General features: G+C 44.6%; 1 protein-coding gene across 1 annotated transcript; it reads right to left on the bottom strand.

Moving 5' to 3' along the window:
* Positions 1–1237: 1237 nt before the first annotated feature.
* Positions 1238–46322, bottom strand: LOC310779450 (neuropeptide Y receptor type 2-like; the record flags this gene model as incomplete). Its single annotated transcript, XM_083639983.1, is given in 6 exon segments — positions 1238–1831; positions 2612–2765; positions 11582–11747; positions 41845–41977; positions 46213–46266; positions 46269–46322. Coding segments are annotated over 6 exon segments (1155 nt in total).
* Positions 46323–72089: the final 25767 nt, after the last annotated feature.

Raw genomic sequence — 72089 nt, forward strand, 5'->3', positions numbered from 1 at the left:
GCTGTGAAACTATCAGAGAAACACTTTTAATCCCTGTGTTTCAATGGTTTTCTGGTACTCTCTCTCTCCCCAGGTATCGTCAAGCTCACTTGACCACATAAACACAGAAGACAACCAAACAATGTCTAACCAAAAATACACACACGGGGCTGCGTCTGACCACATAAACACACTGCCACAGTATTGTGTGGTTCAAGTTGATGTTTTTGAGCGGAAACTTTTCTATAAGGATACCAAAAAAAAAGCTTTTCCAACATGACACCCTTTGAACACCTGACTTGACCGGAGCGCAGGTTCAAACGCCCAAACGAAAGTCTTCCAAGAGTGTTGGAGTCACAGTGAGAGTCCCGATATGAGTTTCGCCATCCCGACGAGGTCGCGTTTCCGTAGCGACAGAGCTTCGATTGGGATGCCGCCCGTGGCCGCGGAGCGACCCGAGTCGCTTGAATAGCTAGTCTCTTCATCCCTCATGCCATCCCTCTTTTAATCCCTGCTTTTCTATCCCTCTTTTTTCCCACCCCTCTAGCAATTATTTGGGGATTTCTCTTCCCAAAATCCCAACTTGTCTGTCTGTCACTCTCTAGTTTATCTCATTTCTTTGTTCTCTTTGTATACCTTTGTCCTCTCTCTCTCTCTCTCTCTCTCTCTCTCTCTCTCTCTCTCTCTCTCTCTCTCTGTCTCTTTCTCTCTCTGCATCATTCTTAAATCTACAGTGCAGGTGAACAAATGTGGAATCTCCTCTCTCATCTATTTCCGTCTATTCGTTTGTTTATTTTGTCTGCAGTTTCTCTTTTCTTTGTCTCTCACACATCCTTGTCTTCTCGCTGTCTGTCTGTCTGTCTGTCTGTCTCTCTCTGTATGTCTCTATCTGTATGTCTCTCTCTGTGTATCTCTCTCTGTATGTCTCTCTCTGTATGTCTCTCTCTATCTCTGCATATTTCTTGAATCTATTTGTGTGCAAGTGTGGAATCTCTTGCTCTCTTCTTTAATCTATTCTTTAATCTATTACATCTGTCTGTCCGCGGCCCTTCCCACGTAATTCTGCGTATTCCCAATCTCCCCACTTTTAATCCCTCCTCCATCACAAACCGCCTCCGTCTCTTCACTAACCTCCCCCTCTATCATCCCCCCTTCTCTGTCTCTCCCTCCCTCCCTCCTCCCTCCCTCTATCATCCCCCCTTCTCTGTCTCTCCCTCCCTCCCTCCTCCCTCCCTCTCAGTGGCATCTTCCCTCTCTCTCACACGTCGGTGGCGTTCAGGCGGGTGGACACCGTGTCCTGCGCTTCCAGCACTTTCTTCTTCCTCCTCCCCCCTCCTCCGCCCACCGGGTGCACGCTGTCCAGCCGGCCGCTCCGCCCCCTCTCCACGCCGGCCCCCTCCCCCCGGCACTTGAAGACGGCGAGGAAGGCGGCACGGTAGTTGCGGTTCATCCAGCCGTACAGCAGCGGGTTGGCGAAGGTGGAGCACATGGCCACCACGTGGAAGACGGTGTAGAGCAGGCGGAAGTCTCGCAGGTCGAGCACGGAGCTGTCGATGTCGGTGGCCAGCTGGAAGGCGTGGAAGGGCAGCCAGCTCACGGCGAACACCAGCACCATGGTGGCCAGCATCTTGGTGGTCTTGCGGCGCCGCCTGTGGCGCTCGGAGCCGGCCGTGGAGGAGACGGTGCCCGTGGGGCCGGGCGTGACCGGGCTGACGTGCGCCCGCAGCTTGGACCAGATGCGAGCGTAGGCGAAGGAGATGATGGACAGGGGCAGGAAGTACTGCAGGATCAGCATGGAGATGCTGTAGACCGTGCCGTCCGTGTTGTTGCCCGGCCACTTCTCCGTGCACACCTGCAGGGCGGCGCCGGAGAGAGAGGGGCGACACACACAGGGTTAGATGATAGCACACAATGCGTTCTCACTCCAAAATCATCAAATACAGATGTCTGGTCAGGGCCCCCCTTGGCGTCACTTTTTTTTTTACCATGCGTTTGTCCAGCAAAATGCTGGGAATCGAACCCCGTCATAAACCTATACTCCCATCTACCACCTCAATCACAATGCTCTTTACTGGTCATCGTTTTATCTCATTGTTCCGTAGCGTCGATTTCAGATGTTGTGGGAGTTCTATAGAAGTCTATTGGACAACCCTGCATGTTGTGGGAGTTCTATAGAAGTCTATTGGACTACCCTGCACGTTGAGGGAGTTCTATAGAAGTCTATTGGACTACCCTGCATGTAGTGTTTGTGTGTGTGTGTGTGTGTGTGTGTGTGTGTGTGTGTGTGTGTGTGTGTGTGTGTGTGTGTGTGTGTGTGCAAGCATTTTTATTTATTTATTTTTATTTAACCTTTATTTAACCAGGCAAGTCATTAAGAACAAATTCTTATTTACAATGGCGACCTGACAAAAGGCAAGCCTCTTGAGGGAGAAGGGTATGTGCATGTGTGCACGTGTGTGCGTGTGCATGTGTGTGTGTGTGTGTGTGTGCATGTGCGTGTCTGTGTGTGTGTGTGCATGTGCGTGGGTGTGCATGTGTGTGTGTGTGTGTGTGTGTGTGTGTGTGTGTGCGTGCGTGCGTGTGTCTGTGTGGGTGTGCGTGCGTGTGTGTGTCTGTGTGTGTGTGCGTGTACCTGGATGCTGTTTCCTGGCTCCAGGGTGAAGGAGCCGTACTCTCTGAAGATGGCCAGAGGGCTGGCCAGCACGGCGCTCAGCACCCAGGTGAGAGCGATCACGCCGAAACACACGTCCTTACGCATCCGCGTCTCCAGGTGGTACACTATACACCTACACACACGCACGCACACACACACACACACACACACACACACACACACACACACACACACACACAAACAAACAACAGTAATTAATACAAGGCACAAAACCACACAAACTTCAGAACTATAAAAAAGACAACAGATAACAGACACAAAAAGTGCTAACATGACTGATGTTAAAGTGCTGGTGTGCTCATTTTATTGCACTCGAATTATAAAGTGCTAAAGTAGATTGCACAAAAATGGTATATTGTAGATGTCACATTGCCCTCCTTTGCACAAAGTGTCAGTTTTGCACAAGCTATTGCACAGAGTGAGCGTACATGGATGCAATTATGTATGCATTTTAGCAAGTTGCATACATAGATTGTAAGCATACGTACTCTTCCATTGAATCTAGGGATTCCTTGAATGGATATGCATGGCCTTTCTAGACACTACGGGCCCTATCTTCCCCCTGGCCTTAGGCGCTAAACTGGAGTTAAACGCAAAAAAAACACTCTTTGCACCTGCCTACCTGTGACTTGGGAAGATAGCATCATGTTTTTACGCAGAGAAATGCACTTTATGCTGAAGAGGCTTGGCACAGTGCCAGAATAGGCCAGAATGGGCGTCTCGGCCTTAAATACCAGCCTGAAGCTATCTTCCCAACTGGCGTTAATTTTGAGTAAGTGGCGTTAATTTTGCCGTTAGCGCTTTTCAAAACCAGGCCTTATTCAGTGCGCCAGCCCTGGGGTAGTAGGCTATAAAAAGAACGTGGCCATACACGTTTGTAGCGTTAAAATTAAATCCCTATAAACTGGTTATAAAATACTGTTGCCTCTGTATGACCTACATGAGCAAATGAGACCATCAGCTAGGAGATTGGATATTGGGGTACGGTGGTGCTGTGGTAAGCACTGTCGCCTCACAGCTCAAAGGTCCTGGGTTCGATTCCCACCTGGGACGCTGTGGGCGCTGGAGTTGTGACCCCCCCCCATATCTTCAGTGCCTACTGCCCAGGTGGGTTATCTCATCGAAAGGGCCTTTCTGTGTGGAGTTTGCATGTTCTCCCCGTACCCCCCAGGGGGTTCCTCCGTACATAACCCCCCACTAAAAACATGCAGAAGATTGTCATCCGAACAGTGACGACAACATCTGAAGTTGGTCCAATGATGGTCCAATGAAGGTCCCCGGGCGCTGGAAAGAAATAGCGACCACTGCTCCTGGCCTGCCCCCTGGAGGAAAGGACAAGCCTGGATGGGTCAAATGCAAATGCAGAGGACATATTTCACCGGCCACCGTCAGCATGAGTGTGTGTAGTGGCCGCATGCATGTGTTGTAGTGTTCGTGTGACAATAAAGACGGGCTGCCGTCTGAAATCGTGTTTATTTCTTTGTTGTTATTTACATGTCTGCGCTGCACCACACCACATAGCGGAGGACGGGGAGAAGCTGGCTGCCCGTCCCGTCGCCAGGAAAACCCACGGCTCCGCCTCCGGCCTAGCGGAGCTCTCTCTCAAAACAATTGAAAACAACAATCATGTTGCGGCTGAGCAAGGAGATCGATTTTATTTCACCAGAGCTGAAGGCAGCAAGACAAAAGACTGCTCGAAATAACAGGAGAGTTTGGGAAATAACAATCAGTCGCCTGCAGTGTTTTCATGTCACACTATGGTACCGGGTCCACAGCCCTGGAACCTCCTGGTACTAGAAATAGCATGACTCAACCCAGGTTGTCCCGGTTTTTGACCGGTGGAAAGCTACAAAAAAGCCGTGCCAATACCAGCGGTGGAAGTGAGGTTTCCAGGCCAAATTTCAAGCAGAAGGCCACACATGCATAACCTGCTCCCCCCACGACGTCAGTCAGCTATGTTGTTGTCAGTCAAGTCCAAGTATGACACCTGCCATGACGTCAGATATGACGTCAGTTCATTCTAGCAAGGGTTCTACATCACCTCCCTCTCTCTGGCCGATCATAGCAGCAGCTGGCTTCACGGCAGTCCATCTCCCCTGAAGCTGTCCTCTGAAGCGTCGTTTTGCACTATATCTGCAGACCGAATCAGCATCCCAAGTCGTCATTACCCGTGGATAATCCCCGTGGATCTTTCAACGCTCCCCACTCCACTCCCGGCATGTCAGATTCCGAGCAAGAACAGTCCATGGACAGTGACGAGAGTTTCAACGACGATACCCAATTCCGGATCCGCAACGGAAGCCACGGTGGGAAGGCCCCGGCGCACGCTCCCGTAGCACGGGGCGCGTCACTGCGATGGCCCGTGGGAGGAGAGCAGAAGAGGAAGGGCCGTGCAATCGTGGACGGCCAAGGACGTGTGCGAGCGAGCCGGAGGGAGAGGCCGCTCGGCGTGGACGAAGACCAGAACAGGAAACTGCCCCGCGAGTCGGGAGGCGCGGAACAAAGAGCAGACACGAGACGCCATGATCTCCCTGGTCGCACTGACCTCCAGGCCGCGGAAAACACAAACAACTTTTATTCCACATCCACATGTGTCACAGGTTACATCCACTGTTCTTTCTCTTGCTGGATAATATCAAACTAATCAAAAAGGAGACGGTATAAAACCATGTGTCTTCACAGCTAGGTTCTGCCTCAACTGAACTGATTCCACCGTACAACAGCTAACTGAGGTTGCGGGTCCAATTATCTTAAAGTGACAGTACACGATTGTCAAAATAAATGAAAAAACCTATTCTAGACATACAATATACCGTATATAACTTGAAGTTAAATTGATTGGAAAACGTATTTATTAATAATGGTTAGCTTACTTTTAATATTCTAAATGTCGAAATGTATAACTCAAAACGTGCATCTATTAGGAATAGAACAGATAGGAAAACTATAAGAAAATATCAAGTCAATCTTTGCCTCATACAATCGGTTTGGGTTTGAATTTACAGGCCTGTTAAATGTATGCAAATGTTTTTATGACAGTAAATTAACTCTTCACAATCTCTGCGAACCGAACAGGTTGTATTCCGGCCTATAAGTCAAGAAAGATTCTGGCGGGCCTACATTAAAGGTCTCCTTATATATATATATATATATATATATATATATATATATATATATATATGCTGCTCGGATTTCCAGGATTTCCATGCTGAAACGACTTTGATATTAGCAGGCTAAATTAATGGACATCATAATAAGTTTTCAACTGTAATAGAAAAATTGAAATGAAATGCCTTGCTGATCCATCAATAATGAGATGCCCGTTTAAATGTATATAGGAGGATTTTTATTCCACATGTTTACATCTGTGCACAGAGTCTCCCCTGACAGTCCAAACGCTTAGTCAAGAGAGCCACGAGTCAAAGTCTCTTCCCATCATATACTAAAACTATATGAGCACCTTGGAGGCCAGTGATCTTCCACTGCTCTCACAAAGTTCCATCTAGCCCAGTACGTTTCCATTAGACATTCACAAAATACACAATAACCTCCGTCTGATCACACAAGACAAAATACATGTTATCTCCCTTCAGGAATGCTCTGCATGATGGAGAGCATAGTCCACAAAATACATCTTAGAAGAGGAGCCATGAATCATTTATGGAACAGAGTCGATATTGATCAACAATCAATTAATAAGCGATCAATCAATAATTTACACAATCATCAGAGATTTCGGGGGGCAGGTGCTCAAGTGAAAAAAAAGAAAGAAGTGCAATGACTTCTATCGATCATTACATTTCCATTAATAACAATAATAATAATAAGTGGCCCTGCCACTTCGCTGGCCCGGCCACTAATAATAATAATTAAAAAAGAAAGGGAAAAAAGAAAGAAAAAAAACAACAACAAGACAACAACAAAAACATTCGTATCAGTATGGTTTTAACCTGCGATGTGTAGGGCCGACGCCTATGTCCCCCTGTCCACGGTACGTTATGTCAAGCTCAGACCTGGGACTAGCCCCTCTGCTCCCCCGTTAGCCCGGTGGTTTGCCGGCCCATGGCAGTTCACCGGGCTGGACCAGTCCTCTGCGCTGTACGAAATCTACCCAATAGTGGTCGCATGTCACCTGTGGGGGCGCCTCTGGGCAAGGAAACGGATCGACGTGAAATGCGACAATGCAGCGGTGGTCCATCTCCCCTGAAGCTGTCCTCTGAAGCGTCATTTTGCCCCACCCACCTCCCCATCCGCCACCAACGAGTCTTGCCTTCTGTAGGATCCCCCACGGGGAGGGGGGATCCCCTATCCTAGCCTATGCAGATGCCCTCCTCTCGCCTCAAGAGGAGCGCCACCGTCCAATGGAGTCATGCGCCAAAGTATTTGCCATGCATGCCGATTGCTAAATAAAGTTAGTTAAATCCTACCAACTGGGCATTATGACTCATTAACACAATGCTTGCAAAGTAACACGAATGCATCTTGAAAACGACCTGTTCCCTCGAGGAGTGCAGTATCCTGCTGTGACAAGGCTGCGAGCTCACAGGAGTTGAAATGATGTCAATGTGCCATTGCGCGTCTTAACCTGAGTGCATCACCTACTCTCTCGGCCCACACAGCGCCGCCCGGGCTCGCCTAAGTGATGCCTAATCGGCCTGTTAGCAGAGTGGGAACAGGCGTCAGAGTGGGCTTTCATTTGCATATGAATCCTCTTTCAAACAGCAGCAGTGTATTAAGAATGCAGAATAAATGCTATACTTCTACATTTTATTATTTCTTGAATTTGCATTCGGAGCAGCTTGGCGAGCGCAGGTACTGGAGGGGTTCGTTGATTATGGACATATTGATCGAGGCTGTGACCTTTTGGACCTTCCACCGATACACCCTGCATCCATTTGCATGTGAATCTCTCCTGCCGACAGCGGGTGCATTACGGGTTTTTAAACCTCGTGAACCCAAGAGCTGTAGAATTGTCTCAACCGACAGGGGAGCATGGTATCCTTCAGTTACAACCCACAGGGTGATATCAGTTACAACCCACAGGGGAGCATGGTATCCTTCAGTTACAACCCACAGGGTGATATCAGTTACAACCCACAGGGGAGCATGTATCCTTCAGTTACAACCCACAGGGTGATATCAGTTACAACCCACAGGGGAGCATGGTATCCTTCAGTTACAACGCAAAGGGTGATACCAGTTACAACCCACAGGGGAGCATGGTATCCTTCAGTTACAACCCACAGGGTGATATCAGTTACAACCCACAGGGGAGCATGGTATCCTTCAGTTACAACCCACAGGGTGATATCAGTTACAACCCACAGGGGAGCAGGGTATCCTTCAGTTACAACCCACAGGGTGATATCAGTTACAACCCACAGGGGAGCATGGTATCCTTCAGTTACAACCCACAGGGTGATATCAGTTACAACCCACAGGGGAGCATGGTATCCTTCAGTTACAACACAGTAATCAACCCACAGGGGAGCATGGTATCCTTCAGTTACAACCCACAGGGTGATATCAGTTACAACCCACAGGGGAGCATGGTATCCTTCAGTTACAACCCACAGGGTGATATCAGTTACAACCAGTGTTGGGCAAGTTACTCTGGAAAAGTAATTAGTTACTGTTACTGATTACTCCTTAAAAAAGTAATAAAAGTTACTTTACTGATTACTTTTTCAAAAAGTAACTAGGTACGTTACTAGTTACGTTACTAGTTACTTTTATTTTTATTTTTACCCCAAATACCGTCTAGCATGTCACTGTATTAATTATTTTCGCTTTGGTATTATATAGGCTATGTTAAACGAAAAGCCAAAGGCATTTTACTTTGAAATTCGGTTAGAAAGAACAGGAAGTGGTGTGTTAAGACTGGCTAGCTTCACACGAAATGAAATCAGACAGTCACTCACAGATAACGTGAGTGAAAGATGCTGTTACTGTCGGAAACTCGGAGTGGTAATACAACAGCCTCAATGCAAACGTTTCAAGCTTCGTTGCTGAAAGAAAAGTGATGATCTGTCAACATTCCCTGGGCCGGCCCGTCTGACTACGGTGAGAAAGGCTTTGACGAGGTTAGGAAGTAACTGTGTACAACACTGACTTACCCAAAGTGTATCTGTTAATCCAGTGAACACACCCAAGTCTACCTCACCCAGCGTCGCCTTCAATTTAGCCTCCATCCCCGCATATTCTCTCTCGAGGTAGCCAGGTTTCTCTTGCTCGTCTCCTTCTTCTGACTCGGTTTGTTTTGAAAGCCAGCGCGCACGCTCTGGCGCTGTATCGCGCACACACACTATGACGTATATGTGTGCGTCGGCGTACTCACGGTCCACCTGAGTCGGTAAGGATAAAATGTTTTCTTTTACATAGAAAACACTGCATTCTGGCAGGCAATCATGTAACGCAGTAACGCATGCGTTACTTGGATTAGTAACTGTAATTAATTACTGTTTTGGAAATTGTAACGCCTTATATTACTTAGTTACTAAAAAAGTAACTAATTACAGTAACGCGTTACTAAGTAACGCGTTACTGCCCAACACTGGTTACAACCCACAGGGGAGCATGGTATCCTTCAGTTACAACCCACAGGGTGATATCAGTTACAACCCACAGGGGAGCATGGTATCCTTCAGTTACAACCCACAGGGTGATATCAGTTACAACCCACAGGGGAGCATGGTATCCTTCAGTTACAACCCACAGGGTGATATCAGTTACAACCCACAGGGAGCATGGTATCCTTCAGTTACAACCCACAGGGTGATATCAGTTACAACCCACAGGGAGCATGGTATCCTTCAGTTACAACACAGTAATCAACCGACAGGGGAGCATGGTATCCTTCAGTTACAACACAGTAATCAACCGACAGGGGAGCATGGTATCCTTCAGTTACAACACAGTAATCAACCGACAGGGGAGCATGGTATCCTTCAGTTACAACACAGTAATCAACCCACAGGGGAATCACAGGGGAGCATGGTTACAACACAGTAATCAACCCACAGGGGAATCACAAGGGAGCATGGTATCCTTCAGTTACAACACAGTAATCAACCCACAGGGGAGCATGGTATCCTTCAGTTACAACAGAAACAGGGCAGCATGGTATCCTTCAGTTACAACAGAAACAGGGCAGCATGGTATCCTTCAGTTACAACACAGAAATCACAAAAATCATAGTTACACGGTTTTCACCTGACGGCAACGATGTGAAGGGTTGATTCTCACAATGCTTTACAGCAATTTTTTTTTAAATCATTATAGAATTCAAACTCATTATGCTCTTACCAAGTTTTTATCCTATTAAAACCATCTTGCATTGAAAAGTCCTCAATATTTAGTTTTCTTTAAGATATTAAATTGATACTGTTGCTGTTCTACATTTAGACTTGATACCTGACATTAATGACATGGGGCCCTATTGTCGTACAGGCGCTATCGTTTGCGCACCTCTTATGCCATCTTCCCTGGGCCTTATGCTATCGTCTACCTCCACCATCCAGTTTTGCGCTGGGATCTAAGCGCAGACACAGGTGTAGGCGTGGCCCAGGCGTGTCCATGGCGAATACTGGCCTTTGCGCGCCTCTTATGTTATCGTCTGCCTCCCGTAAGTGTCATTTTGCAAGATATCATCGGCAGGTCCCGAGCGTAAACACAGGTTTGGGCGTCGCCCATGCCAAACCAGGCGTGTCCGCACTAAATGTTGGCCACAAAGTCATTGTCTACGCAATTTTAAGACCACCTAATGGCAGGTCTTAGTGCTAAAAACCCCACTGCGCCTCGCTTGGATACATTACACACAGCATGGATGTCCCCCCCCCCCCATCAGAATGCCACATTGATTTTCAACTATAGCCTACATTGCAGAAGAAACACACACCTTGATTTAAAAATGAGAATTAGTTTCTCATGGTTTTATTAAGCTAAATAATTCCCGACCATACAGGTCTATGGTGGTAGGTTTATAACAGTAGATTACTTTTGAGAAAGTTGTGCAATAACCTCTTTCCCTGCAATTGCACGCATGCAATATAGCTTAACCCGAGTGGACAATTCTGATAAAGGCAATTCTCACACATCCCTCCCCTAAAGAAACGCATATTTTACATGTGTATGTTATAGCCTACTGTATCTGAACAAAACATCTAATTACAGTAAGCGCACGCTTTGGGACATAATAACATCATGGGGATATCCACTGCATAACTGCGCGGCAGCCCTTTGGTGTGTTCCAAATGGAATATTGTTCCATCAGCACAAATTTTCATTAGTTTCTAATGGTTTATCTATATTGAATCCAAACTTGTTCATTCTCCAATTCTCTCCCTCTCTCTCCCCTCTCTCGTTATCGCGCCTTGGTCTCTCTCTCTCTCTCTCTCTCTCACTCTCCACATCTCTCTTTTCTCTCTTGCCCTCTCTCTTTCTCTCTCACTCTGTCCCTCTGCTGGCCCACTCAGCGAGAAGGAAGCTGCTGTCACAGATGTGACACTGTGGCTTTTAAGGGGGATGGACATGATCACACCTGTGAATAATTTTGGGCATAAACACGCCTTTCTGGAGGTTTGCGCGGAGATGATGCAGAGCGCAGCGGGGCAATGCGCTTAAACACGCCCACAATCGCGGCGCTATTCGGCTGCAAAACAGGCGCTAACGCAAAATTACCGCCTTTGCGACGATAGAGCCCATGACTTGACATGTTAATCTAAATGTATACTATAGGGCTAGACTTGAGACTTATGCTGCTCAAGACTTGAGACTTGGGACTTGAGCAAAGTTGACATACAGTAGATAGATAGATAGATAGATAGATAGATAGATACCGTAGATAGATATGAGTTAACCAAATTTCAAGTATTCATGAAACGTTAACCTCCCATCGCCCCCCCCCTCCCCACCTGACGCCCCACCCACCTGTGACGGTCCAGGGCGATGACATTGAGCGTTACCGTGGAGACGTGCACGGCTAGGCCCTGGGCGAAGGGCAGCAGGAAGCAGAGGGCGGAGCCAAACTTCCACTCGCCCAGCAGGGTGTAGACCAGCGTGAAGGGCAGGCACAACGTGTTCACCAACAGGTCCGCTGCAGGGAGACAAAGATAATATACTGTGAGTTATACTAATATTAACACTGTGTGTCCTGCAGGGAGAGCCAAAAAGAATATACCATGTATACCGAATTTTGGGGGATTCTTTGAGAGATAGTTTGTTGTTTTTGTTGTTTTTGCACTGCTCAAGATCCTGTAATTGAGTGATTTTTGATGTTCTGGTTTTATTTGCTCTGGCAGATGCTGGCCCCCCTCCTGTTGAAGACAGATTTCCTGAAAACAGTCAGGCCAATTACCACTGTATATTTAGTATGGGGCGGGTTAATACGATGACTGACATTGCTCATTGCTCTGATTGGTTGTAGGTCTATCAAATTGCATCCAGAGGCATGAAGTGTCCAGAGTCCCCGTTGATAACGCCCGCTGGTAATCGAAATTTAACTGAGTTTCCAGACTCATTCGCATTTGCGAGTTGGTCTGACAATGTCATGCTAGTCCTTGTGGTTCTCTTCACAGTGAGATGAGGAATGTGTCTTTACTTTGTTTCTGCACTTTATCTTCTCATCTCTGTTTCCAGTGAAAATTATTTATGTGAACTCTGACCTCTCTCCTGTTAAAATCACATTGAAAAGATCACAGCTAACAATGTTCTCTGGTTTAAAGGGATATGCCAACATTTTTGGAGATTCACCTATGATTGCCAATATTAAATGTAGAATGTGGAATGCCTTTATCTTCACTGTGCGTGCAGTACAAACTGTGGTACAGCCCTCCCTGCTAATAGCTTAGCACTACAATGGCAGTCTGTTGTATCGCTGCCTATCGCCATCCTCTGTGAGTTACTTCCTCCTTTGCCTATAAGGCGAATGCACTGTGTGCAGTCATCAGTACAGCACATGCTCCTCGAGCAAATGAGGAAGTAACTTTGGTCACAGAGGGAACCCACTTGGAACACTCTTTGTTACTTCTTGCTATATAGATTTACTTTGACAATTATAGATTCCAGTAACTTTGAATTATTATTTCATCGCGTGGTCACAACATGTACATGCGACTGTTTCTGGCGCTGTTGGAATGTGTATTTTGGGTGACTGAAAGGGGGTAGGCTGCTGTACCATATGCCAGTGTAATGCTAGGAGCAGTGAGGGGTGTACCACAGTTTGTACTGCACACTCAGAACTCAGGACCTTTTACGACGAGGACATTTTAAATCACACGCTTTTTTACTTTGACTGATGTACAGTAGATCAATACCCGCCCGCCCGCCCGCCGCCGCCATCGCTAACGAGACGCAAAATGGCATATGGTGAGTACAAAGGAGCTGAGAACAAAGCGAAGCGGAGCCACATGAGCTGACAAACATCTAGTCTGATGTCAGCTTATCATGTACACGTGTCGCTATGTCAGCAGATAGAGAGAGAGACAAAGAGAGAGAGGGAGCTGGGAGTAAGCTCCTGCTCTCCTGTTCTGTTGCAGCCAGAGGATTGTCTGCGACACTTCGGGACACACAGAGTTAAAACAATCGCTGACCCCACAGATCTGACCCCACAGCTCTGACCCCACAGCTCCGACCTCACCGCTATGACCCTACAGCTCTGACCCTACAGCTCTGACCCTACAGCTCTGACCCTATACAGCTCTGACCCCACAGCTCCGACCTCACAGCTCTGACCCTACAGTTCTGACCCTACAGTTCTGACCCTATACAGCTCTGACCCTACAGCTCTGACCCACAGCTCTGACCCTACAGCTCTGACCCTACAGCTCTGACCCTACAGCTCTGACCCTACAGTTCTGACCCTACAGTTCTGACCCTATACAGCTCTGACCCTACAGCTCTGACCCACAGCTCTGACCCTACAGCTCAGACCTACAGCTCTGACCCTACAGTTCTGACCCTATACAGCTCTGACTCTACAGCTCTGACCCTACAGCTCTGACCCTACAGCTCTGACCCCACAGCTCTGACCCTACAGCTCTGAACCCACAGCTCTGACTCTACAGCTCTGACCCCACAGCTCTGACCCTACAGCTCTGACCCTACAGCTCTGACCCCACAGCTCTGACCCTACAGCTCTGAACCCACAGCTCTGACCCTACAGCTCTGACCCTACAGTTCTGACCCTACAGTTCTGACCCTACAGTTCTGACCCTATACAGCTCTGACCCTACAGTTCTGACCCTACAGTTCTGACCCTATACAGCTCTGACCCTACAGCTCTGACCCACAGCTCTGACCCTACAGCTCTGACCCCACAGCTCTGACCCTACAGCTCTGAACCCACAGCTCTGACCCTACAGCTCTGACCCTACAGTTCTGACCCTACAGCTCTGACCCTACAGCTCTGACTCTACAGCTCTGACCCTACAGCTCTGACCCTACAGCTCTGACCCCACAGCTCTGACCCTACAGCTCTGACCCTACAGCTCTGACCCCACAGCTCTGACTCTACAGCTCTGACCCTACAGCTCTGACCCCACAGCTCTGACCCTACAGCTCTGACCCTACAGTTCTGACCCCACAGCTCTGACCCCACAGCTCTGACCCTACAGCTCTGACCATACAACTCTGACCCCACAGCTCTGACCCTACAGCTCTGACCCTACAGCTCTGACCCTACAGTTCTGACCCTACAGTTCTGACCCTACAGTTCTGACCCTACAGTTCTGACCCTACAGTTCTGACCCTATACAGCTCTGACCCTACAGCTCTGACCCTACAGTTCTGACCCTATACAGCTCTGACTCTACAGCTCTGACCCTACAGTTCTGACCCTACAGTTCTGACCCTATACAGCTCTGACCCTACAGCTCTGACCCTACAGCTCAGACCTACAGCTCTGACCCTACAGCTCAGACCTACAGCTCTGACCCTACAGTTCTGACCCTATACAGCTCTGACTCTACAGCTCTGACCCTACAGCTCTGACCCTACAGTTCTGACCCTATACAGCTCTGACCCCACAGCTCTGACCCTACAGCTCTGAACCCACAGCTCTGACCCTACAGCTCTGACCCTACAGCTCTGAACCCACAGCTCTGACCCCACAGCTCTGACCCTACAGCTCTGACCCCACAGCTCTGATTCTAGAGCTCTGAGTCTACAGTTCTGACCCTACAGCTCTGACCCCACAGCTCCGACCCTAGAGCTCTGACCCCACAGCTCTGACCAGCTCTCCATACACAGAGAGACTCTCTCTCTCTCTGTGTTGCTTCTGTTTTATTGGATTATGGTAGTATTGTGTATACTCAGCGCCCCCTGTGGGCCTGTAGGCTCAGAGAAACACCATGTGCTGCTGGGAGGTCTGCGGGAGGATATACAGGTAATTCCATCTGTTGTTCTAGCTCCTTACATCAAAGCCCAAAGCACAGCGTTGCCATAATACATCTGGGGCTTTCATGTAGCTGCGTTGTTTCAGTAGCGGTGAACCAAGCGTCACGTCACCAGGTGCTCCAAACAAACATGTTTTGTTATTTATTTATTTTACGCTTGCTTGAAGTGGAAATAGTTGAGTTCTCATTTGTTCATTTCGTTTTGGACGATTTTATTCACTTATTTTGAATTTGAGAATGGAAACATGTCAGTTTTCCGATTGTCCCTCCTCTACTTTACAGTGATTCGATTAGGATATAGTTCACACGAATGACCTCACGTCAGTAAAGCATGTTGAGTTGGAAAACGCTAAAAAAGAGAGAGAAATAGCAGGAGATAGAAACAAAGACAAAGAGAGAGGGGAAGAGAGAGAAGACGAGTGAGAGAAGTGAGTGAGTGAGAGAGAGAAAGAAAGAGAGAGGGACAGCAAGCAAAAGATAAAGGAGTAGAGAGAGTGAGAAGGAGGGACACTGAAAGTGAGAGATACAGAGAGAGGGAGAGAGAGACAGGAATGAAAGAGAGAGAGAAATCAGATGAGCTTGTGGGCGATGAGGTTCAGTTGTCACCCGCTCCTCCATCTCATCTAAGGAATTGAATTGACAACTTTCCATCCACTGCATCCTACCTTTCTGCCCTTCACATTATCCCTATGACAGAAAAAGTGGACTATTTAGTGTGTCGCCATTTTTTTTATAGTGTCCGAATTCTCAACTGTTAATTTGATTCACTATAAAATACGCACAATGCACAGCGATTTCTAGTGAACAGCGAATGTACCCTACATTTTTGCTGGGAATACCACAATGCAATGCGGTTGTCTTTACCGAAGGAGAAGAAGAATGTCATTAGCTCACGAGCTAACAAGCTTGTGAGCTACTTGACGAGCAAAGCCTGCTATTAGGAGACAGCACCATGGTTGACAAAACCACACACACATGCACGTAATTATAATTTCAACCATTTATTTAGGATTTAGGAGTCAAAACATGCAACATCAATACTACCTGAGGACATCTCAATCTGCTCGTCAGCTCAGTTGTTTATGTGATAGTGGGCACAGATTGCTTGCATCACATGAATACCCGGCGCATCTGGTGACGCAATGATCTCCAGGAAAAAAATATGTGTAGTGTCCGAAACTCATTTTGCTTATTCCCCATATCGTTCACTATATGATAAACACTATGGGAATAGTGAATGAGTGAACTATTCCGAACGCGGCTACTGTTATTCTCTCTAGTTGGGTTCCCATCCACCTGTTTTTATGCAAATTTTCAATTTGCGCATAACAAACCTAAGTGGAAATGCAGCAAAATGCGGGGGAAAAACCTCCAAATATAGACCCTTCTCACGGGGGCCATTTTGTGTCGAGAAGCCAGGGTAAACACAGGTGCAAGCAAAACACTAATGAGGGTTTCCAAATTCCAATCATGGAAGTTGGAAACCCTCATTAGTGTTTTGCTTGCACCTGTGTTTACCCTGGCTTCTCGACACAAAATGGCCCCCGTGAGAAGGGTCTATTGCAACAACAAAAGAATCACGCTTAGGGAAGGTGGAAAAGTGTATCGATAAAAGGAAAATGCGATAAATGCAGTGGAAACAGATTAAGCGGATCTTCCGATGTCTCTCCATTCAAAAACCATGCAGTTTCATGTTGACATGTTGGCGCAGCCTACACTAAATAGGACATGCGAGGTAATGGTAAATAACAATTTACCATTTTTACACCGCCATTGTGTGTTTGAACAGAAGAAGACTGGGATTGTTAATGCGACTCACTTATAGCATGGTCTATTTACCTTTGTAGATCATCAAGAAACTTTAAATTAATAAGGTAGATGTTTTTAATAGAGGTTGGTCGCACGCTATTATGACGGGCCCTAAATGCACAGTAGTTTCACTACTACTTTTAGGGTATTTACATAGACATACATGCATTGCCTGGAGACCACTTGCCTACACCTAATGTAACACAGGTGAATTGAACATTCTGCCATATACACACTCACCTATCCACAGTCCTGTATAATGATTGGACAAGCAAAACTGTCAACTCAAACACCTGAGCCAATCGGCTGCCGGCTCTTCACCCCTGCACCTGCCCCCTTTTCTTGGTCTGGGAGGAGGAAATCACTGCCTCCCTATCTCACTCCATGGCACCACTCACACCTGCTGAGAGCAGGCCACACACCTTGATGCAAGCAGGCCACAAACCTTGATGCAAGCAGGCCACAAACCTTGATGCAAGCAGGCCACAAACCTTGATGCAAGCAGGCCACACACCTTGACTCATGTTCACCTTGACTGACATCGGACATTTGGAACCTGAATATTGGAAACTGGATGCAACAATCTGATGTCCTGCTGCTGTTGTGGAGGAAAGCGTGGATGCGAACACTGGATGGGCTTCATAGCTGGAGCTAATGGATGGCGAGCTAAACCAGAAGAACCTTTAAGAACTCTGGGCAGGCCTCAAGCCTAACTCACTCCTACCATAGGCCCCATTCCCCTTGGGTGGTAGAACTGTACACATTAGACTAGTCTCTAATCATTTTTTCTCTCCCCTTCTCCCTCATTGCACTACACAGGTCATATGGGTTGTGCAATAATTGTCATAACAATTGTCAAACTTAAAGCACTTTAGTCACAATAGTCACTTTACAGTGTGAACTGAATTGAAGGCTTTATGGGATTGTGCAATTGCATAGTATTTATGACGGGGAAGAAGATGGGAATGAAATTAACAGAAATGTGATTATTTGACTTAATGAATTGATTTGAACATGGATGGACTGAACTGAAATCACCACTAGTAGTGTTACTTTACAGAAGGTGTAAACCCACCCTTTTGTTATTTAAAAGGCCTCTTTACTTTATTTGTAATTTTTCTTGATTTAATTCAAGTGTTTTTTGTTTTGCATTTTCATTTTTGATTATCTAATACAAACCGGTTCTTGCAGTTCTGTGTCGGTCTGTCCAATGCTACCACAGTTATCCATACTGCCTTTATGATCGCTGTTACAGTAATGTCAATTCAATAATTACAACGTGCTATTTCTCCACCACCACCACTTTGACTTCCTCCATATTGTTGTTGCTATGGACGCTATGGGAAACGGCCAGCATCTCCGTCATTGTGATTGGTCGGCTGGAAAAAGCGGTTCACGTCACCCGGCGCTTTTCTGAAAAGTTGAACATTTGTGAACTTGTGAAAGCGCTCCGCTCTGAGGGGAACAAACACTGACTGCAGCGTGTTTCTGGACCGGATGCCTTTGGTGCGCCTTGCGGCCGCCTCCGGTTGCTTTCAGGGAGGAAAGGGCACCGGCGCTGGAAGAAAACGATATGGACACACCGCCTTACTCAGGCTATATTGGCAAAGTGGAGTGGTGAAAGAGCGAGAACTATCAGAACCATGTATAGCGCTCAAGCACCAGCATGTGAGAGCAGAGGAGCTGTCCATCTGGCGCTGGTGCTGGAATTACAGCTGACTTGAACAAAAGGCTTTTTTGTGCAATAACCTCACGACTGCACAGTACTCCCTTTTGATATTATCAGGCCGCTACGCAGCCTTCAAATCTAGTTTGCCGGGACTCCGGCCCGGTATTGTGTTGTGTGTGTGTGTAAGGTATCAGTATCGATATCTGTATCGATATGCCCAGATTGCATGAAATGCGGCACTGCACTCCATCAGGTTCCCAGCAGCACACTCCCCCCGTTTGAAGTTGATTGGCCAAACGGTCCTTGAGATAAACTGCTTTTTGTGTTGCCAGTAGGTGGTGCTATGCCGAATTGCAGAACATTTGGCACTGCACTCTGCCGGGTTCTCGGCAGCGCACTCCCAGAGTTTGAAGTCGATCAGATCAACAGTCCATGAGATAAACCACTTTTTGCGTTGCCAGTAGGTGGCACTATCCCGAATAGCACGAAATTCGGCACTGACCTCTATCAGGTCCCCCAGCGCGCTCCCCTAATTTGAAGTCGATCAGACAAACGGTTCTCGAGATAAACTGTGTTTTGTGTATGCCAGTAGGTGGTGCTATGCCGAGTCTGTGTGTGGGGTAGAGGTGGGCTCTGGCTGAATTTTTCTGTCTGAACCCAACCGTGCCTGACAGGGGCAGACTGGGACCATAATTCAGGCCGGGCATTAGATACCATGCAGGCCAGGCCAACACACGTGGACACATGGAAAAATTTGGGCCGTTTGAAGCAAGATTTGGTGAATATGATGCTAACGTGATGCTACATGTTACCTCTTTGTTCACTAATATAATTGAACATTGCCTAGATAACTGCAAGTATAATATGAAGACATAAAAACAAAAACATGCTTCTGTACAAAAGCTTCAAAGCAAACTTAATTTAAGGAAGAGTGCAGTGTCCTGTCTTGTCTTGTCTGAGGTTAAATGCAAATTCAAAAATAATAAAATCAAACTGCTTCATCTCCACTTTAAACTGTATTGTGCAGTCCTACTGATAATCTCATAAAGCAGATTAATGTGAAATCAATAAGCATATAGCCTACATGTTTCACTTTATGCTCTGAAATTGTAGCCTACCTGAAGGTTCCTGATTCTGATAAGTTCAACACCAGCTCCAGCTCTGCAGGAGCACCTGCTGCAGTGCCAGTGCTGCTTCTGCCTCCTTCTCCACTTTCGTGAAGAAAACCCCAAAAGCAATCCAACCCATACTTTCAGTTTAGCCACTGTTTACTGTTTACAGTTGACCAATGGGATTTTTTTTTTTAGGCATAGAAACATAAGCATTTGAGAGCAAAGCAAAACAAAGCATTTGAGAGCTTAACCCTTTGGCTTTTCATATTATATTTGCCCTAATGTTCATTAAACAATGTTTTATCTTTAACCCCAAAAAATAAAAATAAAAAGATTCTAAAGCATTTTAAGAAATGTTAATAACTATTATGGCAAATGTATCCCTTCCAAATAAAAAGCCACAGGTTTAAGCTCTCAAATGCTTTTTATTTCATGTTGATAGCTACTATAGAGACACTGCATGAAAGAGGCCACGCCCATCACGGGGGAAAAGCTCCGTTCATTTCCACACACCAGCGTCATTTTCCTTGAATTAAATGTAGCTAAAAGCTGTTGTGTGGTGGGGCTGCGCAGACAACAAATGTAAAAAATCGCCAGTTAAAGTTTGTTTGTACTCCTGAGCAACACAAGGAAGCCATTGAGAATTGGCGAGAAGAAAAATGTGGATCTAGCTGTCAAGGAAGTAAGTTGGAGTGTTCATCTTCCGTATATACAATCTTTTTATGCAACACGCAACCATGCACGTGACATAGGAGAACGCCAGGATTGGAGGGGGGGTTTCTGTTTTCCCCCGTCTTGGCCGTGGCTTCTGAATGATGACGCGTTACGCAGTGTCTCTATAGAGGCTGGGAAATACGTTCTGTTGAACCCTTGACAATTACTGCAGCAAGAGTAACGTTAGCGATCTTTGTTTTGCAGTCGTCGTGAAGACAGTGAAAAGCCCCGTTATCTAACAACCACAACGGCAGTCAAACAACGTATCCAGCTAACGCTAGCTAATTAAATAATGTTACCGCATGTTGTAGAAGTTGATGCCTCTCTGAAGTTCCGTCATCATCGTCCTCCAAGACTTCAGCTAACGTTACAGCCAGTGGGCAACAGAATTAGGGAATGTATGAAGCCAGTCGTGAAATTCCATTAATTCGAAAAGTCCGCAGGGGGGCGCACGTCAGGTCCGGAAGTGACGACACGTACATTGGCTCCAATGTAAAAATGAGCCGACTTCTCTCTCGTTCTGTGTCTTAAATAAACATTTTCCGAATGAGCTTATGGTCTGAATAAACAATTTCAAGTCTTTTTCATGCTCCCCTGGGCTCCGTTTTCTAAATTATGGTCCCATTTCGAGTAAAAGAGCCGATAAAAATTATAACTTTGGGTGCGGGATTTTCTTTGATTTACACCAGCCACAGGAAATCAGATGATCCCAACCAGTTGCCAAGGCAGGCTAGCTAGCTAGCTAGCAACGTAGCCAGAGATAAAAGTAAAATAACAGAAACAGCGTTACCCTTATGCTATTTTAATGATGTTAGTAGACACACGTAACAGTATAGATCCCCGTGATGAGGTATGTTGATCAAAAGAACACCTAAAACGCTATATCGAAATCGGGTTTTAGTGGACGGGCAGCTCTGAAGTTGGGGCTTCAGAGCTGATCTGCGGCTAGCTAGCTAGCAACAGTATAGAGCCCCCGAGGTCTGTTGATCAAAAGAACACCTAACGCTATATCGTTATGTAATGTGACTTGTGACATGATCACCACATTTCAATAAATATAACGTTTTTGCACATTTGAATGCTGCTGGTCGTTTGTGTAACGCTGTATATATTGGACATTTAAAGCTGATACACAATTGTGTTGAGGTAATTCCGCAAAGCTGTTAAAAATATAACGTGTAACACTTGAAACAATCAAATGTAACTTTTTCACAGCAATACATACAGTCCAGCCCACCATGGTATAGGAAAGGAACTGTTTGAATTATATCGAAATATATTTGCATGGTGTAGCAATGCAGTCTGTTAAGATACTGTAAACATGCTAGATACTCTGTGACACAGAAAGGCAGATGAGCTAGCAGCAGGGATCTTGTCACCCTGAATTCAGATAAACTTGTCTGTCTAGCTAGACAGCTAGACAATATTACTGTACCATAATACCACAAGCTAAAGGCAGCATACACCAATGGAGGGATGGGTAGCATTAGCTAACGTCGTCCAGGCTATACAGTAACGTTAGGCTATTATAAAGTTATGAAACGCTGATTCAGATGTTACAATAATATGACATAATATGAGCCAGTTAGCCTAGCTAGAGAGAGTAATTTCAGACCACCAGATATCACCATATTTCATTTCAATAAATATAAAGCATTCGTTGATTGAAGCAGACTCAGACTGCTGGTCGGTTAAGTTTCTCCGTCGTCCAATCCTTGGTTTGTGTTCACTCGACATCAACAATCTTATACATGATAATATACAACAAGGCTATCTTTGTTGACAATGTTTATTGACAAAAGCATTAAAACAAGCAAATATAACAATATTCTCCGGTCACTGGCAGATAGCTACAATTGTTCAAAGCAAATCTCTCATGTCAGCATTTGGCTTGTGTGTTATTGCAATTTCCTATGTTGAAACAACTGATCAGCAGTAACGTGTATAGTTAATCTCAGGAGAACAGAATATTATAGCTTTGATCTTCAAATCATGATCCTCTGTTGTGTCCCATCTGGTACTGGACAGCAGCTACCCCCTGGAAGAAACGAATTAGACACTGTTAATCACTGTATAACGTTAACGTTTGCTTACCCAACACTACGTGCGATTGGTAAATACTGTAAATGCAGAGGTGGATAACTATCCAGAGGAGTTGAACCCCCAGCTTGTTCCCCCTCATCTAACGTTAGCTAGATATATAACGCTATTAGCTGGTAGATCATATGAGTATGCTTTGAGTCTGCCTCATCTCAAAGAGGTAACCTAGGTAAACAGAACTGCGTTTGTTTTCTGTCTACGTCCGAATCTGTGCAGCATGCAATACTGTTTAACGTTGTATAACGTTAACTTATGCTACTCTAGTCTAACGTCCTCCTGTAATGACAAATGGACATGTAGCTAGCGTTAATGTCATGCTATGCAATTAGCGTTACGTTAGAAAATAAGATTACCTCGATTTTGTGGAAGATGCAAGCGGCAGGCTGGTGACGCAGCGCGAGGTCTGGAGGAAATAATACTCTGGTTTTTCTTCGGGCTATTGTATTCACTGTGACAGCAATGGAGCAAGGCTAGCAATAGCAACTAACGTTAACAACATTTGTTAGCCAAGCTAACGGCTAGCAGGGAAAATAACATGAACAAGATGGATGCCGTGGCGGAGGAAACCGGAAACTCTTCCCCGAGTCCCGTCCACGCTCACGCTCTTTCCTGTTTTCCCGGCTCCAGGTTTGAACAGATTTCCCACAATGCAACAGGAAAATCCATTCATCCAATCAAACGAAATCAAACAATATCGGGAAGTGAGCTTCATTTTGCTGTGTCAAAAACATATAGCTAAGGTGGTCCATATTATGTACTGTCAATGGTTACAGCTGAGGACGTGGTGCTAACGTTAGCTGCGGTGCGTTGTCTGCTTCATTCACCCTCAGCCTATCTAAGACGTTACAGTCTTCAGCATTTAGCTAAATATATATTGTGTTTGACCATGCTTCCTCAAGTTTGAGGTGTTTCCCTGGCCAGCTTTGCAATTGACATCACAAATGTTGCAACCAATGTTGTCTGAGTCTATCTTGGTAAAGTGTAGCCACATTTTTGGACCGCTTTCGGCTGGTCCTGTTTGTTGATGTTTGCTTTCAGATGTGTGACGTACTGACGTAACGTGCTCTCACGTGTTGCCTTAAGGTTCCGTCGGAATTTCTATCTTACCCACTCTCTTTCTATTACTCAGATGCGTTCAAGTACCAAAATGTGGTACCGTTTGTTTTCATGTGAACTGGTACTCGGTAGTACCATCCCCTTTCGGTCGGTGCCTCTAAAAGTACCGAGTTCGGTACCCATCCCTATAGCTACGACCAGCCTGAAGATACAACAAAGTGCAAAAACACTACACACACCACGGTGGATGCTGATTAAACACAGTTGCACACAATCATTACGCACGTAATCAATATAAATATACAATACAATTTCAGTCTGTGTGTGTGTGTGTGTGGGGGGCGGGGGGGGGGGGGGGGTGGCGTGGTATTGGTCGGCCAGGGCCTTCGGCACAACGGGGGGGGGGGGGTTGGCGGTGTATTGGTCGGCCAGGGCCTTCGGCACAACAAACAGCCTTGTTTTTTCCGCCATATATCCTATAACAAGGCCAGGTCGAAACCTGGCATAGGGCCGGTGTGCTCAGTAAAGTGCATACCTCGGCCAAGCTGTATTGAGTCTTGTAGTGTGCCTGTGCTGTAGTGTAGCCTATGTGGGTTAATAATCCTGGGTTTAAGCTTCATTAACATGAAGTGCCAGATTTATGGTTAATCTAGTAATATATATTATTTTCACACATAAATGTAGGCTATTGAAATGTAGGCTTATTATGTGGTGTATTCCCAGCCTCCCCCCCCCATACGTGTAGGCTAGGTGTATTTTTTACAATGAATTCGTATATCATTAATAATTGGGATTATTGTAAATATTAGGATAGGTGAGATCAGATGACTGCTTACCATGTAAAAGCTTTAATAACACTGGAATTGAGGGCCATAGACTATGGCCCAAAATTCAAATATAACACTATGGCCCATAGTGTTATTAAATATTGTACATGGTATGCAGTCATCTGATGTCCCCTCCCCTAAACGTTACATGTCATGACTTGCTCCTTCCTTGGCAGAGATCTGTGCTCCAGCACATTGCCTCGTGTTTCACTGTAAACGAGTAGGCTATTGTGACAAGCGAACTTTTTCAGTGAAACAAGTTTGCTTGTCACACAATACTCTTATTTGAGGGCATGTATGTTTATCGTTCACGTTCGCTAACCTGTCGGTCTTTAAACTCTTTGAACAGGTCGGGGTGCCTGTCGGCAAGATGTTTAGCCAGGTTCGATGTGTTTGAGCCTTTCGCTTTGGTCGCGTTGAAGCACCTTTTACTTCAGCAGCAACTGCACGGCCGGGCGTCAAGTCAGCCAGAATGTACTAGTACGTCATCCGCTTTGTTGCTTTCAAAATAAAACGCTTATTGTAACCTTATTTATTTTGAGTAATGCGTTACAGCCACAGTTTCACGCCATATAACATCACAACGAGTATTTTGATACAAGGTTTGCTGCTTCATTCATTGAAATACCTTTTCTCCTCCAACGTGCATCAATAAGCTATTTACTTTTGTTTAAGTAACATTATTTTGAAAATTTTAACCGGAAGTTTTGCAGCTCTTCCCGAAAAAAGCTGCCTGGAGATATTCTCCCGAATGAGAAGCACGCTTCTTCATAGTGCACGCCCGATAAAACTCATTCAAAACGTTGCACTAGTTTATTGACTACACTGTCGTTTCCCATAACGTTAGTCACAAGAAATGTGGAGAAAGAATCACTTTTTGGGAGACAATCGCATCATGGTGATCACTATTCAGCAACAATGGACATGTATTGGAAATGAAACGCCTTCGCTTGTTTCACAACTTGTCTGCTCCAAAGCGCTACTCCAACCGGAGATACTGTCTAAAGGTAGGCTTTAGAATGATGTTAGCTTAGCGTCACCTAATATCATCACAGTCAGTCCCTCTCCTGACAAAAAAATGCTCCAGGTAGCGCTTTTTCCATGCAAAAATGCAAACGTTATGTGTGAACAGCCCCATACACAGCAGATTACCCCTGCTCAGACATTACCATAGTAATCACACAGCCCGCGCCCCCCGCGCGAGTGCTCGAGCACTCGTTCATAATAGACTATTTAAATTGCTTAAAATGCCCATCCGTAGAAGCCGCTGCCATTTTCGCTGTGTCTGTCCTCCTGTGTGTCGGGAGTCGGCACGGCCACACATGAAGCAGACAGAGTCAGAGAGAGCTTTTTTCACTTTTCACCAGTCACCATTGGTTCAAGGCAACGATGTGTTTATTAGCCAGAGGTGCATTACCACCACCTACCGGACTGGAAAGACATTTACTCGGCCAGGATGGGTGCGCAAATGCAGCGACAGAGTCGAATGTAAGGGCCCTGCTGCATTCTGCACCGGCCCCAAAAATGCACTCTGCATCAACATATATGAATACAGCCTGCTGGTACCCTGTGTGGAGGGCCTATAGACACCACAATGTCACTTCATAATACGTAATATCCTCGTATTATTCATAACGTCATAATGAGAATAACAATGTATCTGTCAGGGCCAACGATAAGTGCCTTTCTCAAGACCTCTGACTTTTCTCAATTGCGTTTAGTGCTGACGTGGGCCTGTGGTTCCTCAACAATGATCAAGAGAACAACAATCTCTCTCTCTCTCTCTCTCTCTCTCTCTCTCTCTCTCTCTGTCTCTCTCTCTCTCTCTCTCTCTCTCTCTCAATTTGATTCACAGAGCTTTATTGGCAGGTTTATTATTGATTTTGAGACAGCAGAAAAGAAAGAAGTCAGGGTGAAAGAAGCCAAACACTCAACGCCTCTCTCTCGCTCTCAGTTCATTTTGATTCATACACCTTCTTTGTCTTCCTCTCAAACTCTCCTCTCTGCCACAATATTACTCTTTCTCTTGCTTCTTCTGTTTCATTGTTCCTCCCTCATCTCTCCCTCTCTCTCTCTATATCTCTCTCTCTCCCTCCCTCCCTCCCTCCCTCAGTGGTCAACCTTTCTAAAGGACCAGCTTGTTTGTTTGCTTCACAATGTTTCATTCCCATCAGTGGGCTCTGGCACAATGTCAGTAACTCTTTTTAAACCTGTGTTTACCCGGGGCAAGCTGACATTCACACAGTGCACACCACTGCCGTGCGGTTCTCATTCTTCAGGGCTGGAAACCACTTTCCCAGATCAACAGTGCAGCAGCCCTTCACAGCCCATCTCTTTCCCCCATGTCTTTAAACAGAACTCTTAATGGAGAGCGTGGCAGCCGTCCATGTTGGCTCTTGTTTTTATGGAATGTCTCTTCATGCTCGGTAACGCGCTTTGTAAACTCTGCTTTTTGAAAATGTTTCAATACTAAATCTTTATTATTGCTGTTGGCGGAGTCAGACGGTTGGTGCAGCAGCCTGGGAGCAGTTCACGGTCAATGGATCGAACCCAGAGCCTCTGGTTGGCAGATGACCTCAATGGAACCCAGCGACTTTGGTTGGCAGACGACCTCAATATCCGCTTCGCTGGAGCGAGTTCAATACAGAAAATATCCTGTTCCTGTTCAATGCACCTCACCTGCTGGAGGCATTGTGCATCCTGGGTCTATTTCATGAGTTTTGGGGGGTGTATGTTTCATCCTGGGTCTATTTCGTGAGTTTCGGAGGGTGTATGTTTCATCCTGGGTCTATGTCATGAATTTTGGGGGGTTTCATCCTGGGTCTATTTCATGAGTTTTGGGGGGGTTTCATCCTGGGTCTATTTCATGAGTTTTGGGGGGGTTTCATCCTGGGTCTATTTCATGAGTTGTGTGGGGTGTACGTTTCATCCTGGGTCTATTTCATGAGTTTTGGGGGGTGTATGTTTCATCCTGGGTCTATGTCATGAATTGTGGGGGTGTATGTTTCATCCTGGGTCTATTTCATGAGTTTGGGGGGGTTTCATCCTGGGTCTATTTCATGAGTTTTGGGGGCGTTTCATCCTGGGTCTATTTCATGAGTTTTGGGGGTGTAGGTTTCATCCTGGGTCTATTTCAAAGTTACTCACAAAAAAAAAAATTGGGAAAGATTGTTAACACATTCACTGCCAGCCGTTTTTTTTTTACTGTAGGTAGCTTCTGCCAAGCCGTTTTTTGAGGATTCTGGCTCATTTTACAAGAGCCGAGGATAATTTTCTGCTTGGACTTTGTGAACACGAAGTTCACAAAAGTACTAATAGAATGTGTGCTTTCTCTGTCTAAAAGAGTTAGTTTGTAGAGTTAGTAGTTATGTAGATATTAACCGTTGAGTACAGCATGGTTTCAGCGTCTGAGACAGGAAGCTGAGATAATCGCAGTTTTGTGAAATTCAATCAAACAGGCAGAACAGTCACTTTAACCATTTATTTTTGGCATCAGTGAGAGATCAGACATCTGAACAATATAGTTCTGAACACCCTCTCCTTCAAACTCCTCCCTCCGTGGGCGTGTCTGGTGGCGTTTGTCACAAGCCAGTTTCTCCTGCCTGTCTGAGCAGTGAGCAGCCTCCCTCTCTGGCGGCCCCTCGTCGGCGAGTGTGGCGAGTGTGGACTGTGGATAGGGCTCAATCGTTTCTTGGATTTTCGGTTGAGACCTTTGATGAAGCTTTGTGCGATTCTAGGCTTTATGCTGCCCACCCAGTCTATTTTTGGAACCCCCCACCGTTGTGCGCCCGTGTGCAGCAGCGTGAAAGCGTTTTCGCCTACAGTATGAGAATGAGGCTCGTTCGTTTCTGGGTTTTCGGAATGCGTGCGATTCTGGCCTTTCTGCGGGTGTTTCAAAGTGTGTTTCACCCATAATCTATTATGCAAATTTGCAATCCCCCACGCCAGCACCCAGGCACCGCTCTCCGCTCTCGGTGTGCTGCTGCTGGCGCGGCCGCTCTCGGGCGAGTCTGGTGACTGATGACTGTAAAATCGCCAAGCCATTTCCTTGAGAATGGCTTCCTCCCGCGGCTGTTTTTGGTTGGCTTTCTCTCTGTCGGGAGAGCACTGTCGCCACTTAGTTGGTCGGTAAAATAGATTATACACATTCAATACTTCCAATATTTTTATAGGAGACGTGGGGGGCATTGATCCACGTAGCACCGTCAAAAAAAAAAAAAAATCTTTTTTGACGTCTCAACTCGTCATTGGCAGTGAACGGTTGGATTGTGTTTGACGAGTCAACTCGCCATTGGCAGTGAACGTGTTAAGATCTGTGGAAAAATCATGGGGCAACAGCAGGCTGACCTGTACCACCTGTATTTGACTAGGCTGACCGTGAAGGCAGACAAGGTCTCCTCAGACAAAACCCATCCACTGTCAGCAGAGTTTCAGCTACTCCCTTCTGGTCGGAGGTACACATACCCCAAGATCAGAACCAACAGAGGGAAACATTCATTTATCCCCATGTCAATCATCCAGCTAAATAAGATGTGAGCTTCAGGGAAGCTGAAGTTTTTATTTGTTGTTTTTATTGTTATCAGATATGCACTTTAAATATGCAGGGCTGCTAACACGTGCACTTTAAATATGCAGGGCTGCTAACACGTGCACTTTAATACACAGTAGGGGTGTCACGATACACTCAGTTCACGATACGATACGTATCACGATACTGGGTTCACGATAACGATACGATACGATACGATTTTAACAATATCTTTTTTAAACTTGAATAATGACAATATATGACTGGAAAAGTAGTATTTTATTTGAAATGCACAAATACAAAACATGCTGTTGTGGGAAATTGTTATTACAATAACAACTAGAAAAAACATGAGATTGGAGATAAGGCTTATCTTGAAATAGAATGAGTTACACCGTCACTTAGATTTACTTTGAACTAAAAGGTTTCTCAGCAGTATAAATTCTCATTATGCATCTTCAGTTTTTCTTCAAACTCAAACAACAAGACTTTTCTTAGTCTATTTTTTATGCATCTTCAGTTTTTCCTGTCAAGTAAACAGTTTTGCCAGAAACTCAATTGAATGGTTTCTCTCCTGTATAACTTCTCATGTGTCTCTTCAGAGACTTGTTCAACTGAACTACTTTCCACACATTGAACTTCAACAAACAAAGACGTTTCTTTGTCTACTTTTGGAAAAAAGAAAAAAAAAAATTTTTTTTTTTTTTTTTTTTTTTTTTTTTTCACGATATGAGATTTCATCTCAACGATACATATCGTGACGTTTTACTATCGCGAAATTTCGTGGGACGATATATTGTGACACCCCTAATACACAGCATTATTGCGTATTTTTGTAGTATTTTTGACCACTACAGATGATTTTATGATTTTTATGAGTTGTGTATGTTTTTATTTTAATGTGTCTGTGTCCTCATGTACTTACTGTGCTGTACAACAAATTGCCTCCTTGGAGGACATTAAAGTTTTCTACTACTATTTCATGAGTTTTGGGGGGTGTATGTTTCATCCTGGGTCTATGTCATGAATTTTGGGGGGTGTATGTTTCATCCTGGGTCTATTTTGTGAGTTTTGGGGGGGTGTATGTTTCATCCTGGATCTATTTAATGAGTTTTGGGGGGTGTATGTTTCATCCTGGGTCTATTTCATGAGTTTTGGGGGGGTGTATGTTTCATCCTGGATCTATTTTGTGAGTTTCGGAGGGTGTATGTTTCATCCTGGGTCTATTTCATGAGTTTTGGGCAACACAGTCTCACAGAAAATTGTAAAACAGCAACGTTTTGGACCAACGTTGCTATGTTACAATTTCGGCTCGGAAATTGTAAAATGGTAATGTTCTGAGATTTTAAGGTTAGGGTTAGGGTAGAGGGAGGGGTTAGAAACAGAAAATCTCCGTAAACCACGCCCAAACCACACCCACCCCTGTATAAACGTACGTTACCATTTTCCAATTTCGGAGCCGCAATTGTAACATAGCAACGTTGGTCCACAAATGTTGCTATTTTACAATTTTTTTGGGGGGGTGTATGTTTAATCCTGGGTCTATGTCATGCGCTTTGTGGGGTGTATGTTTCATCCTGGGTCTATGTCATGCGTTTTGTGGGGTGTATGTTTCATCCTGGGTCTATTTCATAAGTTTTGGAGGGTGTATGTTTCTCCTTGTTGTCACCTCCACATGTCCAGCAGCTACAATGAGGTGAGCTGAGGTCGACTTTGCATCCAATTTGCCTCACACTTTTCAGAACAATCAACCCCCCATGCTGATGTTACTGCACACCCAACCCAACATGCGCACACACGCACGCGCTCTCAATCCAATTAATTTAATTATTTATTAGATAGCACAAATTAAAACGACAGGGAATCAAATAACAGGTTAGACAGTTAATGGGCACCTCAGGTACACATAGCACCTTCTCCTCCACACAGCCAGGCTGCCTCTGACAGCTGCAACAGAGCAGTATTTGGCACACAGCAAGGCTGCCTAGCTGAAACAGAGCAGTATTTGGCACACAGCAAGGCTGCCTAGCTGAAACAGAGCAGTATTTGGCACATAGCAAGGCTGCCTAGCTGAAACAGAGCAGTATTTGGCACACAGCAAGGCTGCCTAGCTGAAACAGAGCAGTATTTGGCACACAGCAAGGCTGCCTAGCTGAAACAGAGCAGTATTTGGCACATAGCAAGGCTGCCTAGCTGAAACAGAGCAGTATTTGGCACACAGCAAGGCTGCCTAGCTGAAACAGAGCAGTATTTGGCACGCAGCAAGGCTGCCTAGCTGAAACAGAGCAGTATTTGGCACACAGCAAGGCTGCCTAGCTGAAACAGAGCAGTATTTGGCACACAGCAAGGCTGCCTAGCTGAAACAGAGCATTATTTGGCAGACAGGCAGACAGGCTGCCTATGACAGCTGAAACAGAGCAGTATTTGGCAAGCTGTTTTGGCTTTGCTCTTAGACATGCCAGCCATGTTCAGACCACTAATGGTTAATTTATGTACATGGTCCAGGGTTTTGAATATGAGCACACAGTCAAAGTTGGTTATAATTTCAATTAGTGTGTGTGCGTGCATGTCTCTCTCTCTCACACACATGCATGCACACACACACACACATGCACGCGCACACACACACACACACACACACACACACACACACACGCACATTACATTTTACATTACATTATGGCATTTAGCAGACGCTTTTATCCAAAGCGACTTACAATATCACATTTGTCAACAGTAGGCTACAGAGCTGTACTGGGCTACCTGCCGCAGCCATCCGACCGCTTCAGCGCATTCAGAACGCTGCAGCCCATTTGGTGTTCAACCAACCTAAATTATCTCATGTCACTCCTCTCTTCTGTGACCTTCACTGGCTTCCCATCTTGGCTCGCATCAAATTCAAGACACTGCTACTGGCCTACAGGGCAGTCCACATGACAGCCCCTCCGTATGCAATCTATGGTCAAGTTCCAAACTTCGCATCGCTCCCTCTGCTCCTCCACCCGTCCAGATCGCCTCCCTCCTCCACCACAGCGTTCTTGTTCCTGGCACCACAATGGTGGATGAGCTAGAATCTGGAATCTAAGTGAAGACACCGGTGTAGGCGTGGCCCAGGCGTGTCCGTGCTAAATACTGGCCTCTTACTGTATCATCTGCCTCCAGCAAGTGTCATTTTGCACTCTGGAGAAGATACCATCACCATGTTCTGAGCGTAAACACAGGTTTGGGTGTTGCCCATGCCAAAATAGGCGGTCTGGCGCAATGTGTTAGGAAAAATGCCCTTGGCTGCTCTCAATTTTAACACCACCTAATAGCAGGTGTTAGCGCTAAAAAACCCACTGCTCTTGAGTGCACGCAGTATTCTCCGCGCAGTGCAGGAAATCCTTGCTTGGATACATTACGCATGGCATGGATGTCCCTCTCTCTCCAAAACCTCACGCGTGCACACACTCTTCCCTCCTCAGAATGTCACATTTATTTTCAACTAGGCCTATAGCCTACATTGCAGAAAAAACAGTTTTATTAGGCTAAATAATTCCTGGCCATACAGGTCTGTGGTTTTAGGTGTAGGCTATAACAGTAGATTACTTTTGAGAAAGTTGTGCCAGCCAGTACAGTAACCTCTTTACGTACAATTACAAGCATACAAGACCAGCTTCTCCACAGTGCGGATGGCATGACATCAGTCAATAGCTTAACCCGAGTGGACAATTCTGATATATAGGCCATATTGTGACTAGCATTTTCGTTTACTTCCGTTCCCACGGCAGGGGCACTACACACTTTTTTCTCCATAAAAGAGATCTATAGGTAGAAAGTACAAATAAAAAAGTTCTACTCGTGTTATCCTGCAGTATTTTTATAATCAGTGGTCAAAGACGGCACTATTTCTTACTAGGCGTACTAATCTGTGCAAGGGGAGTGGTGTGGTTTTGGTCACGTGGACCAATCGCGTAGCCGCTTTATTCCCTTGCCGTAATAACATTAGAGCCATGGCGACCACCAGTTCAAGCAGCGAAGAGGGGAAAAAGAAACCAAAACAGCTGAAAAAAGTGCGTAAAAGCCGGGAATCAAAGGACTCCAAACGATGCTATATGCACTTTTTGTCAGTACAGAATGAGGACGTGCAGGATTTTACCCAGACAAGGTGGGACACTTACAGGTCTGTCGTCAAACAGTGGCTTTGTCTGGACGGCGATAGTAAAGTTATCGCTGAAACTTTTAAACATTGCGTGGACGTGGATTTTGACCATGTTCCCGAGGACGCTGGATTTCACCGTTACCGTCGCTTTATTTGTAAAAGACGTTTGGGTTTGGCTGAGAAACGCTGCACACAGATGGTGCAGGGGGAAGAAGAAGAAGAACCAGATGCAGCCGCAGCCTCGGACAGCATCGGCCCCGACGGAGCCACGTCTGAAACCCCCCGAAAGAAACTTCGGTCTCGGACAGGTTTGCCCGTCCGTTCTGCTGGCCCTGTCCTTCCAGCCATCTGCATCATTTGTAAAAAGGTGGACAAATATATTACTGTTGGTGGAAAACGGAAGAAGGATCAACTTTCACAAGCAGAGACAGTGTCTGCAGGTAAGCGACCCCCCCCTCTCTCTCTCTATCTCACACACACACACACACACACACACACACACACACACACACACACACACACACACACACACACACACACACACACACACACACACAGAGAGAGAGGGAGCATTTTCTTTTATTGCCTTGATCTCCTTGCCCCCCCCCCCCCTCTTTTTTCTTGTAATAACAATAAAATGGATAAAAGATACAAAAACAAATGTCACCCACTTTTTTTTAATTATAAAATGTGTGATTTGACAGTAAAGCTGATTATAACTTTTTTTTGTTTTCAGGCCAGTTGCGGAAGGCTGCTGAGAAGAAGGAAGACTCTAGCGTTCTTTTGCATATCAAAGACAAAGACTGTGTGTCTCTGGAAGTGCGTTACCACAGGTCCTGTTACAGAGAATACACAAGGTCCTTGTCAAAGTCTACGGCAACACATAGCTACTGCAACCACAGATGAAGTGTGAGTTATTACATTGCATTAACACTGCACATTTCAAAAGTAAGGCTTTGACCTACAACAAATACTATTTTGTCTGTCTTTAGATACAATGTTGACAGCAGACCTCTTTGCACATGTTAAGTATTTTTTTGTCTGCGTGTGTGTGTTTTCAGAAATGAACAACAACCCTTTCCTGCCAGCTACAAGATATTCTGCGAACGAGTCATCCGTCAAAGGATTATCGATAAACAAGAAATCCTGAAAATGAACCAACTAAGGAAGAAGTTCATAGACATCGTTAAGAAGAATGAGGATATTGATGCTTCAGACTACAGGTAACTGTGTCCTTGACAGTTCAGTAAACAAAAAAGAACCTCTTTCATACTGAAAAGTTTCCATTTTATTGATTTATTCGCTCACAAGAAAGGCTGACAGTATGTTTTAATGTATTTGTTTCTCATTGTGAAAAAAATCCCTTTATTTATACATTTGTGCTCGTCTTTTTCTATATTTTCATTTTGCAGGCAGGATAAACTGAAAAAGCGGTTGGCCCGTGATTTCCCCCAGCTGGTGTTTCACAGCCCTGCAACGCGCAACATCTCCGAACTGGTTTTTGTTGAAACATTATCAGCAGATACACTGTTAGACAGGCTACCGCATCCATCAGACACGACAACAACTGAGTCAACCGAGGTAAGCCAAGCTGAAAGTGACAATGAACACACATCTGGACAAACTACAGAGCACACAAGGACACTGTACAGTGCAGGACTGATATTGAAGAGACTTGTGAATGAAACTCCCGGGATGAAATGCCCCTGGCCTCCCACAGCAGAGGATTTGAATGTTTCTGACGCAAAATCTGTTGTGCCAGTTGAACTATTCAATGTGATTTCCTGGATTATAGGTGCAACAGAGGAACCAACACTAGACCATTATGTTGATATTCCTGAAGATGTGAACCTAAAAGTTTTATCTGTTTGTCAAGACATTGTGTATCTTGCTTCTAAAGGTCGGAAGCAGACGCCTAAGTCACTGTGTCTTGGTCTAACTGTTCGCCATTTAACAGGTTCATCCAATGTTCTGTCACTACTGAACAGATTAGGACACTGTGCTTCATGGAACACAGTTGTCAGTCTAGACACTAGCCTAGCGTCACTACAACTTCTAGAGGGCAGAGACAAAATCCCTAAGGGGTTCTCAAAGAAGGCACCAACCATACTGGTGTGGGATAACATCGATTTTGGGGAGGAGACACTGTCAGGTCGTGGAACTACTCACCATACAAATGGCATTATGGTACAAAGTTCTGTTGTTGAAACAATGTCTAGACCAGACAGACAGCCACTGCCGAAGTCAGTTTACACATTCAAAGCACCTCCTAGCATCCCGCTACAACACTATCCACAGACTAAAAGACAAGGGCCACAGAACTTGCTTCAGGATGAAAGTGTTCCATTGCAGGTGGAAACGTACAGGTTGAACACTGTGTCTGCTGCCAAAACAGAACTGGCATATGTTTTAGTGAAGAACACAGATGCTGAAGCATGTACAGTACCAGGCTGGACAGGTTTCCACACAATGCTACAAAGTGATGCCACTCTACCTAAGTCAGCACTGTATTATCTTCCAGTCATTGAGGCTTCACCGACAGAGATGTCAACAGTTAACACTATTCTGAAGCGAAGTGTTGAACTTGCTGATCAGCTAGAACTGGACCATGTTAATTGTTAAATTGTTAAATTGTTAAAGAATTGCCACACTGCCTACATCCAGTTAAATGCAATGCATAAATGCAAACAGCACAGACTACTTACACAGCCAACAGAAGGTTTTATTGTGATGCATTTGTATTAGGGATGTCAACGGTTAACCGTTAATCGATTAACCGTCGCTAACGTCGTTGTTCGGTTATTGCTGTCGGTCTATCAGTTAATATTAAAAAAAAAAAAAAATTTTTTTTTTTTTGGTCTATTTACTCAATGAGCTCATGCCCAAACAAGGCGTGTCTATTTCGATGCTGAAATGTTAATGCTTTTTGTGTTAGAAATTCTAACACAAAAAGAATTTGTGTTGAAATGTTGATGCTTTTTGTTAATGCTTGTTAATGCTTTTTGTGTTAGAAATTCTAACACAAAAAGCATTAACATTTCAGCATCTAAATAGACACGCCTTGTTTGGGCATGAGTTCATTGAGTAAATAGACAAAAAAAAAAAAAAAAAAAAAAATTTTTTTTTTTTTTAACACATTGAGTGCCAGCCATGTTTTCATTCCTGTAGGTAAGTTGTGCCAGGGGTGTTTTTGACGATTCTGGCTCATTTTAGAACAGCCGAGGATTCTTTTCTGTTAAGAATTCATGAACACCAATCATCTAAAAATAACTAATAGAATGTGTGCTTTCTCTGTCTAAAAGAGTTAGTTTGCAGAGTTAGTAGTTATGTAGATATTAGCCGTTGAGTACAGCATGGTTTCAGCGTCTGGAAATTTATTCAGAGATAAATGGCTTTTTGTGAAACAGTCACTTTAACCATTCATTTTTGGCATCAGTAAGACCGTCAGACATTCTAAACAATAGTTTTGAACAGTAATTTCCTCCATAACAACAGGAAACACCCCTCTCATTCAAACTCCTCCCTCCGTGTGTCTTCTCCTCCTTCCTCCTGGCTCTAACAGCGGGCGTGTCAGAAGCGCGTTGTGCTGCCTGCCTGTCTGTCTGCGTGCCTGCCTGCCTGCTTGCCTGCGTGCGGGGACGAGTCTGAAATGGATTACTGTAAAATCGCCAAGCCATTTCCTTGAATGGCTTGCTCCCGCGGTGTGTGTGTGTGTGTGTGTGTGTGTGTGTGTGTGTGTGTGTGTGTGTGTGTGTGTGTGTGTGTTCGCGCGTTGCTCCGCGGCTCTGGGGGGGAGGGGATCTCTGTCCGTTCTGTGTGTGTGTCTCCGGGCTTCTGACTGTAAAATCGCCAAGCCATTTCCGCGGGAGGCGGCTGCTTTTGGTGTACGGGTCCCGTGGCTGTGGCTTCTCTCTGTATCTGTCGCCACTTAGTGGTCGGTAAAATAGATTACACACATGCTCTTGCTCCTATAGTTATCTCGAAGATGTAAAAGGGGTTGATTGATGTCCCACCGTCAAAAAAACATGTAAGACGAGTTATTTCGGCTCTGGCACTTAAGCGTTGGATTATGTAAGACGAATTATTTCGGCTATGGCACTTAAGGTGTTAATATTAAAAAATTATGAATTAACCGATAGGTTAATCGATTATTAGCGTCGGTTAATCGAAAGTGAAATTAACCGAAAATTGACATCCCTAATTTGTATGCTATTTTGTATTTTCATATATTTCCTTGGCGGGGGGGGGGGGGGGGGTGTACAAATGACAGATGCTGTGACACTTTGTGGTACTTGAATAAATGTTTCATACCATATGTTGTAATAATTCTGACCTCTAGTACTTTAATTTTTAGTCTTGTCCATTTTTTGCATTATTCCAATTTAGGGGGCGTGGTAACATTTTGATAGATTTTCTGCCATTTTGGTCCAAGGTGCCCTGATTTTCTTTTCTACCTTTCATTACACAGTAGGTTGAGACATTTTCTATGTATGAAACATAAGCTTTTGGCACAATTTACTGTGGAGGTTTCATTGTACTGTGTGGCAAACACTTAAGTTGAAGCATATTCTTTAACAAATATGCTACATTTCATGATCTAAATTCACATGAGTAAACTAAAGGCACCAATACTTGTTTCAGATGTTAAGTATATGCATTTTAGCATTTATGACATTTGAGAAAGATTTTGTGTTGCCAAAAACACATTTTACAAGCAAAAACAGCAGCACAAGATTTTCGTTTTTTGGTTATAAACTGTTTATACATTTCTGGCTGGTGACAAAATACTGCAGGATATTATGAGTAGAACTTTTAACCCAAAGTCCAGAAGGGCATTGTCTATGAAAAAATGCATTGAATGAGTAGTGCCCATGACATGGGAACGAAACTCATTTTCTAAGCACTTTTTCATGGGTCCCAACACGGCCTAGTATAAGGCAACTCAAATAAATACAGCTGTTAAACGAATCAACGACAGACCCAGGGATGATCTCTTCCAGAGAAAAGCTAAGACCAAAAATCCCTCTATCATTTAGACCACCCAATATTCTAAATGTTCTGAGCAGATTAAAGGGGTTATCAATAACCATTGGCATATACTCAAAACAGATACTAGTTTACAGAACATCTTTAAGGATCCCCCTTTGGTTGTTTTCAAACGAGGTGTTAATTTAAGAGATCGTTTAGTTAACTCCGATTTACCCCCTATTTCTGTTGTGCCTTCTCAAACAGTGTTGGCACCTATTCCAGATGGTAACCGCCGCTGTGGGGCTTGTGCTCAATGTAACTACTTCACCCACCGATGTAGCACCTTTCAGCACCCCCACACTGGGAAGCCCATCCCCATTAAAGGGGTTATCACCTGTTACACCAAATCAGTTATTTACCTCATCACCTGCCCCTGTGGTAAGTCCTATGGTAAAACCAGCAGAGAATTAAAAACCCGTATTTCCGAACACCGCAGTACCATCAGGTGTAAGAATCTCAACTACCCTGTAGCAGCCCATTTTGTAGAGGAGAATCACCCCATCTCCTCGCTCAGATACATTGGGATAGAGAAGGTCTCCCTCCCTAGGAGAGGTGGGAACCTAGAGAATCTCCTTTCTAGGAGGCAGCACTTCTATATTCACTATCTAAACACCTTATCTCCTTTTGGTCTAAATATTGATTTTGAACTAAAATGTTTCTTATAATTTTTTGTTTTCCTTACAGGGAAATTGACGTCACTAGGCCTTTTCACTGCATCGGCTGACTAGGATGTACTGTTTATGATGCCCCATAGGGGTCTGATGCTCACTTTGCATCCTACGGCTTGTTTGTAAATACTCTGTAAATATTTTGTAATTTGTCTCCACTTGGAGCTGTATTAGCCTTGTTTGGCCCACTATGTGTTTTTTTTTAGGTGGGCCTCTTTCGCAGCGGCCATTTTGTGTCTTGGGTGGAGGTGGCGTGGGTGCACCAAAACCTCAATCAGGGTCTCCTGTCTTTGGTTCATTTAGGTGTTCCGGTCCTGGGTCCCTGGTTGGTGGGTTGGTTGCACCTCCTTCCTGCCTTTTGGATGCAGGGTGGCAGCTGTGAAGGAGGTCCATTGTAACTTTGTAACACCATCTCCTTTGTGAATTTTCACTCTGGATGGTTTTTACCATTCATTGTTTGTTTGGCTGTAAAGGTTATATATTGTAACTTTTTTGTCATTGGAAAATTGTGCTTTTCACACTTGGATCACTTATAAGTTCTCATTCACTTGCAGTGACTGACTGATCCTAATTGATTGGTTGCACCTGATTCTAATTGATTGGCTGCACCTGTGGTCTAGGTGTGTCTCTGTTACAAGACTGTGCTCTTCACCTTGTTTGTACATGACTTGACAAAGGCCACCAGGCCGAAACGTTGTCCGTCTATTAAATCCATTGCATCGGAGCCAGAGTGTGCGGTTTCTATTCTTTTTTTAGATATTCACTGCGTAACTGTGCAGCAGAGCCCTTTGGTGTGCTACAAATGGATCGTTCCAACAGCACCAATTTTCGAATGGTTTATCTAAATCAAGAAATGATCAATCACAATGGGAGAGAGGGTTAAAAATGGGGAGACTCCTGTGAAAATCTATGCCTAAAGATTCTGAGAATCCTCTCAGAGAGCTCCTAACTTAGCCTAAAAATTCCTAGCAAGGAGTCTTAGCTTAGGAGTGATTCCAGAACATTCTCAGAGAACTCTGAGCAAGGAATGGACAGAAACTCCTATCTTAGTGAGGAGGTGTGGTTGACCCCGTTGCCAGGTATGAGTCATCATTTCAAAAGCTGTGATTGGTTGATCCTAAAAGCTAGATAAAAATACACTTTTGATGATAATGGGCATAGAATGGACTGCCAAATCAATAAACTTAATCATAGAATCTAATCTCTATGAAGACTGTGTAATTATAAATAATATTTTACATAAAAAGAAAATCTCTGTTAAATGAATAGTAAGCTATACTTCAAAATTATCTTAAAAAATGTGTGAAAACTCAGGCCCACTTGCACAGTATTCACATGCTGATAGTTATATTTATTTGCGTCCATGAATGCCCTTTTGTGAGCCTGTAAAGTGTGGACATCCAGCGGAAATGAAACAAATTGTGTCATAATATGAGGCTGTGACAGCGCTGTCAGTGTTTGCTTGATGACCCTGCTGATGGAGGGTTGTGACAGACCCAAGTCATCACTGCTGCATTGTTGCATTTTACCTGTTGCTAAATACCTCAGTGTTGTGATGACTTTCATTTCCGGTGATATTGCATTGTGGCGTTGGGTTGGAGAAGTAAGCGCATCTCTAATGAGATCAACCACGAACATGATTCCTGCACGATCCAATCTGTAGCGTTTAATTAATTCACTGTCATCCAGTGTTTGGAGAATATCTCTCCTGCCTCTTCTTTCCGCCATTTTCTCCTCTGCTTAGGGAACTCCTAAGCCTCTTAAAAGTCCTCTTCCCTGCTCTTAACAGATTTCACCTTAGGAGCTCTCTTAAGAGCTAGTATTCTTTAGGAATACCTTTTATCTTTACTAGGATCTACTCTTCACTTTTAGGGGAAATTCTAAGAAAACATCATGATTCTAAGAATTTTCTTAGAATTTGGCCACTAGGAGCAACTCTTTGCACTAAGAATCTTTAGGAATACGGGTGTTGGCAGGTATGATGTCCAATGTGTGGCCCTTCGCTTAGTTGATGTAAGTCAGTATAGCCCTCTGGAGAAAAAAAATGCCCACCCCTGATAGAAACTCTATATGGTGTAAAACTAAAGAAAGTCATTTTGTGTCAGCTGCTAAACAACCACTGCTTTATAGCGCATTGCACCAACACAGATCTATTATTTGTGCAGCCCCGTATTTATTTACTAATTCATTTATTTTGTTCCTAGTTTTGGTTCAGGGGTTATTAAATTATCTAATTCCCTGTGGTGTTTATAATGAAGAGTGCACACCCTATCGCCTTTCACTATTTATTTCATTTGTTTGTTTGTTTGTGTGTTACTGAATTCATTCATTGTTTAGTTGTCAGCCTATTTAGGCTGTTGGTTTTTCCAAACAACTATTTCCCCCCTACTTTTAATACTTTTAATGAAAAGTGTGTTTGGAATAAATTGCATTTTTCTTATCAACTTGTTCACTCGTGGCACTTGAGTGGAACGGAAAAGGCAAAGTAATTTCAGTAAAACTTCACAACAAACACACAGCTCTCTCTCTCTCTCTCTCTCTCTCTCTCTCTCTCTCTCTCTCTCTCTCTCTCTCTCTCTCTCTCTCACACACACACACCCTCTCTCTCTCCTCTCTCTCTCTCTCACACACACACACACACACACTCCCTCTCTCTGCTCTCTCTCTCTCTCTCTCTCTCTCTCACACACACACACTCCCTCTGTCTCTCTCTCTCTCTCTCTCTCTCTCTGACCCAAACAAAGCCTTAGACAAATCCCATCCATCACAGAGAGATAACATGCAGCTGACAGATGTTTGTTGAGTCATCACTCCCAATGACCTACAGGAGGTAGGCAACACACACACATGCACGCACACACACACACACACACACACACACACACACACACACACACACACACACACACACACACACACACACACACACACACACACACAGGTCACCATTTCTGTATGCTGGAATGCATTTTCCAGGTCACATGACTCACAGCACTGGAGTACAAATATAAAGAGAGAGAGCAAGAGAGAGAGAGCAAGAGAGAGAGTGTGTGTGTGTGTGTGTGTGTGTGTGTGTGTGTGTGTGTGTGTGTGTGTGTGTGTGTGTGTGTGTGCGTGCGCCTGCGTTGCTTGTGTGTAAAAGCTTACCGACAGCCAGGTTGGCTATGAAGAAGTTGGTGACGGTGCGTAGAGTCTTGAAGCGGTAGATGACGTAGATAACCAGCGAGTTACCCAGAACCCCCAGCACTATGATGGTGCTATAGGCCAAGATCAACACCACCTAGAAACAAACAACAACAAAGTGTTTATTTTCAGGATCAGATTTTAATCACACAGGCAATTCAGGCCAATATTCCAATATCAGTGAACCGTTATACCCAGTGGGCTAGCTCGTAGCTCCGTTTCAGCAGGCAATGCAGAAGTAACTTAAACCTGCATTCTTTTGAATGGCCTGCAGGGGATGACTTATGGACTCAATCTCTAGTTTCAAGTCTTCTTCAACACAGCATGATGTTCATTTAGTAAATTATGGTCCCATTTAGAGTCAAATTGATGACAAAGCAGACTGTGCTTTGGGGCGTGATTGACAGGTCGCCTGTCCAGTGATCGTGCAGCTCGCCGATCACGGACCAAATTGACGTCACTTCTGGCTCCAAATAACCAAGATGGCGACAGTGAAAATGCCAACCTCGAGGCTTCAAAACACGAGTCCTAAAACGAGTGTGTGATGTGCACGGTACGTCCATATATTTATACGGTCTGGCAGTGTCATTCTGTCAATCCAGCAGCACTACACGCTTTTATTTTCAGGTAGATTTTTGTTTTAAGACATCACATGGAAGAAGGCAAGAAGTAGCCACAATCTGGCAAGAAGTACAACATTAAAAGTAGAATTTCCTGTAGATCTAAATTCGTGGTGTACTTGTTAAAGTGCCCTTGTTCAAATGTTTACGTGGGGAAAACTCGTAGAGAACTCAAAACCTGCATCTCCGAGCACAAAAGTAACATTCATAATAAGGATGAAAAATCGTCTGTAGCGAGACATTTCAACGCTATGGGACATGATGTTTGCACTCTGAGGTTCCAGGGCATAGAAACTGTCAGTCCATTGAGAAGGGGTGGGGATAGAGATAGGGCCTTGCTACAAAGGGAGGCCTTTTGGATTCACACTCTTCAGACAGAGCATCCGAAAGGACTCAATGAGGAACTGTTATTAGGCTGCTTTCTTTGAATCTGCAATTTTCTATGAATATATTTTTATTGTACTTAGTAATATGCATTCCAGCCCTAGCTTAATCTCTCCTGTCTGTTACCTACAACACAGCAGGACCTATTTCTAGGCCATTACAGTAGAAATATGTGCAATTATCTAAGCATAATTCCTTTAAAAAATGTATATTGTATTTTGTTTTGTGGTCACGCATTGTTGTATGTAGACATTTTTCTTTGACATTGGAACTTGTGCATTGGTTGGTTCTTTAATTCTTTATATACTGTAACTGAATTGTGATATTTCGTTTATTGAATGGACTTCCGGTCTCATTGTATTTAAGCGTAATTTCCGCCTGACACAGCAACACGCTGAAGTGAAGAAGGCCGTTAGGCTGAAACGTTCGTGTCTGTGTACCTGGTGAAACTGGAATAAACACAAAGAAAGGACATTTTGTGTGCTGGCTCTCCTTCTCCATCACATGGGAAGACCAGCTCTTTTGGCAACACTGAGGCAGAGATGCTCAAAAGTCATTTTTTGCAAGTCCAAGTCAAGTCACAAGTCTTTGGTCACAAGTCCAAGTCAAGTCTCAAGTCTTTGAGGGGAAAGTCCAAGTCAAGTCTCAAGTCCCTATGGAGTGAGCGAGCGTTCTATCATCTGCTGCATGCCATCCGGTCTGCTTAGAACACTGCATAGCTAAAACTAAGGAATTCAAAGCATGTACTGTATTATCCTCAGTCCTTATCTATTAGAATACAGTAGCAGCAATGAGTAGAGATGACATTAGTAGACATTTCCTTAATGTTAATGCACCAAAAAATAAATAAAGAAACATAAGGATTGTTCACAAGTCCCAAACCTTCAAGTCCAAGTCAAGTCTCAAGTCTTTGAGGACGAGTCTCAAGTCAAGTCTCAAGTCACTGTGTGGGTGACTTAAGTGCGACTCAAGTCCAAGTCTCAAGTCCAAGTCCCCATCTCTGCACTGAGGTAATGGATCCTTGGCCAGGTCTTTGAGAGCATGTATTTAATGGGCGTGTCCCATCATGAACTCCAAGCAGTTTAAAGGTGGAGACTCTGCTGATGTTTTGTCCAGAGATTGTTGGGGGCGGTGGACAGGGGATGTTGCCCTCTCTCCTGGCACTGATTACCAGTGTTCGGAGTAACTAGTTACTAAGTAACTAGTTACTGTAACTTAACTACCTTTTTCAGTAACTAGTAATCTAACTAATTACTTTTTCAAATTCAGTAACTCGGTTACAGTTACTAAAATAGTAACTGGGCTAGTTACTAGTTACTTTAGGACATGAAAATAACGGACAACTTCAGAGGATTACCCAGTTTCTGATCCTCAGACCTAGTCCGGGGAGAGAGCTGCAGCCAGAGCCCCAGAGGCTAAGGACCTTGATAGCCTCCCCAATAAGCGAATGTTCAATGCCACACGGTGGCACAGCAACACTAACATAATGTGTGCATTAATAACAATCGAAGCGGACTTTTAAATGTAACGCAAAAGTTACTTTCCCTAGTAACTAATTACTTTGAAGTAACTGGTAACTTTAAAGTAATTAAATTACCTTTTGAGAGAAGTAACTAGTAACTGTAACTAATTACCAATTTTCAGTAACTTTCCCAACACTGCTGATTACCATATCCATAGCTCCATTTTCCACTGTGTGTGCAAATGTAAAGGAAGTGGAGCACAGACAGATGCTTTCACTCTTTGGCTTGATAGTAAATTCATATTTACTATATCCACAGAACACTTGTTCACTCATGTACATATTGTATATACATTTACTTGATTTGATTGCACTTGCAACGTTGCGATTGTCTTGATCTAGCTTTCCTACATCTTATCTCTGTATATCGATCTGACCGCTACGCTGCATACAGACACTAAGACAAATTCCTCATGTAACTTGCGCAAAAAAAAGCGATTCTGATTCTAAGAAAGTCATTTTAAATTCACATATTTAAGCAGAAGACTTTAATAATAATAATAATAATAATAAATTCAATTTAAAAAGCGCCTTTCTCAGACTCAAGGACACTGTACAGTAAGAACAAAACACACTAAAAGAGACATAATAGGCAGAAAAAGGAGTAAGAAAAGGGGCTAAAAGGGTGCAGTAGAGCTATCCTGAGCCCAGGCTATGCTCAGGGAAAGCAAATGCAAATGACTTTAAGAGAATGAAAATCTGTTGGCTGGGTTTTGATGCACGCTTCCATCAGCCATGATGCAGTGTGTGTGTGTGTGTGTGTGTGTGTGTGTGTGTGTGTGTGTGTGTGTGTGTGTGTGTGTGTGTGTGTGTGTGTGTGTGTGTGTGTGTGTGTGTGTGTATGTGTGTGTGTGTGCGTGCGTGCGTGTGTGTGTGTGTGCGAGAGAGAGAGAGAGAGAGACATGCTATCAGCATGTTACAGCATGACATTATGTTCAGACAGCAGCAGGCAAATCCGATTTGTTTTTTTTCAATTCTAATCTTTCATGCTGATTGTCCACATTGTGATTTACACGAGATCCGATTTGTGTTTTGGGATTTGTGACAGTTTAATCGCTTGCTGTCATCATGACGCCGGTCGTCATAGTAACGCCTCAGGTCTCTCAACTCTGGCTAATGTCTCGAATGGCTCGATGCCGCCTGGTCAGAGGCAACAAGTCATGTCTCCAACTGGGCATGTTCTGAAGGCAGCGTAGACATATCCTTTTTGATCAAGCTATCCCACAATGCCCTGCGGCGTCTGCTCAACTCCATCGACAGGGAATTTTTTTCATTTTGTTTTGTCTACTGTGAAATAAACAGTTTAGTCAATGGATATTCTATTTTGATGCATAATGCTTATTTAAGAAATTTGTTCTGACTTTCGGATTCACTGAAAACAGACTTTTGAGGAAAACAGACTATCCGTTATGTTCGCTTACTAAGCAGTTGTTACTAAGCTTGTCTGAGGAAGAGCGTGTGTGCTCGAAACGTCACTACTCTGTTTAATAAAAGGTAAATGGGAGCTCATGCAGTGTGCGGACCTTCTCTCTTCGCTTACTAAGCAGACCATTAAACTATAGCCTAAAAGCCCATTACAGTATGTTAAAGCCTAAACTCTCTCTCTCTCCCTCTCTCTCACACACACACACACACACACACACACACACACACACACACACACACACACACACACACACACACACACACCGTTGCATGCCATTTCCCACAGGCATGAAGATCCATTTATCATAAATAAATGCTTGGGTTCAGATTTAAGCATGAAATTGTCACTTGAGAGCCGTTTTAGCGCTGAGGGTATTTTACCTGTACACTCAGCAGTTTGATGGGGTCCTCGGGGAAGTTGACACCCTCAAAGTCGATGGGCGGGGGCAGAAGGGAGGGGCTGGCCCCGCCCGCGCTGGAGCCGTAGTCATGGTAACCGGGGTCGTCATTGGACGGGGCGAAGAGGCGGAGCTCGTGCTGCGAGGCGTTGGCTTGACTGACAGCTTCCATGTCCAATCATACGTCTCGGCCGGCCAACGCCATGTCACACTCACACTAACACACACACACACGCACACGCACGCACACACGGCCTGGAGAGAGGAGACACACAAAGGCAAAAACTGGTGAGGAATACAGTCGAAACTGGAAGTAATGATAGTGCCAACGTTTTTAGCTCAGACACAGCCTTCTTCGGCTGTGTCATTTTGGGTTTCGACTGCTCCACAGCGCCGCCGCCGGAAGTATCGGTTCTAGATATATTTTGTAGACATTGTTACCTCCTGTCTACATTCCAAATCTAAAATTCAAAATCACAAAGTACATTTATTTGCATTCATTTGATTCCCAATCACGACACACTGGTAAGAATGATTAATATCTAATAAAAAATGCTTTGAAATGCAAAATACTGGCATTTTAAACATACAAAGATGCGATTAATCGCAATTAACTATAGTTAATCGCAAGATTAATCGCGATTAATAAAATTAATCGTTTGACAGCCCTATTATATATATATATATATATATATATATAAAAGGGGGTATAAGTTGTTTGGGGAAAAAGTCAGCCAGCCCGGTGGCCGAAGGAAAATATGTCGGCGGCCATGTTTGGAAAGTAGTGCCACTTCTTTTCCTTCCAAAAATACATATTATGTGCATGTTGGATTTATATTTCATTGTGTGGTGAGTACATGAAGCACAACATGTATTTTGGCACCGTGAGATGTGTGCTTTGGCATATTTCTAACAGCTGTACCATTAGCCTCCATTCTATGGTGATACTAACTAACTTCACGACTGTAGCTCACTGTAAACTGAGCGGACAGTGCCGGTAAGGCATGGTGTATCTTGGTTATGTGGCAGTTTGGTAGTTTGATGGATCGACAATAAAGAACACACGTTTGGAACAGTCTGTGATTTAGCCCAGGGGGGAACAAAAGCATTTCAGCACCTTGGAGAGCACCACGCTCAGCCTGAGTCCATTATTGGCAGTTTGCAGGTTGCCGGGTTGGGTTGGGTTGGGCATTATCACATAAAGGGGCAGGCGGGGCAGACTGGCTCTCATAACTGTGTGGGTTGGTGCGAGTCTGTAAAAAAAGAAACTAGTTCTGTGTTCTAAAGAGGGACTCAGGGACTGTTACTCTGAGGACATTTTAAATCACATGCTTTTGACTTTTGACTGAAGGTATGTTTTAGGACTTTTACTTCTGGGACATTCTCTGTTTTTCAGATGACATGTTGTGACATCCCACTCCCCGAAACTCCCTCAGGGGACACCCTCTGGGTATATGGGTGAACGGAGGCCTCAGGCAACACCCTCTGCGTATATGGGTGAACGGAGGCCTCAGGCGACACCCTCTGGGTATATGGGTGAGCGGAGGCCTCAGGCGACACCCTCTGGGTATATGGGTGAGCGGAGGCCTCAGGCAACACCCTCTGGGTATATGGGTGAGCGGAGGCCTCAGGCAACACCCTCTGGGTATATGGGTGCACACTGTTTGGTGGTCCTCCGGTTTGTGAAAAACAATGATGAGATGTTGTATAAGGCCTGTTGAGATGTTGTATAACCAGATTGCTCAACCAGTTTGTTTTTGGGAAAATATGGTAGTATGTCAAATTGATGTCTCACGGGTCAGGATTGGAAAATAGCATGGGGATTGAACAATTAAGGAAATGTCCATCTTGATATTGTGAAACGTTGTTCCTGGCCGAAAGTCACTGTGACCTTGTAGGGATGTGGAGCCTGTTCCTCGATAACACATTCCAAAGTTGTTGTGACTAGTGTATATAAGCGCGACATGTACCATGCAAAAGTTCGTTCTTCCTCCACATCTGATGCGGACCTGTCAAGCAGTTAAGAGCTACCAATAAAATATCAGCAAACTCCAAAAGAAGACCTTGTATCATTATTTCATTTGTTTGTTTCATTTAGTTGCATGCGTTATCGAGAAAATACTTAGATAGGCCGTGTTAGGAATTTGTTAATACCCAACATAACTCTGCAGCTCATAGGTCGGAGGAGTCACACCAGCTCTGTCTTAGCATCTGAACACACATGCGCGCACACACACACACGCACGCACGCACGCATGCACACGCACGCACGCACGCACGCACACCACGCACGCACGCACGCACGCACGCACACCACGCACCCACGCACACCACACACGCACGCACGCACACACACACACACACACACACACACACACACACACACACACACACACACACACAGGGCAGATGCAACCCTTTCCATTTCACAGCTTTGGCCTTGAGGTATATTGCGACACACACACACACACACACACACACACACGAATCAACGCATGCACAAACCAAACAGACTCGCAAAGCCCCACATGGACAAATTCACACTCATGCTAAAAAACAACACACACTCTCTGCCCCCCCCCCCTCCCCGCCTCTCTCTCTCACACTCTCACACACACACACACACACACACACACACACACACACACACACACACACACACACACACACACACACACGAATCAACGCATGCACAAACCAAACAGACTCGCAAAGCCCCACATGGACAAATTCACACTCATGCTAAAAAACAACACACACTCTCTGCCCCCCCCCCCCCCCCCCCCCCGCCTCTCTCTCTCACACTCACACACACACACACACACACACACACACACACACACCCTCCAGTGAGCTGATTCACTGCGCAAGCTGCCTGAGGGTGTTTGATTCCCACATGTTCCCTCCCCCTCGGCGGTGACATGATCAGAGACAGAGAGGGAAAGAGAGAGAGGGGGAGAGAGGGAGGGAGGAGAGAGAGACAGGGTTAGAGAGATGGAGAGAGCGAGGAGGGAGAGACTGGGTTAGAGATGGAGAGAGAGAGGGGAGAGAGAGATGGAGAGAGGGAGAGAGAGGGAGGGAGGGAGCGAGGAGAGAGAGACAGGGTTAGAGAGATGGAGAGAGAGAGGGGAGAGAGAGATGGAGAGAGGGGGAGAGAGACAGCGAGGGAGCGAGGAGAGAGAGACAGGGTTAGAGAGATGGAGAGAGAGAGGGGAGAGAGAGATGGAGAGAGGGGGAGAGAGGGAGGGAGGGAGCGAAGAGAGAGAGAGAGGGTTAGAGAGATGGAGAGAGAGAGGGGAAAGAGAGATGGAGAGAGGGGGAGAGAGGGAGGGAGTGAGGAGAGAGAGACAGGGTTAGAGAGAGTGAGAGAGAGGGAGGGAGGGAGCGAGGAGAGAGAGACAGGGTTAGAGAGATGGAGAGAGAGAGATGGAGAGAGGGGGAGAGAGGCAGGGAGGGAGCGAGGAGAGAGAGACAGGGTTAGAGAGATGGAGAGGGAGAGGGGAGAGAGAGATGGAGAGAGAGAGACACACACAGGGAGAGAGAGATGGAGAGACTGGCAGTGTTAGATGATGGACAAAAGATGGGGAGAGACAGAGCGGGATGGCTCGCAAACAAAGGTCCCACGGCAGATTGAAAGCCAGGACGTCACACAGGCTGCTGAGCCTGCAGGACGTCACACAGGCGTCATCATGACCAGTATCATGACCTCGCCGGTTGGATCCCAGAGGGTCGCGCCCCGCAGCAGCTGCTTCTTCAGTCAAGGCCTGCCCTGTTTCAGGTGGACTGCTGCCCCCAATCTGTATCTACGCTCATGACAGATCACCTGGCCCAGGCGCTTCCCACCCACTCTGCCATCTTACTCTTCCAATGACATCACCGCCCCGGAACCATCCCGAAATATCATTCCAACCACCTTGAAGTCAGTGTAAACAATCCAAAGTTCTAAATGTTATTATTTTCCTTTGTTATCGTCATCTATTAGTGGTTATTTGCATAAAAACACACACTTTGATTGGGTAATGATTTGATCTTTTTTTAAATATGTGCTTTGATTAAAAAAAAAAAGAAACTAAATTTGTAACTTGAGTTACTTGACAAAGTAACTGGTATAATATTACTGAAATCCTACAAGTAATCAGTTATATTACTGAGTTACTGCTAAAAGTAATATATTACATGTAATATGTTACTTTTGTAATGAGTTACCCCCAACACCTGTGTCTTGCGGTTTTCCAGACCTCGTTCGAGTGGTGTTTTCAAATCTCTGCGCTTGTTTTCACCTTCTTGGAGTAGGCTACTGTGTGGGCGGGGTTGACTTCATTAGGAGAGTTAGATATCACTCCTCCTGGAGACAACATGAGAATAGCTGCAGATTAGACTTTGATTTGCAAAAACATTTCTCAGAGGCAGAGCGGCTCAGAAGGCAGAAATAATCTGATGGGTTCAGTTACACCTCAGTGGAGTAAAGAACCACATGTTTTTAGAGTGCATGTTAGCTAGGCAAGAGTACAATTTATTTTCACCAGGGAAATATGACTTCTTCATTTGAAAGCTCAAGTGATAATATGCTTTGCCATATTGCATAAGTTATACATTTATGTCACTATAGGGAAATGAAGATGCCACAAGAGAAATACATAGACGTACTACTGTACGATAGATAGCCTGGTAGGAGAACAAACTTTTCTGAAGATTTTCTGAAGAACATTTCTTTCAGTAACCTCAAGTCTTTATGTCAACATTGAATTAAATCAGTGTGCTGTGAGAGCCTTGTTGTTCTTGGACTTCTCCACTGCCTTCAACACCCCTGCTGGCGGAGACGCTCTCTGAGATGCATGTAGACCACAACCTCATGGACTGGGATTACAGACTACTGTAACTGACCGGCAGGCTAGCGATAACAACAATAACAACAGTTTTGACCACAACTGACGTTATGGGGCAGGGTGGTGGACGGTGGCAAAGTGGTAGCGCTGTCGCCTCACAGCAAGAAGGGCCTTGGTTCGATTCCCACCTGAAATGTTGTGGGAGGGTGTGTCCCTATCTCCATGTCCTCAGTGCCCACTGCCCTGGTGGGATCATCAAAAAGGGTCCTTTTGTGTGGAGTTTGCATGTTCTCCCTGTGCTCCCCTGGGGTTTTCTCCAGATAGGAACCCGCCGCCAAAAAACATGGCAAAATGAAATACTGACGTTGTCCCGTTGGCATCACTTTTTAACACACTGGGTAACCCTTTTTCAACATGCAGGGTAGTCCAATAGACTTCTATAGAACTCCCACAACATGCAGGGTAGTCCAATAGACTTCTATAGAACTCCCACAACATGCAGGGTAGTCCAATATACTTCTATACAACTCCCACAATGTGCAGGGTAGTCCAATAGACTTCTATACAACTCCCACAATGTGCAGGGTAGTCCAATAGACTTCTATACAACTCCCACAATGTGCAGGGTAGTCCAATAGACTTCTATAGAACTCCCACAATGTGCAGGGTAGTCCAATAGACTTCTATACAACTCCCACAATGTGCAGGGTAGTCCAATAGACTTCTATACAACTCCCACAATGTGCAGGGTAGTCCAATAGACTTCTATACAACTCCCACAATGTGCAGGGTAGTCCAATAGACTTCTATACAACTCCCACAATGTGCAGGGTAGTCCAATAGACTTCTATACAACTCCCACAACATGCAGGGTAGTCCAATAGACTTCTATAGAACTCCCACAATGTGCAGGGTAGTCCAATAGACTTCTATACAACTCCCACAACATGCAGGGTAGTCCAATAGACTTCTATAGAACTCCCACAACATGCAGGGTAGTCCAATAGACTTCTATAGAACTCCCACAACATGCAGGGTAGTCCAATAGACTTCTATAGAACTCCCACAACATGCAGGGTAGTCCAATAGACTTCTGTAGAACTCCCACAACATGCAGGGTAGTCAAATAGACTTCTATACAACTCCCACAACATGCAGGGTAGTCCAATAGACTTCTATAGAACTCCCACAACATGCAGGGTAGTCAAATAGACTTCTATACAACTCCCACAACATGCAGGGTAGTCCAATAGACTTCTATACAACTCCCACAACATGCAGGGTAGTCCAATAGACTTCTATAGAACTCCCACAACATGCAGGGTAGTCCAATAGACTTCTATAGAACTCCCACAACATGCAGGGTAGTCCAATAGACTTCTGTAGAACTCCCACAACATGCAGGGTAGTCCAATAGACTTCTATAGAACTCCCACAACATGCAGGGTAGTCCAATAGACTACAACTCCCACAATGTGCAGGGTAGTCCAATAGACTACAACTCCCACAATGTGCAGGGTAGTCCAATAGACTACAACTCCCACAATGTGCAGGGTAGTCCAATAGACTACAACTCCCACAATGTGCAGGGTATAGTCCAATAGACTACAACTCCCACAATGTGCAGGGTATAGTCCAATAGACTTCTATAGAACTCCAACGCCTGAAATTACAGAAATAGGCACAAGACACACACACACACACACACACACACACACACGTGCCTACACCCCACCAACCTAAACACACACACACACACACACACACACACACACACACACACACACACAGAGCACTGTGCTGCGCACTATATCCACACGAGGGAATTGGTTAAATAAAGATGTAAAACCGGTTAGCATAGTTGCATAGAAGCTACTGACCCAAACAACAGTCTGGGATAATAAACTCCTGCCTCTCTGCTGTTATTCTCAGTTCAGTGTCAAAGAGCTGTCGCTCCCTCCTGAAGGCATCCATCTTTGATTTGGCTCAGTGAGGTCAAGCTGCTGGACTTTCTAACGCCCGCAGAACAAAGTGCCAGCAAACAGACAAGCAGACGGAGAGAGAGAGAGAGGGAGAGACAGAGAGTCCAGAGCGAGACTCGCCCCCGAGCAGCGAGTGTTTAGTGGATGTTCGCCAGTCGTCCTCCAGTCCTCTCAGCACTGCAGTGTTTGTGTGAGTGGCCGGCTGGAGACATAAGCTAAGCAGGCCGTGGCCACACTGATCCGTCAGAAAATGGACAAAATTATAAAACGCATAGATGTATGTCCATTGCAAGTAACCTACTTGTGGCAGTAAGCACCTTGAAGGGTGTCAGTGACCCGCCTATAAACCGAGAGAAGAAGAAACCTGGTATTCTCTAGCTGTTAGCTCTGTGCACTACGTTACTTATGTGGCAAAAATGCCACTGAATGAGCCGTTTGATATCACGGTCAACCAGTTCGAGGCATGCTCTTTCCATAAACCCACCAGCTTTTATATCTGTTGGCAAGATGTTGATATTTATAATGGCATTGTGGCATGGTAACATACAATTTTTATTGATTCAGGCCACTGTTCCAGTCTGAGAATGCCTCCTCGATGCACAAATCGCTTGAGGGACAGTTTCTTCCCGCAGGCCACGAGACTCCTTAACATACACAAATAGTGTAGTAGCTGTACTGTACCGTACTGTAGCTGCTACCATTACGTATGTGTAATGTTTAATTGTATGTTTAATTAGGTATATGCTATTTGCACCTGTGCAAACAGAATGTTAATTATGTTTAAGTATGTTTAAAGTATGTCCATGCCATTTGCACCTACAGTATGTGCAGTGAATATGTCACTGTCTTTGACTTGTCTTATCATTTTACTGCCTCATTGCTTGTTGTTTCTCTTGTTTTCCTGCACCTATATGCCCTGTTATTTTGCACTATGTTGTAAACGGAGTCTACAGCACAAGAATTTCACATGTGATACTACAGAGTGACAATAAAAATCTTGAATCTTGGATCTTGATTGGCTAAACGGACGGTGACTATCGGTGCATCCATCCATCCGATCAGTGCTCCACGGACAGACAGCTGTCTTGAAAAGGAATGGAAGTGAACAAAGAAATGAACAGGATGAACAGGATAGACACCACGGATCAGTGTCGCCATGCACCCCCTAGTCTCATTCAACCTGCAAATCTTGATTAGCTGTAAGCCAAGAGGAAAATTCTGCCAGTGGCGTGAGATACCTCCAATGCGTCTTCAGGACTTGTTGAGAAATGAGTGTGGAATCAAAACAGAAAACGGCAGATCACTGTGTAAGGAAAATCAAACGTGATTCTATTAAATTAGCATTGGAGTCAAGTGAATGATCGAACGCCATTGGTAGTATTTCTCACTTATTTTAAGAAAAGTACGATCTCACAGTCTGAACATCTTGTTAGGATGGAGATTTATTGCAGCGCAGGATAAGTAGATGGTTAAGTGCCTGCTAATTGGTTGGCTAATTGACTAAGTGTGGATTGCAAATTGACTAAGCAGGTGGCTAATTAATTATTTGGCTGATTGATCCAAGCTGTGCAGAGGGATACACAGCTGACGCTCTTCAATACACTCAAGATGTAGCGGAGTGTAAAGCTCCACACAGTTGACCTTGTTAGGCCCAGGTGCATCTTCCATGCGTCTATTAGTGCACACATGCTTTCCAATTGATGCAGGTGGATGAGGACAGAGCGTTTTAAAGTGGCAATCAGCAACATGTTTACTGCTTTGCCGTAGTAGCAGACGACCATAATGTTTCTGCAGAACAGAGGAGCGCTTTAGCCAAGTACAATTGGGGAGAAAATTGGGGACAGAACGAATAAAAAAAAAACAGTAGATAACTGAAGTGGGAGAATCATGAGACTTTACCACCTGCGTACTCTGTGTCAGAGGTGGAAAGTAGGTACTGTATAGCCTACATTAAGTAAGTGCGATTTTTAAGTTTTGAGTATTCCCATTCGGTGAGATTTTTAAGTTTTGAGTATTCCCATTCTGTGAGACTTTCTACAGTGTTGCTACGTTTAAGACTTTCTCCAGCGCCCCTCTATAGCTTATGTAAACACCCAGGGCAGTTATCTGCAGCCAGGCAATCCATTTTTGTGCCTAAAGTGCGTGTATGTCATTTTTAAAGCAACATAACTCATTTTCATAGACGATGTAGACTTGAAAGTCTCCCCCCCCCCACCCCCGCCCCGCCCCGCCCACCTGTGTCATTTAGTGTCACAACAGGCAAACCGCTCTGGACAGCAGAGGTGACTCTCTGCCTGCGGCGATGCAGCGAGCGTGGGGGCCGTGTGTCCCGGCTCGCTCTGGGTCGGACGGAAGCGGCAGTAAACGCTGTCATCCTCCGGCCGTTGCAAGTGAAACGTTCCCCGGTTGAATCTAAAAATCCAATTTAAAGTCCGTAAGCTTTATTTATCCAGGCAGAGCTGCCTGAGCGCACACTATCCCTCTCAGCCCGGGGCCGCGTTTCATTTCCCCGACGTGTCACCTAAAAACACACCCGGGGTTCAGTGAAACCATAATCTTCTAAGAGAATCTTCCCACTGGAGCGATTGGGAGCTAAGTACCTTGTTGAGGAAGGGAGGAGAGGCTCTCATTCAATTTCCCACGTGGGATGTGTGCTCGCACCAGTCACAGCAGCCAGGACAGGAGTCCCTGGCCAAGGTCACACACTCGTCTTTGTTATGTGATATCTGAGATTTGATCATAGAAAAAAAATGAATGTGAAGAGGCCACATGATTTAGTCTGAAATGATTAGGCTATTTATCCCCTGACTTTCACCATTTACCTGCACAGCTAGCTGGGTAGTGATTTTCTCTTGTCTCCAGATCGCTTTAGCTTTTTTCATGTTATTTTGTGTGGAATTATCACACTGCACTGGCAGATATATTGCACTTGATTCATGCTAATTATCTTCCTTCAAGAAATAATCATAAAACAATGATGAAAAGCGAGTTACATTCTACTTAAGAAAAGAGGAAAAAAGACACAAAAAAGTTAAAAATAGTAGAATTATCTGCCACTGCAGTGAGATGATTTCACAAAGACACATTATTTTACTGTGATTTCTTGAAAGAAGAGTGACATCTCTGGAAACCAGCAGATGCTCAGTGCAGTCGCATGGAGAGAACTAAAAATATCATGCAAATACTTTGTTACTGTACCTAAACACCAACATTTTGGGAGATTTGCCATATTGCCGGGAAGAGAGATGCCTTATCTTAAATTCCGCGTGTATTAGAAAGTGTGTTGCACCCCTCCTGCTAGTCAGCTTAGCAGCTCAATGTCAGTAAACGGTACACGAGCCTACAGTCACCAAAAATACTGTAGCGACCCGGGGTTTTGACATGTAATGTGGTGATTCAGTGTTTAGCTAGGAACTGATGTGGGGGGTTGTTCCTGGGGGGAACGGTGTGTAAGTGGGGACTTCCTGTGGGAGCATGAGTCAGTCAACACATGTGAGGAAGACGTGTGTGAGCTAGGAGCGTAGCCGAGTGTGGCTAAGAGCTGTGAAGCTGAGTGTGAGCCATGAATAAAAGCCTGTACCAACTATAAGTCTCCCGGTTCCTGGACGAATACCTGAATCGTCACAGTACTTTATTTCATTTAATTTCGGAGATGCCTTTATCCAAAGCGACGTACAACAGAATTACATACGCCACAAGCAGTAAGATAGAATACAGCATGAATAAGACCATAATTAAAATGTAAAAAGCTATAGGCACAAAGTGCACAGCATGGTGCCATGCTCAACGTCCAACTAGAACGAACATTATACCCATTGATTCAGATAATCGTGTCCGTGTGTGTGTAGGTGTTCACAGAATAGTTGGGTTTTGAGTCTCTTCTAAGATAGAAAGAGACTCGGCAGTTCGAATGGAGCTTGGAAGGGCATTCCACCAACAGGGGACCACAGAGGAGAAGAGTCTGGACAGGGATCCGACGCTCGGTGGCGGTGGGAGCACCAGGAGCCTCTCATTTGCAGAACGTAGTGGGCGGGGGGGGGGGGGGGGGTAAAGTTGAATGAGGGGGTTCAAGTAGACAGGTGCTGTGTTCATTACAGTTTTGTAGGCAAGTGTCAGGGCTTTGAATTTAATGCGAGCAGCTACCGGGAGCCAGTGGAGGGAGATGAGCAGAGGTGTGACGGGAGCCAGTCGAGGCAGATGAGCAGAGGGGTGACGTGTGAACTTTTGGGCCGGTTGAAAACCCCACGTGCTGCTGCATTCTGAATCATCTGTAGGGGTTTGAATGTGGATGCAAGGAGACCAGCCAATAAGGAGTTACAGTAGTCTATATGTGTAGCGCGCAAAAAGGTTCAGTTTGCACAGAAACAGCCAGTAGAAATACTTTTACTTTTATACTTGATTACATTTCAGAGCCTGTACTTTTTTACATTTACTTGAGTAGACAAACAAATTGAATCGGTACTTTTACCTTTGAGTCTTTTTCATCTTTTACACAAGTAAGAATGTGTGTACTTTTCCCATTTCTGCTGATGGGTCTGGACACAAGAGAAAATCACTTGCCACCACTCATGATTTTCGGCAGTGTAGCTCCACAGGACACTGAATCAATCCTACGTTGCGGCTTAAGCGCACGGTCTGGTGACCTCAGCTTGGCTGATTGATCGAGATGAGAAATCATGTTGAGTCTGCAGCTTGAGCTTCCATTCCAGCAGTAGTCCAGCAGGTGATTGCAGTGGTTTGCCAAACTTCACCCAGAGGAGGAACTGATCATTGGAACCAGCTGAGTGGCTCTCCTTCACTAATGAGCTGTCTCCGCTGGTCTCTCTCTCTCACTAACGATGACCAATAATTGCCATGGCGCAAATGTTCCAGTCGACTGAGTGTACAAGCTGCATGAGGCTCATTTCATGTCCAGTGCACACAATGTAAGTTTCAGTGAGCCTCGGTCAGCTTACACAGACAGGAGTGTGTCCATATTGACCTTGTATAGACCCAATGACAATGTTATTTACAGTCACGTCCGGGTAGACAACGCCTGCGTCACGTACTGTACATACTACAATTTAATGGAGTAGAGCAAACGGGGGCGGGGAACAACTACGATAAAGAGAAAATGGTTCAGTCTAAAACGTATGTTTGATGCCTTCACATCTCATTAATTAACAACGCTTTCACTAATGTTAGTTTGGAGACCTAATTTACCTGTTGTACCAGACTACAAACAATTACAGCTTGAGTTCACCCAAAACTGGCAGCTAGTCTGACTGGCGGTGAGATGGACTGCATTATATAATGCTTTACAATGTGCCATATACATTCACCTATACATTCATACATTGAAGGCGGCAAGCTGCTGACACAGCCATCGGGAGCAATTTGGGGTTCAGTGTCTGGCCCAAGGACACCTCGACATGTGGATTGGAGCAGCCAGGGATCGAACCACCGACCTTTTGATTAGTGGACGACCCGCTCTAGCTCCTGAGCCACAGCTGTCCTGTCACTGTTGGCTATTTGGTTTTTGGTTTTTGGTTTATTAACACAGTACATAAAACAAGCACAAAATGTCAGATACTGTAGGCCGGGCCACCATGTGTAATGAGGGTAAGACCAGACTTCTGAAATGAAAATCAAGGACATCTCCAGTTCTGCAGTCAATATATCCAAAATGATTATAAAAAAGGGGGACAATTCCGGTTGTATGTGTTTTGACCATGGTCCTGTAATAAACTATGTTTCAGGCTGACTGATAGCCCTCCAAAATATCACATTAAGACATCAAGACCCTGAGGAACAATATAGAAAAAATCATGCTGTGATTTGATATAAAAAACTTTTGACATTAAGAGATTGCACTAAATGATTAACATCATGGCATGGTTGGGACCAATGCGGATGCCTTAGGTTTTCTAGGTTCATATGATATAAGTATCTTCATTATTACAAATATTTAAAAATTAGCCCGCTGGAGCCTCTGAAAGACTGTAATGTCGGCCATGGATGAGTAGAAAATCTAGGACAGCTCCAGCCGGGGGGAAGAACGGGGACGCCTGGTCACCTTAAACTATAGATCTTTAACGCAGTTACCGCTGAAAATAACAACATAAATAAACAATAAGCAGGTTTTTGATATACACAATCGGCAATTGTCTATACCTGGAAGTGACTTTTGTTGTTAACACGTCGTCACGGTGATTCGTTCTATTGGTGTGTGGCTAACTTTCTGGAGCTAGTATGAGAAACATGGATTTTGCTCAGAAAGGAATGTACCAAACAACATCATCATTAGTAAGAATAGCAAATATAGGGCTAGGGTTCCAAACATAAGAACTATCCCTTTAACATTGTACAACATTGTGTTGCCGGTTTGCGATATAAAATGCCACCTTTTAGAAACGTATTTCGCCAATGTTTGGTTTCAGATTTACGTTGATATTCCACGTAATTCGTTTGCAAATGCAGACACATAAAAATCCAACGTTTTGTTCTGGCGATTGGGTTGAAAAATGAATCAAATTGTGACCAACACTGTTTTGAGCTTGTGAAATGTATGTGTTTAGGTACATTTGTTGACTGTTTGTTGCTGTATTTACTACTTCAAATTGATTGTGTATTTCATTATCACTTCGATTAGTAATTTGAATGAGTTTGAATTACTTTGGCAATAAGTACAGGTACTTTCATATTGCATAAAACACATTGAATTTAATTGAATTAATGACCAAATAATCAACAGTGCTTCCATTAAAAACTAATTGCTCCTCAATATGTCATTAATGAGGAGGCATTTCATCCTCAGAGCGGTTTTTGCTTCTCTTCTGCTTCACAATGAAATCAAAGAAAGGCAAGGCAAGTTAATTTATCACATTTCGTAGACATTCAACCAGATCAAATAGATTAAAAAAGAGCAAAAGGAAATAACATTGATTACAACGTGAACAATGAGGTTTATGTATAGGCTGCTGGAATAGAACAAGCAAGAAAACGAGTGTTTTTCAAATGCTGACTTCATAGCGAATGAAGCTGCAGGCTGGCCTCATTTCAAGACGCAAAAATTCACAAAGTGCCAAAAATCAAGTCGGGAAAATGGAATCGGCTTCGTCAGCTTATGCCAATGCTCAACGTCCAGAGGTGGAGAGTACTCATTGAGGATTTGTACTTTTTAAAAGTATTTCAGGCCGTTCTCACTCTGAACTCGTCTCAGAGCATCGCTTTGTCACGTGGCTTTGGCGTTTGACGTAACTCCCCGCGGAGCCTAGAGCTTTTTATGGAACGCAGCACGGACCAGGTGGAGACCGGGGTCTTCAACCCCCTTAGGGTTCTTTGAAGACCACCCAATGCCTAAACCAAAGTCCCGCCCTGTGTGGTACTACCCTCCCGTGGGTAATACTGCCACTCGTGGACGACGAGCCCCATGGCATGCTTGGCCTTTGCCTGAACCCACGTGGACTGCTGCGTTCCATCAAACGCTCCAGGCTCTGTTATTTCATAGTTTTCCTGTTGTTCTAAAATGTGGAAAATGGTAACAATAAAGAAAAATCTGTCTGTCCAAACTTTTGATTGGTAGCCAGTATATTCTAAAGTTTAGAATAGGCAAAGAGTTACCGGTGTCCGGTAACTCTTTGCCCGGAAAAATCCTCTGGCGCACTGGCGTACTTGCATAAGGTAGGTTAGTGCTTTACCACCAGTGAGGCATTATAAGTTTCTGGCAGAAGTTTGGCATATGAAGAAGTAAGTGGGTAGTTAGATCAGCACTTTAATCTGTGTCTGGTGAGAGTCAAGAAACATCACGTATGCCTTCATTTTTCATAACGTGTTCATTTTGAGCCTGGGTGCCTGGGGAGCGCACTTCCAGATTGTATTTTGGATGCAATTTATGCACATTCCATTTATTTGTCATTAAAACTGCATGTTCAGCGGTGAGTTACAACTCGAGTCGCCTTCCCCCAACCCCTTCCTTGCAATATGCTAATTCTGTCCACAATAACAGTCAACATCTGTCTCATCTGAGTCTCGTCACGTCACGGTGAGTCTTACTTGCTGTTTGCTTCCTCCGCTCTGCTCTGTCAGGTTGGGGACTCAGCATGGAGAGATATAATGTGCATTGTACAGTTTGGAGACAGATTTCCATTTCCACTTAGCCATGTCTCAAGCCTCTTCGAGATGTGGTCTGAAATCACTTAGCCAAGGCTGAAGCCTCTTCTAGATGTGGTCTGAAGCAGAGGCGTGGCTAGGGGCGGGCCTAGCTGGGCCTAGGCCCACTCACTTTAAAACCTCTTAAACGGCCAACATTCCTGTCTTTCAGAAGCTGTATATAGCAGGCTCAGCTAGAATGAAGGTACTGGTATCATATGAAACTAGAAGACCTAGGCATCCATTGGTACCAACTATGTCATCATGCTATATAGCTTGTTGGGCTAAATAACGCCTCAAATGTAGGCTAAATTTAGCCGAGGGAAAAACCAAAACACATTGTTTATTACATGACTATAACAACTACACTAGAAAAAAAAACTATGACTAGAAAAACTTAACAGTGAGCTAGATCTCAAATGAATCTTCAGGTTCCCAGCTTTCAGATGATGTGCACCACTTCCATGTGGCATATATAAATTATATATAATTTGCCATATATACTATTGACCTGCTCTCTCACCCTAACATCCCCTGACTCCTCTCCCTAATTAAAAAAAAGTGTCTGGTAGGGAGGGATGTAAATTGTTATCATGTGAACACGTGCATTTGACTTTAGTATCGTCAATGATATAAATTATGCAATGAATTGTGTGGCCCACCCACTTTTATTCAGGCCCACCTGAAATGTCATTTCTGGCTGGTCTGAAGCCTCTTCTAGATGTGGTCTCAAGCCTCTTAAATGTCGTCTAAAATCCTCAAATTCTATATTCCATTGGTTTAGAGTCTAAACCAACGGAAGTCTAAACTTTAGACTTTTGATTGATTGATGCCTCGCTGCATTATCTCCCATCCCATCATCCTGTTTCAACAGGAAATACTATAGTTTAAAACAAGGAAGTAAAGATGTGCTTTCATGATCTTTTCCTATTACAGAAATAGAGACGAGTATACATTTGAACAAAAATAAAATCTTATTTAACCATGACCAAACCATTTCTCTAACCTTAACCAAGTTGTTTTAGTTGTCTAACCCCAACCGTATACGTTTTTGGATATGGTCTTGTGAACATTATGAGATAAAGGTGGCGTTGCAAGTTTAAAGGGATAGTTCGGTTTGTTTGAAGTCGGGTCGTATGAGCTAGTCCCATACAGTCACTGTGTAAAGCGATCTGGACGCTGAGCGCACCGTGTGTCGAGATCCGGCACTCTCAAAGCACCAGCCTCAGAGCTCTGTCCCTGTAGCTTAAATAAAATGTAACTTAGCCACCTAAAAGAGCGCCCACCGAAACAAATCAATATCAGTGTACAGCCTGTCTCAGATGCTCACACACACACACACACACACACACACACACACACACACACACACACACACACACACACACACACACACACACACACACACACCAAATCTCTTGTACCTCTCTCTCTCTCTAACATTATTATAGGCTATTTTGCCATGAAATCATTTTCCTCACATTGTCGCTCACAGATGCTCATAAACACACAAACATTAACTATTGATAGCAGTGATTATCTTGTCCATTCAGATAACTACTATAGCAAACAAATAAGTAAGTGAATAGATAAATATATACTTAATTAGATCATAGCATTACAAATTTCTTGAATTGGGTTGCTCTTCTCACCATCTCGCTCGGGGTGAAGCGCTTGTAACAAGGGCTTCTGTTGTAAAGTTTGCAGTCACACTTGTAGGCTACTATCGTGCTTTCTCAGTGCAATCTGAGATATTGCATCTCACCATCGGGTCAGAAATGAGTGGTATCTTCCTCCCCGCTCTCATCATCATCATCATCATCATCATCACCTTCATCGGAGCTAGCCCCTGGACACCCCGCCCGACTGCGAGGTGGAGCCGCTGTCAGAGTCGCGCACCAGCCCCCCCCCCCCCCTTCCCCCTCATCATCAGCAGCTAACGGAGTGGTGAAATAATCTGAAATTAGCTGTCCAACTGCTGTCTGGTTGCACCTCTAGCAGGAATTGAATTTCAAAGACGAACAATGTCTTCATTGTGCACATTTATGCCTAGTTTACTTTATCAGTCACCTGTCACTGGACTTCACAGCCTGCCAAAACTGACAGATGACAAACACTCGCCTTTTCTCCTCCCCCCCCCCCCGATTTTTATCGGGGGGGGGGGGGGGAGGGGGGGGCAACCAGGGGGGGGGCAACCAGGATTTCTCAATCCTGGTTGCTACTCCATCCTCTGCCGATCTGGGGAGAGCCAAGACTGGCTCCATGCTTCCTCCGAGACATGGGCAGTCAGCCAGCCGCTTCTTTTCACCTGACAGAGGAAGCTTCACCGGTACGACATAGCACGTGGGAGGTTCACGCTATTCCAACCAGTTCCCCTCCCTCTGACCAGGCGCCGTTAACGACCAGAGGAGGAACCACATTAGCAACCAGGATATTGCATGTTTTTGTGAAGGGGGTTCCTATATGAAGGAAACCCCCGGGAGGCACGGGGAGAACATGCAAACTCCACACAGAAATGCCCTTTTGACGACCCCACCCGGGCATTGGGCACTCGAGGACATGCGGACGGGCACGCATTCCTTCAGCGTTCACATCGTCCCAGGTGGGAATCAAACCCACGACCTTCGAGCTGTGAGGCGATAGTGCTTACCACTGCACCACCGTACCTCCCTCCTTTTCTTTTTTGACTCTGAGGAAGACACTTTGCGTGTGGAACGTTAGTAAAAGGTAAAGTAAAGTCCCACTGATTGTCACACACAATGTGTGAAATTTGTTCTCCGCATTTGACCCATCCCCTGTGGGAGCGGTGAGCAGCAGCGTGCGCCGCGCTCAGGAATCACATGGTGATTTAACCCCCCAATTCCAACCCTTTGATGCTGAGTGCCAAGCAGGGAGGCAACGGGTCCCATTTTTATAGTCTTTGGTATGACTCGGCCGGGGATCGAACTCACGACCTCCCAGTCTCAGGGCGGACACTCAGACCACAAGGCCACTGAGCTGTCTGCCTGTTGCACCTATTAAATTGCCTAAACTTTGACTGTGTGCTCCACATTACTTTTTCACGTGTTGACTCCCTCTTCTGAAAGGCACCTGTCTGGCGTGGATCGTCAGCTGAGGCGCGGTTTTCTACTCACTTTTTTTCTTTTCCTTTTTCTAAAACACGCCAGAGGGAAATCCATACATCCATACATCCATACATCCATACATCCATACATCCATACATGAACATGATGACAGTGGTCAAGCTGTTGCTATGCAGAGGTCATGATCATCCTTCATTTCAGTGGACGCATGGACGTGTATAGGAGAGGGAGAGAGAGGGAGAGAGACAGAGGCACGGGGAGACGGGTTGCCAGGCCATTTCGGATAGGTGGAGGCAGATTTTGAAGAGGTTTAACGTTATACAAACATGTTCAAACTAGTCTAAAATAACAAACCAACAACAAAACTCCACAATAGAACCCTGACTAACTTCATAAACAGCGTTTTAAATCCTGCAGTAGTAGTGCACTATTATAAGCCTACCATTTACAAGTACTAGAACCCAGTTTATCTGGCAACAAGAAAGGAATGCGAGCAGCCTGCAGTGAGAGCAGAGCAGAGGAGTAGAGTGGCACTTTCTCACCCTTCCTTGGCTTTAAAAATTATATTTACCGTTTTGAATTTCACAATAATCTTTACACAGTATGAAAGTCAAGGGTTAATTTGACTAAAATCAGATAAAACCCGAAAACAGCCAAAATCAATATTTTCTCATAAAATCAGGGCAGTGCGACATCCGACTCATTTTGATGGAGCGGGTCACATATTTGGTGCCAATGGATACCTTAGGTCAGGGATTTCTTTGCCCGGGGGCCACTTTAGTGAAATGATGGCCAGGGGCCAGTTAACTCATTGAGTGCCAATGACGACAGTTGTCGTCAATTCGAATACTAACGTAGAGTGCCAAAGACGACGATTGTCGTCAATTGCGTTTTTTTGACGGTGGGACGTGGATCAATGCCCGATACATCTCCTGTACAAATATTGTAGCTATTGGAGGTCTATAACCTATTTTACCAACCCAGTAGGTGGCGACAGTGCTCTCCAGATTACAGAAAGGTCCGGAAAACAGGAGGAAAAAGCCGTGATCAAAGAGAAACCGATGCATGCTGCAGCCAGATCCATATAGATTGCTCTGTCTGCAGCTGAGGTTGTCTGCGAACCGCAGTCAATCCGCGCACACAACTGAGCTCCTCTGCCTCTGTCTGTCTGTCTGCATAGTTTCTTCACACGATTAGCCGCCAGAAAGGCAGCACCCAACGCCGAAGGGCCAAACCTTTCCCTGCAGTCCGGGTTGGCATTTCCTTGTTGCGCTGGGAGCCGCCCGGCGCACACAAACGGAGCGCTCCGAAAATAGACTGGGTGCGTGAGGCTGTGTAGTGTGGGGAGGAGTTTGCAGCTGAGGGGGGGAGAGGGGGGTGGGGCACGCAGGCACCACACAACGACACCACGTCACTACATCATAAAATATTATCTTCAGACTCAGTGAATGTGCTTGAAATGCTGCATTTCACAAAAGGCGGAATAACTCAGCTTCTAATTTGAAAAGTGTCTTTTTGCTCAAAACAGCCTATCTTCTCCGGCTCATAACTAAAGAACGGAAAATGGGATCAATAAACTTTTTTTTGCAGATGATAGAAGAGAGTCTTATCGTTCTTTGTACGTGTTCAGTGTTTACATAGTAATATCACACAATATTCCGTGGGCCTCGAGAAATCACTGAAAACGCTCTGAAACTCTGGCACTGGGAGCGTCCGTTCTCCAAAAGTGGCTGGCACTCAATGAGTTAATAAACAAACAACATACATTTTTCTGTAGCGGATTGTAGGTTTTTGGGGTGTCAGCTGGAGTTTAGTCTGACAATGTTGTGCGCACTGGATAGTTAGTTAGGTTAAGTACATACATACGTGCCTGGGTAGCGAGCAGATGGCAAGATTTGACAATTTAGCAGCTAAATCATAGATTATTGAAAGATATTCCATATTCCAGACTGAAATGCTATAACAGAAGTGTGAGTATTGGCCAGAATGACATGAACATTTGGACACTTATTCAGCGGGTATCTTGCATGTTGCGTTCAGGTGCACTGTGTAAAAAAAAATAAAAAAAAATGCAATTTCATCGTGGGCCAGACAGGGGGCGCCCGCGGGCCGCATGTGGCCCGCGGGCCGCAAGTTGAGTATCAGTGCCTTAGGTCTTCTAGTTTCATATGGTACCAGTAAGGTCACTCTAACGTTAAAACTGAGGACGCCACAGCCTCTGAAACACAGTAATACCTTAGGTCTCAGTTTCATATGGTACCAGTATCATCACTCTAACTTTAAAACACAGTATTACCAGCCGTGGTGTCCGCAAATCATTTGGTAGCCCCACCCCCACCCCCAGCCAGGTCATTGGCTGGTGCCTGGGCACTGCAGGCTCAATGCCATGTATGGATAATCCGGCCCAGGGGTCCTGACCAAACCAGTGAGAATCTCTTGGCCACGCGGTCTTCAAGTGTCTCGACTGCATTCACACCTGATTTCTATGTGCATCAGATCGCTCTCCAATCACTGCAAACTCCTCCCCCCTGCCAGGTCATTGCATTCACCTTGCATCAGGTATAAATAACGTCCTGATTAGATGTTAGAGTGAAAAAGCCATCAGAGATCTGAGAGTGAGATGCTGAGTGATCTGCTCAGTGTGAGCCAGACAATCAGTGCCTGAGCGATGTGACAGAGGGACAGAGGCACCGCGCTCTGGTCTCACCCACAGTTTTCTGCAGACACAGAAAGAAAATACTTTATTGTCTTCACTCTACTACAGTACATGTCTTGAAGTCCTTTTGAGCTGTGGTGATTTCTAAGAAGCTTTTTCCTTGAACTTCCTTTTCTCTGTTGAACACAAGCAAAGCACTTAATTCATTCTTATGTAGCGAGTAGTGAGGCCGAGGCTCACGCAACTCACTACTGGGCCGAACCACGGCAGCCAAGGCTGAAATCACCGGTTCAGTTTAGGCAAAAAACAACGGTTGGGTTTAGGGGTTATCGTTCGGGTTCGGGTCGGGATAACCAGCTCTCTCATGACGAGAAAGTTACAAGTCAGGGATGGGACGCTACAGGTCCACCTTATTTCTAGCTGCCATGATGCCTGATGGGTGCTTCTTCCGCTTCCGGTGTAATTTTTTACACTGTTTTAACTTGAGGAAAAAAAATGTCTATGAGGATTTTACAGCAGAGCCATTCTGCTCTACAGCCGTGTCGTTCGGGCGATGGGATAATGCATTGTGGGTAGTCGGCTACTGTGGCTAATGCTAACGGCTAGCGTAATAGTTACTTTACATGGCAGTAAAACGCCACTGAATGACCAAATTGATTTAACTTTTAACCATTTCGAGTAACACTGTTTCCATACGGACCCCCAGCGTTGGTTAGTTGTTTATAACGTGACTATATTTATAACTTTTATAACGGACTCCAGCTTCCGGTTTATAATTCAGGTCTGCAGCCGAGTATAACAAAGGAAATGGCAAGCTGCAACAATGGGTCACGTTAAACCGGACCTTGTTCCCACAATTCTTTTTTACAGTGGGGCATTTAAAAATAAGGTGGATAGGCAAAAAACAACGGTTGGGTTTAGGGCAGTGATACTCAACTGGCGGCCCGCGATGGAATTGCAATTTTTGTGTGTGTGTGTGTGTGTGTGTGTGTGTGTGTGTGTGTGTGTGTGTGTGTGCGCGTGTGTGCGCGCGTGTGTGTGGGTGGGTGTGTGTGTGTGCATGTGGGTGCATGCGTGTGTGTGTTTGCAAGTCTTCCAGTAAGGACCATAATGAGTCAATATAATGTACTATTAAATGCTAAAGGCCAGCCAGTCTGCCATATGGCTGATAGACCATTGATAACCTCTGTGTGTGTGTGTGTGTGTGTGTGTGTGTGTGTGTGTGTGTGTGTGTGTGTGTGTGTGTGTGTGTGTGTGTGTGTGCGTGTGTGCGTGTGTGTGCGTGCGTGTGCGTGTGTGTGTATTAACAAGCTGTTGATAAGGGGAGGAACATGGTATTTTATGGCTGAGCATTCAAGCCTGCTGTAACCCCCGGTAATAATGTCAACTTTAATTAATTCCCCTGCTAGAGAGGAGGGGGGAGAGAGCAGAGAGAGAGAGAGAGCGAGAGAGAGAGAGAGGCAGGGTAATCAACAAGGGGCAACCTCTGTTTCTGAAAAACGGCGCCAACGCCAAAGTACTTTAAACCTGCATTCTTTCTAATGGCCCGCAGGGGGCGACTGCACTGGCCCACAAATAATTCTGATATTAAGGAAGTCATTGCGAAAATGACCCCATGTGATTTATGACCTCAGTGAACACTTTCCTAATGAGTTTATCGCCTCAACCGCTCTCTTCTTCAATACAGCATGATGTTCATTCATAATAATTACCCAGCAAACATTTTCACGTATAACGACCGTCTGCTGCACGTCAAACCACTACATCTAGTCAGGGTCTAATTATATATTCTGAATGGAAATCTTAGCGACGTAATTCCTCTACTTCCCCACAACGTGTCCAGATTCAACGATTTTTGCTACATCGAAAGACAAAAGATGCACCTCATGGGGGATTCGACCCTGCGGCGCTTCGCAGTCCTGCGTCTTATCCATTAGGCCACGGAATTAGTTACAAACACTATGGATTTGGTCATATATACTTAACATTGAGCACTTGTCATTTTGACGGTCCCTACTGGAAGTTGCATTGATAGGCTAGCTGCCTCGCTAATTCTGTTTCATGATTTCAACCAGCAATGAGACAGGTATATTTATATCATTTATGATAATGTAGCCTAACCAACGTGACTTTAGCAGACAGCATAGCACATCCAAAACCCACAACACTGCGTTTAGTTACGGCAAGAGAAATGGGACAGTACAGGATTCAGGAAGTTTGTGATAAATACAAGCCCATAGCAAGAGACACTTGCACTTATATGACATAAACGTGTTTTCATATTAAAAAAAGAAAAGGGCGTTCAATAAAAGTCGTCATTGCAGGTGGAGTGCATGTCACACTGTGAGTATCTGATCACACAACAGGTAAATTGTCAATCAAATGTCATTTTATTCAACAAAAAGACAAAAGACACCTACATGTGGTGTTTTAAAAGCAATATGAGGTCAATATTTTTTGTTTTGAAGTGACAGTCTAAACGTTACTTTGGAGGAATGTGGAGAGAACGTCAGACTTAGATGGTAGATGCCAAACCACAATTCTATCGTCTGGTGATGTCGCGGTCAAGACGATGTTTGCTGGGTATGAAACAAGTTTTTCCTTGCACACACACACACACACACACACACACACACACACACACACACACACACACACACACACACACACACACACACACAGACACAGACACAGACACACAGACACACACACACACACGCATACATAGACACACACACACACACAAACACACACACACACACACACACACACATACACACATACAGTGGCGAACCGTCTGGGCCTTAGGTATTCAATGAAGGCCCAAGAAGAAATTGAAAAGAAAATAATTTTCCCCATAATAAATTATTTGTATTTGTTATTTATTAGTTTTCATTCACTGAAATAACAGTAATATAATGTCCCTAAATTGTTATGATCTTGGACTCACTTTGTTTCAGCAAATATGGGGTTAAATATTTGGACCAGCCTCTACCGGCAAATGGCATTTGATTGACAGCAAGCCAGCAACCCTTCGCGAAGAAGAAATGGGGACGACAATTTTAATGACAGGTCTTTTAACCAATCAGAATTCCATTGAGTTGTGGGGTTAGCCAATCACAATTAGTTGAGATGTGGGTGGGAATATTTCCAGGCATTCGCGAATACAAGCCAACCAGGAGACGAGACGAACGAGAAGGAGGGAGGAGTTTATGATGATGTGGAAGCTTTGTGTAGAAGAAGGAAATGGACGCACGCAGCGGTACTTTTCAAAGGATTTAATCTGGAGCTGTCAACTGCAAAAAGCTATAAAAAAAAAATAGAAAATATTATTTTCGCCATTTCCAGGCTAGCAACTGGGAACTTTACGCTTCGTTTGCCACGAGATGCTCTATATTACTGCTGTGTGCTCGGAGGGCTTGCTTGTTGCTTTTCGAGAGGATGGGTTTTGTCATCAAGTGAACGTCATTAAGTTAAACATCTTTTTTTATTGCTGGGGCAGCTGAGTTCTGGAGTCTTTCTGTGTATTGAGCTCATGGGTAGGTAGGTAGATACTTATTGATCCCGAAGGAAATTCATGTACCAGCAGCTCACATACAGTCAATAAAAACACACAGGAGACAAATTAGAAAAACACAGTAAAAAATATATAAAAAGATACTAACAGACCGTGTGCAAAAGCCAGAACCTAAAGTGACCGAGTGCCTAATAGAGAACATAATAAATAAAAACAGGCAGGGCTAAAAAAACAACAACACACGCCGCAGAGACAACAGAGCGAAGGCACACATGACCTCACTTCCCCCGCTGGGAAGAGTTAAAAAGTCAAACGGCTCTGGGGACAAATGATTTCTTTAGTCTGTCTGTAGAGCAGCTCAGTGACAGCAACCTGCCACTGAACAAGCTCATTGATAAAACGGTGGTTGTGTTACTGACAGTGACATCCATTTGTTTATGCAATGTCATTTTCATAGCTGAGGAGGAGTAATTATTGTGTGTAACGATACAGCGACCTAAAGAACCTGGCTGTGGAAGACAACTCATCATAGTCCGCTCTCACCAATGCGTAAAGACGCACGCAGAGACCTCAGACTTGCACGTACAGTAGGCTATATATATTGTGTGTGTGTGTGGGGGGGGGGGGGGTTACGGCAGAGAAGGCCCGGTTCTGATAGGCACGGTTCTCCACTGCATACATACATACATGATACATACATACATACTAGGGCATTCACAGACTAGTCGACTAGTCGACTAGTCGACTAGTAAAACCACTAGTCGACACTGTGCTTAGTAGTCGACTAGTTGTTTTAGCAAAAAAAAAAAAAAAAAAAAATCTTTAAGAAAGAACATGAGGTATTTACACGACATACATGGACTATCATATCCCATATCCCCCACAAAGAACATCAAAACACAACAAAACAAAACAAGAAAACGGCATAAGATACACAATAATCCAAGAACAAACAAGACTATTGGACAAACAACCAAACAAAAACAATGCATTCAAAGTAAATACATAGATCTTGCCCTGTTGGCAGCTAGGAAATGCATAGCTTTAAATTGGAAAGCATCCAATCCCCCAGCTGTAGTTCACTGGTGGTATGAACTCTCAAGCTACCATACATTGGATAACATTTACTACAAGAGCAAAGGCAGATTCTTAGACATCCCCAAAATATGGCAACCACATACAGACTTTGACTTTAAGAACTTTTTACCCCAGTGTCATTAGGCTTATCAGGATAGAAGCTGAATGCATTGTTTTTGTTTGGTTGTTTGTCCAATAGTCTTGTTTGTTCTTGGATTATTATGTATCTTATGCAGTTTTCTTGTTTTGTTTTGTTGTTTTTTTGTGGGGGATATGGGATATGGGATATGATAGTCCATGTATGTCGTGTTAATACCTCATGTTCTTTCTTAAAGATAAAAAATAAAATATATATATTTTTTTTTCTTTTTTCTAAACGACTAGTCAACTACCTTTAGGGACGACTAGTCGACTACTAAAATTCACTAGTCGTGAATGCCCTCATACATACATACATACATACATACACACACACACACACACACACACACACACACACACACACATACATACCTACATTTACTTTAGTCGAAAACATGTGCTTCTTCTACACACCGTTTTGATTTGGCTCCCGTTGTGATGTCACAGC

Source organism: Poromitra crassiceps, assembly GCF_964638095.1.
Source record: "Poromitra crassiceps genome assembly, chromosome: 7".
Taxonomy (NCBI): domain Eukaryota; kingdom Metazoa; phylum Chordata; class Actinopteri; order Beryciformes; family Melamphaidae; genus Poromitra; species Poromitra crassiceps.